We start from the raw sequence: 72,089 nt of genomic DNA on the forward strand, positions 1-72,089 counted from the left end.
TATTTGCAAAGACTCTCTACCAGAAGGGCAGTCTTATGAAGGACACCAGATGGCACAGAAAACAACCCCAATATTACTGAGAAGAGAGTTGCTATTCAAATTAACAATAATAGTATTTCTTTTATAGTTACCTAAAATGCAGTTTAGGAAGAAAAAAATGCATAATGTCAATACCCTGTTAATTATTCCCTAAGTGCCCTACTGAAATCAGCATGTTTGGAATCCTTCAATTATTAGGTCCCCAGAGTCATAAGAACACATGTAAAAAGGCTTGGTTGTAATGTTGAAAGTATTTGTGTAGGTAACTGAAAACAGCTCCTTCCTGGGTAAGCAGCTATTAGACTTTAGTGGTGTAAAAGTTGGCTTTTGTGGTTCTGAAAGCAAGAACCATTGATTTATGTACAATTAGGGAAGCACTTTCATCAGTCAGTTCTGTACTCACAAGGTAATCTCATTTTTTCAATCTTTCTGATGTAGCTTCTCTGAGGATCCAAACACATTGTGATAAAATAAACCTTTTGTTAAAGAGAACAGAGACTTGACTGGCTATTTGATACTTCAAATTTAAACTTTTTCTATCCTAGGGTCATGTTGTTATAGATTTGGAAGACTTTAGTGAATGACAGCATTTTGAGCAGATATTTTCTTAACTCTTACTTAAAGCAAGAATCTCAGGACCTCTATCTTCCAATACTTTTATGCTTAATGTTTTTTCTCTTCTTTCTTCCCTTTCTAAATCTTGAATCCTCAGACTACTAGAAGGAATGGTCAATGAAAAGTTTCCAAGAGTACCTGCCCTGTTGTTTCAGCAAATATCTGAGCTGTTTCTCTCTTCCATCAGCTACTCTGTATCCCCCAGTCTGTCTCACAATGGCCACATTAATTTCTAACTACCCTCATGGCTAACACATGGGCTTTTGCTTTGAACACATCTGAATTTGAATTGCAGCTGTGAAGTACATGACTCTAGGAAATAGTTTTAAATTTAGGAAATTACTTTAAAGATAATTTACCTCCTTAGGTAATCTTTAGTATTAGAATTTAGATTCTAATCCTGTCTCCACTAAACCTTAGGTTTCAACTCTGGGTGCCTTAATCCCCCATTTGTAAAAGATTTATAATAAGGATGGAACCTGCATCAAAAATATGTCATTTTTATTGTGTCAATTATATAAGTTATATGTAAACTGTTTATACTGTTTACTTAAACATGAGAAACACTGCATAAATATTAGCCATTATTAGTTCAACCATGCTTCATAGCACTGGCAATAAGTTGAGAATAAAGGAGAGCAGTGGAACAATTGACTATTTTTTACTATTTGTCTACTTCTGTCTGTCTCTGTACAGTATGGCTACTCTAATAGGTAGATAAATGATCACAGATAGATGATAGGCAGATATTTTCCTCATTATATCTATTCAGCAACCCTGTGAGATATTTGTTGTCATTCTTATGTTAGAGATAAGATAATTTATACACAATTGTCCAAAGTCACAAGCCCACATGTGACCAAAATGAAGTTCCAATCAAATTCTTTCTAACTATAAAGCCAAGTTCTTTTCTAATACCTTAATTATTTTGAAAACAGACAAAATAAGACTAAATCAATGGCTTTCCTGGTTTTCCTTTATCTCATTCATATTCTCTGAGGCAATAACTTAAGAAAGCATATTGAAAATGTGATTAACCCTTTTATTTCTCAATAGACATATTTTGCCTATGTCATAAGGTAATTTTAATGATGAAATTAGAAAAGAATAGAGTTCTTGGCACTGGCACTGTCTTGGTATTTAATGCACCCTTTTGGAGCGTGGCCCCAAAATATTTTTTATTCCATTCCAGGATCTCTTTGGTAATACTAAAATACTTCATTGGATGCTTTGTTTGTGTTGCATATTTCCAAGTCATTTTTCAAGGTGAAATTCAAAATTCATATACTTCAAAGTCAAGTTTAAATTCCTTCTAGTTCTAGGAATATTCTGAGATGCTAGAAGCAATGTTCAACAAAATTTTCAGAATTAACACCTTGGATTATACCAGCATAAAAATAAATGTCTGGTGGTGCAATGGTGGCTCAGTGGCAGAATTCTCACCGGCCATGATGGAGACCTGGGTTCAATTCCCAGTACCTGCCTATGCAAAAGAAAACATTAAAATAAATGCCAACTATTTTTATTTGCTAATTATATTTTATCAATGAGGAGGCCATATAGAGTAAGTCATATAACTATAACTATAACATAGAACTATTTATTTGCCTTCTTTAGTCATTCATCAAATTGTATTCATAGAATGTTACTAATAGCTAGGCATTGGGATAGTGACAAAATTATTGGAATAGATATCCAACTAGTTTAATAAGCTTGGTTTAGTAACTTAATATGTTTTAAGGAATTACCCTAAACCAAATTCTTTCCAATCAAAACAACAGTAAACTCAAAATTGTTATTTAGTGATATTTGTTTTCATTTCAATTATATTACTTCTGCTTACAATTAGTTGGTATATGTTTCATTTCACCCCTCTGTTCACTACATCAAGAGATAGAATATGCGAGTGTACCTTAATAAATTGACAAAAAATAAATGGTTCCATAGTTCTCTTCATTAAATGGCATTCTCTACAAGTTAACGTTTTTTTATATGCTTATATTTGGTATTTGTTTATATATATATATTTCTTCTTCCCTTTATATAATCCTCTGACCATTCATTCATTAATTTGTTTAATCTTCTATGCCATTCATTATGCTAAATTTGGTAGTACAAAAAGTAGACAAAATCACACATGATCTCTTCTCATATGAACCCAACTTTCTAATGGAAGAAATAGCTGTTAATCACACAAAGTAAAACTTGCCATTATGAAATCCTACAACTACTAAATTCTGAACTCTGTCTCTCATTTTATATTTGAAGTGCAGTTTGAGTTCTAGTTTCTTGGTGTGATTGTTTGGTGAAACAGTAAATTCACCTATGAATCACATCGAATTCCTCTTCTTTTTTCATCAATATAATATTTTAGGGTATTAGAAGTCTCATAAAAGGAAATAAAGAAAAACAGAGAGATGGAACTGATAGAAGGAAACTACACACTGGTGACTGAATTTATTCTCCTAGGATTTCCAAATCGCCCTGAATTGCAGGTCATTCTATTCCTGGTGTTCCTGACATTGTATGGTATGATTTTAACAGGGAACATTGGCTTGATAATGTTAATCAGAACCGACCTCAGGCTTCAAACCCCTATGTATTTTTTCCTTAGCAACCTGTCCTTTACTGACCTTTGTTATTCTTCATTCATTGTTCCAAAAATGCTGGTTAATTTCCTCTCAGAGGTCAAATCTATTTCCTATTATGGCTGTGCCCTGCAGTTTTATTTTTTCTGTACTTTTGTAGATACCAAATCCTTTATTTTGGCTGCCATGGCCTATGACAGCTATGTTTCCATCTGTAACCCTTTGCTGTATACAGTTGTGATGTCCCGGGGCATCTGTACATGGCTGATTGTCTTATCTTATGTTGGCGGCAACATGAGTTCCCTGGTTCACACATCCTTTGCCTTTGTTCTGAAATACTGTGACAAAAATATTATTAATCATTTTTTCTGTGACCCCCCTCCTCTGCTTAAGCTATCTTGCACAGACACCTCAGTTAATGAGTGGCTGCTCTCCACATATGGCAGCTCTGTGGAAGTTATTTGTTTCATCATCATCATTGTCTCCTACTTCTTTATTCTTCTCTCAGTCTTAAAGATCCACTCTTCTAGTGGGAGGAAGAAAACATTTTCCACATGTGCCTCTCATCTGACATCTGTGGCCATCTATCAGGGGACTCTTCTCTTTATTTACTCATGACCTAACTACCTGTATTCTCCCAACACTGATAAAATTATCTCCGTTTTCTACACCATTATCATCCCAGTGCTGAATCCAATGATATATAGTTTGAGAAACAGAGATGTAAAATATGCAGCTAAGAAAATACTAAGACCAAAGATAAATTCCTCTTGAGACTTAAGGTTCTGAGACTCACCTCATTCCCCAAATGCAATCTTCAACTGCAAGTCTGCAACTATCTAACCATCACACATTCAGTTTTTCACATAGGGGATTTTATAAATTATTTCTTTTTTCATTTAAAGCCAATTGCATATCAAAACCCCAGTATATTAAAAAAAATTAAAGTTTCACAATTACTCCTAAATAATGGTCAGATTACTGTTTAGTGAACATTAGCTTGGGGTTTGTATTAAAGTGGGTTGTACTAGATTGTCTAAGGAATATAGTAAATGCCTTAGAATATTGTGTATATGTAACTATTTCTGTATAGAATATCTCATTTAAATAATAAATTACTAGGTAAGGAAAGGAACCCAATTGCCTTGCCAGCTATTACATGCCAGCTTTGTGCCTGAGCAATGGGAGGCAATTTGAGAGAGGTGGCAGCAATAAATAGGTACAATATGTCTAAGAGAACAATTTTTAAATAATTGTAGCCATATTTAATTTGTCAGAACTAATGTCAGCCCTGTTGTACCTCTCTGAATTTATTTTCCAGATTTCTTTATTCATAGCGTTTAACATTTTAAGTAAATACATGTGTGTGTGATCACTTATTGTTTTTGTTGTACATATGCTTAACAAAACCCATTGAAATCATAAGTACTTTATTTAATAAAACACTTATACACAAAAGGGTACCAGGCATATTTCAGTATTCCTGGCTTGTGTGAAAATATGCATGGCTCAGTTACCTGAGGAAATAACCAGTCAAACCAGAGACCAAGATGGTGGACCAAGGTTCATGGAGTGTGGAGCATTGCATTGGCATTTCATTTTGTAAATATCTCAAGTGTATTTTTATACTTGCCAGTTTGTTTGAAAAGCAATCTTTTGGGATATATATCCAAATGAATTTGAAATTACAGCTGTCTCAAAGTGCACAGAAACTACCCATATCCTACTATAAAAATAACACTGATAAAAGAAGACAAACATATTATTAAAGGATAATAAATATGCATTATCCTTTATCAACATAATAAAATTCTCTTTTTTTTACAGTTCTTTAAACTAGTTTTTTCCGTATAAATCAATATAATTAGACATTTGGGTTACATGTCCATATAGAAATGAACACATTGTGCAGGCAACAGTGGCTCAGCAGGCACTGAGTGGCCTCACAGTGGCCTCACCTGCCATGCCAGAGACCCGGGTTCAATTCCCAACACCTGCCCATGCAAAAAAAAGAAATAAGTACAGAGCACATTTGTCAAAGTGAGGATAAGAATAAAACAGCATAATTAAAATTTCAGAAGCAAAGTGGTCAAAATGGTAGTAAAAAGATGACTTCCTTATGAAATAAACTACATAAAATATTAACAATAATTAAAATTGCTAAATATTAATTTTATAATCATTCTCTCTTTACTATCCTTTAAACATAGAAGTGTGAGGTTGTGCAGGTGGTTTTTGGAAAAATGTATGTGGCATTTGTAAATGAGTCTTTTTATACCTGTCTTCTCAGGTACATGAAAATAAATTCTGCTAACCATATCCCCATAGTTATTTTCTTCATAGAGCTGAAGAAATCTGATTGATTACATTACTATCCACACACACACAAAAATGGTTTTAATTATTTTATTTAATCTAGGTTCATAAGAATATCTTACTCCTTTTATCATTGTTCAAGTGTATACTTGACTTTCAGATTTTATTTTTGATTTTATTTAAAAAAATAATTGAGAGGCACATTGCAAATATCAATTTATGCAAATTCAACACCCTGTGGATCACATGCCAAATTTACTTTAGGTCTAAAAATTAAGATAAATCAGATCATCATCAATATTTCAAATCTCATATATCAACAGAGAGATTATACACACATACACTATCACAACGCACACATCACACGTGAATACACAAGTAAAAGGACTTTATATATCTCAGAAATATTTAGTTTGATTTTTCATATCTGTTTTTAATGGAAATGTCAATTTAAAATCCAAATGGATGCTAATGTGTATGTTAAATTTTGTTGTTTCCATTTTTTCAGCATTTCTCTTTTGCAGCTCAAGAGACTTCTCCTTTGACATGAGACCACTTCTATAGATAAGTGGTGAGGCAAAGAAGTAATACCTTTGTAGAGAACAGATCAATAAAACATATTTCATATATAACTGCACTGTGACCAAAAACAGTTAAATGATGATTTTCTTTATTGTTAAGTCACAATTAACCTCATTATTTCTAGAGCTAACACACACATCTTGTGAATTTGGAGGAACACAGTAAGTGTGATCACATTATCACATTTTTGTCCATGCAAATATTTTCAAGCATATCAGATCACTGGTCTTGTAACTTCGAACCTTGTCACTTCAACATGGTGCTGTCACCACAATATTTTGACAATGGAATGAAATTTCAGTTGATCTAATTAACTCCCCTGATATAAAGAAGTGAAGGTCAAGAGAAATTGAGGAATTTGAGGAAAGTCACCTACTTCATGAATAGTATCTATGAGAAGATCAAAGTTTCTCAATTCTGATCACAGATGATTTCTATCGTTGTCAAATAGTTAGGAATACTTCTTTAGAGAGTGACATATGTCTGAATAATATTCTAAGGAAAAAGATGAAACTTTACAAAAAATAAATAACTTCTTGATTTGTTTATTGATGTCCAGAATGTTAAGCACTGATATACAATTTTCTTGATTATTTCTGCAATAGTTTTGTGCAAGAATAAAGTACAGTGGACAAGAGAAATTGCTCCTCCTTGACTGAATTCCTTTCTATGGGAATAACTAACTCTGAGATCAAAGTGACCCTCTTCACCATACTTCTAATTATTTATCTCAATATTCTGGCAGATCTTGGAATGACCATTTTAACTAGAATGGATTCCCAGCTTCATGCACTGATGGACTCTTTCCTCAGCCACCTCACCTTCTGTGACCTCTGCTATTCCATAGCAATTGGACCCAAGATGCTGATGGACCTCTTTGTCACAAATAATACAATTGCCTTTTCTGGATGGGCTCTGCAATTCTTCATCTTCTGTATCTTTGTAGATTCTGAGCATCTGCTGCTGTACCTTTGAGAAGCACAAGGCCATTAACAACCCCTTGCTCTATGCAGTTAACATGTCCAGCAGGGTGTGCTCCATGCTAATGGTTGGGGTTTACCTGGTAGGAAGGATGGATGCTCTGACAAATACAACTTTAGCATTCCACTTAGGTTTCTATGGGTCAAATGAGATTAATCATTCCTTCTGTGATTTGACTGCTCTTTACCTCCTTTCATGTTCTGATACACAGGTCAATGAACTGATGTTATTCACCATTGTGTCTTGATTGAACTGAGTACTATTTCAGCGTCCTTTGTCTTATTGTTATATCATCCCGTCAGTTTTCAAGATCCAATCTGCTGAGGGAAGATTCAAAACTTTCTCTACCTGCACTTCCCATTGGACTGTTTTTGCAATTGTCCATGAACTGTGGTCTTCATGTGTTTCCAGCCCAGTTCTTCCTACTCCTTAGATCAAGACAAAATGACCTCATTGTTTTATGCCCTTGTGATTCCCATGTTAAACCCTCTGATTTATAGCCTGCAGAATAAAGATGTGAAAGAGGCTTTAGAAAGACTGAAAAATAACAGGTGGTTTTAAATATTTATATTAAATAAATACATATGTATGTGTGTGTGTGTATATATATATGTGTGTATATGCTTGTGCTTGTTGTTTTCATAACATCATATGAAAAAACATATGAAATGAGTTGGTTCAAATACTAATTTTAAAAAAGTGTCTGCACTAAATTACAATTATGCCAAAGTTGTGCATTTCCCTATTTTTGCTTAATTATTTATCTTGAATTGATATATAAATAATTCCCTCATAGTATAAATTTGCCTGACAGTCTTCTCATATCAAACTTCATTTGTTCAAACTTTCATTTGTATGCTGTTTCAATTATTCTAAAGTGTAGTGCATGTTTGTTAATTGTGTTTTGTACATTTAGGTACTCAGCATTTTATAGTGAATCCAGTAGTTCTTAAATGAATGAATAATTTAGTGGAAAAACAAACATTAATTAGTCAAACTTTTCAAAAATTCATAATAAACTGCAAATCAGCACAAAATAAAAAGACCAACAAAAATCTAAAACAAAACATCTGACTTTGGTATGCAGAGAAGGAAGATTTCCCTCAATGGAGTAATTTTGTCAGATATCTAAAGGATGAGTAAAGATGCAAATTGGAGGAGAAGAAAGGATTATAGGCAAAAGAAATGGCAATTAGAGAGGACTTGAGGAGGACAGCACTTGCCTTTAAATAAGCAAACTGACATCCAGTTTGTAAACAGGATGTAGCTATGCAAGCTCAGGTTTTAATGGGGACAGCTAAAGGAAAGTGAGACTGCAGGGACAGTCATGTATAGGGAGCTAAATCTGGTTCCTGCCTAAACAGAGTGAACCCTGAAGGGATTAGCCATCCCTGGAGTAGGAGAAAAACCTACAGGGAAAATGTGGTTGGAACAGAATCAGAAGGTCAGCAAGGATGACTTCATCTCCTCCAAGTATGCACTAAAGAAGTGCTATTATGCAAATAATGGAAGTAAAGTTCTTGGATAATGCAAATGCATATTTTCTTGTGCTTACCTGGTGGACAGTTATTACCAATTTCTCAGGTGATTTGAGCTTTGCTATAATACTATTCCCCTCAGAAATATTTTTTTTTTGTTTTAGTACCAGGATAAATTACAGAAAGAATGCCAATGAAATGTGAAAAGGCATTAAAATTGTCACCTAAATCTCTTCTTCAAAATAACAAATATTCTGATTTCATGAATTTTATTAGACCTATTGGGTGTGACTTAATGGTAAGGAAATTATAAACCCTATAAACATATGGCCAGAAATTAAATTCACTCATTTGTTATTGTGCTCCCTTTCTTGTAATTGCACAAACAGAGGCTGAATAAGCAATTATTGGAAATATTTTTAGAAGTTTCATGACTCAACAGCTTGATAATATGGCATATAGTGTGACCTATTCACCTTGAAATTCTACACACTCAGTAGGAACATAGCATCAAAAGGCTTTGATCTACTCTACCTGTCATTAATCATTAGTCCCTTTATTCCTTTTCTGTATCTTACACTTTTTCATATATTTACCAAGTAATTGTATTATATTTTCCAAATAATATTAACAACATATGTTTGTAGTGTACAAATATTGCAGGCTCGCTCTTATATCTGCAATCCTTTATTAATCCTTGGCACTGAAATCCCTAAAAACAAGAACAGAATGGTTTTGATAGATTTGGTTAAGTGTATAAAACAGCAAATAGATGGGCACATGATGTCTGTTCCCTTCTTAACCACAGTCATGAGAAAAGAGCAGTAATAGTGCTCTGTGACCCTGTTACTGGGAGAGAGGCACTTAAGCCAGAAGCAGTAGCATTTCTTTCCTTGAAGAAATCCTTCTTTAGGAACAGGCAATGAACCAGGGGCCCAATGCCATTCATTTCACTGTGACCTTTAATAAGCCCCTCTCCCTTGAAAGACTTCAGTTCTCTCTGTAAAAAAGAGGCTCAATTTAACATCACTGAAATACTTTCCAGCTGCCACCTTTGTCTCTATTCATACCTATGATTCTAATACTGTTTAAACCCATCCTTTACTGGGCACATATGATAGGAAAAAAAAGTTGCTTTACCTCTTTAATAAAAGAGAGGAGTGGCTTCCCTAGATGGAGTTGACCTGATACAGCATGGTAAGGACATCAGTGAAACAGTGGGATTATCACAAGACTAAATACATTTAAATGCTCTCTTTTACCTGGTCACTTATTCATATTCTGACATGCATAGATGTTCATAGCAGTGACTATCCAACTTCATTATTGCTCAACTAAATAAATATTAAAAGCTCAATGAGATATCCTGACTCAAATAACAGAATGGTTGAAATGACAGTAATCAAAGCTAACAACTATCGGTGACTATATGTCTTACTTATCACACATAAGTAGGACAATAGAGATTTGCCATCCTTATTTTGGAAGCTATATAGAATTATCTACTATAGTTCTACATAAACATGTCAAACCCAAAAATTAGGTTCCTACTTTTATATCCAAGAGAAAGCAGTGAAAATCCAACCAATGGTATAGACAGAAATTTTCACAGTAAAATTATTTGTAAGACTATACAACTGAAAATGTCAGATCTCTGTTAACAGCTTAATTCAGAGTTGATTCTTTTTTTAAGGGTCAGATAAAAATAGTTTAGGCTTTTTAGGTTATAGAGCCTCGGTTGCCAGTCTTCCCTTGCATTGCAACAACAAAAGACAATATATAAGAATTGGGCTGAGTGTATTTCAGTAAAATTTTATGGGTAGTAGTTTGCTGATCCCTGCTCTCACTGTATAAGTAGCTTATGGTAGGCTGTACATTGCACTACTACACAGCAATGAGAATAAATAAACCAACACAACAAACAACAACATGTGGAACCTCACAAATACACACTTTAGTGAAAAAAGGCAAGCATAATTGTATAAAAACAGTATGATTTCACTTCCACATGGTTCAAAAATATACAAACTAATCTCTTACATTGGATGCCAATTTTTGATGGGATGTGTGGATGATATCTGGTATGGTTATTAAAGTCTTGTTTTGTAGTCTGGGTTCTGGATACAAGCATGATTCATTACCTAAAAATTGACTTTGTGTATAATAATTATATAATAATTTCCTAAAAGGTTTCCAGAAAAATGTTCTATTTACTACTATATTGGAAGCGACTTTAAGAATTCAATTTTTCTTCAATCTCTAGTGGTTTCTTATACACAATAAGTATCCAAGTATTTTTTAAAATTTAATGAAGACCATAAATTTCATCAAATATATCAATCAATAATTACATTTTATGTTACTCAAAATGTGCTGCCTTGCTTGTAGAATGAGAACGTCTTTATCAATGCAAGGACAAACACTTCTATTCGCTTTCCATGAGGAGGGAAACAATGTACTTTCATACTTGTATCATACAATGAACTCTGTTTTAGAACAGTTCATGCTTCAGGGCAGGTAGAAATTTCTAAAAAAGGTGGTCTTGTATATATAGTTAGTTGGCTACATAGTTTTATTCTAGTGGCAGCAGCTGGGTCACCAGAAAAGGTTAAAACATAGAAGTATGTTTCTCATTTGCTTTTCTTTACATTTCAATTAGAAGAGAGCCATTCTGAAGTAAAACACAAATCCCATTGGAAAGCCAATTAGGGTATTTAATTTGTAATAAATGATGTAGCTATAAAAACTCAAATTTTAAGGGGAGGACTGGAGGGAAGTGAGGCTCTATGATGGGTAGAGTCTAAATCTAAATTCCTAAACAGGAAGTTCACTCTGGGTCCTGTCTAAAGAGATTGTTTCTTCAACAGGTGTCATGTACCTGGACACACAGAAGCATGTGAGGTGAAAATGAGTTTGGATAGAAATCAGAAGAAGGTGAACAAGGAGGATCCCATATGCACTAGAGAAAGAGATAATGATAGCAAAGCTCTTGGGTGTCACAAACATATCATGCTTCTGTGGTTACCTGGTAGACAATTATTAGTGATTACACAGGTGGTTTGAGCTTTGCCTCAACACTATTTCCCACAAGAATCATTTGATAATTTAGTATGGAGATCTTCACACATAATGGCAATAAATTGTGAAAAGACATTAAAATTCACCTAAATCACTTCCCTCAAAATTAATAATAGACTAATTTCATGGATTTTAATGTCATGAGACTCCTAGCCTTATAGAAAGCAAGATAAACAGTGACAAAACCATATTCTTCTTTTCTCAAGTAGAGTTTTCTTTCTCCTTTTTTAAAATTTATTTTTAATTTTATTTATTTTTCCTAGGCAGTGTTTTAAAAGAAACAGGAAAAGATCTTCAGTGTTGGAATTCATGAAATGGTCTATACCTAATCTTTTTTTTCTTTCAAATTTCACATTGACTAGTTAGTGGCAAATAAATCAAGTAAATTAAGTTTTATGGGGTGTGTACTTGACTTTTGTACCTATCTTTATATGTAAATCTAAAGTGCATGTTTAATGAACACATAGCAATCTGTGCTTGTTGATATGGAAATGATTCACATATTATAAAATACCACTAGATACCTGAACAATTCAGAGAGCATCCCCCTAGGCTGCTACTTTGCATACATTAAGAGACAACTTTTCCATAGTTTTTATTTACACCATGGAATTGTGTAATTTAATGGCCCTCAATGTCACTTACTCTTCATAACTATTTTAATATTTCAGTCTTCAACAGAAATAAATAAAGCCATCTACCCCCAATACAGCAGCCCTTCATTCATACTGCAATCAGCCCTCACTCACCTACCTTGGAAACCTGCCTTGGTTTAGACATTGTACTAGGATGCTTTCTCTGTTCACTTAGAAAAAACAAACAAAAATTGTGGAACACTAATTTTGAATTCCACACAAATATTTTAATATAATCACACATTCACCTTCTATGAGATTAAATCAAATAATTTGTATTCAGGACTTATTGAGAACAAGGAACTTTGCAGTCCAAAAAATTCAGTCTGTGGGTCTCTAGATACTATTACCTATATCTGCAAAATGGGATTAGTAATGAAAACTTTGGATGTATTATATATTGGATAGTCTCTGGTTATACATTAGATAGTGTATGAAAAGCACCTAGCATTTGTTTAGAACTCCAAAATAGTCTCTATTAGAAAGCAAACAATTTTGTCTCTTAACTCCATTTCTAAAGACTTATTTTAAAGAAACACCTGGAAATGATAAATTACCCATATATGATTCTATCCATCAGTCTTCTTTTTAAAATAGATAATCAAATGCAAACCATAGAATGGATAAAATAAATTAATATGCATGAATAGAAGGGAATGCAATGTCTCTATCCATAATATTTTAAATATAATTGTAGTTTTTATGTCCTTATATTGGTAAAACATTAAAAATATGGTATTTTATACAAGAAAAAGAGGTTATCACTAGGCAATATAATTACAGTTAGATTTTTTTATCTTCATAAAAAAATCTTCCTGTATTGTCTCAATTTATTTAATGGGTGCACACAAATGTGTGTGCATGTATATGTGTTTGTAATATGGAATTAAAACAAAATCCTAATATTGAGATCAGTGAAGAATAATAAATATTGGTTGACTAGAAAGCATGTAATTATTGTTTATCAACTAAAATATTAATCATTTGTGTAGACAGAAATGAAAATATAATGGTAAAGATCTGCATTTCTTTCTTAGTCATCCACCTGTATGGTATTCCAGATTATAAAGTTGTATGATTATATCTTTCACTTGTTCCTGAGAATTGAACACCAAGTTCCCAAGCACAGAGATATCTACATGATCTAATGCAGTTAAGGAACAATGCCAAAATGCATATGGATACAGCTATATCAGAGACAAGTCACTTTTCTGGAATAGTAGTATGTGTCTGCTTTGGTGGTGGTTTATATTTTAGAGTTCTTCAGACCTTTTTCCCCTCTTTCCAGTAAAATCATTTCTTTAAAAAACAGAGAAGGATATGGAATTTTACACAGACTTTTATTTTCATAACATATATCAATATCCTTGTAACTGTTTGTGAATAGGAGCCATGTGAGCTCTAGTAAGCTAGAGTAGAGGGAGACACACAGCAAACCACCTCCATTTCCACCTTCCCTGTTACCTACACTGCCAGTTTCCTACCATTAGGTTTAAATATTATTTAATACCTCACCTGAGCAACAGCAACTTTCCAAGAGAGGTGCGGTTAGCCCTGACATATTTCTATCTGTCACTTCAACCTATTGCTCTTGGAATTCTTCCAACTTCATCTCCAGCGACAGAATGTTGCTGCTATGGTGGGTTCCAGATAACAGACTTGTCCATCCCTGTGTCAGTGACACACAGGGTTGTTTATTGAAGGTGGAAAGGGCCTGAGGGGTAAATGAAGAAATGGGAATGTTATGTCCAATAACTTGCCAAAGCACTGCCTCCTCCATCATTGTCCATCACTTGGAGAAAGACAAAGGGTGTATTTATTACCTACATTTTTCACATAATGTTCTCTATCACAGGGTTTAATTATAATGTGGACAAAAATGTTATCAGAAGACTTGCCTCATCTGGAAAAACTAACTGAAAGAACCATGATTTCCAGCACTTACATTAATTTATTGATCTATGTGTCGGAAGTAGTAAAGATTGTGATGAGGAGTATATAGATTGGTATAGAAATAATGTGATTTAATTTGGATGAAGGTGTGCCACAAACTGTACACTAATACACAAATGTAAGATATAGTATCATTATCCTTTCATAGATTTGCATCAAAACACATGATTTAGTAATCACTTTAATTTTATCAATCTTAGCATAACGTGCTGTATCTTATGTGTGTATATGTGTGTAAGTGTATGTGTGTGCTGACAGCAGCTGGGATGTAGTGGCACTGGGGACCTTTTTGGATGCCCATGGGGAGCCCTTGCACCCAAGGCCTGCTCTGCCTTCTGCAAGGAGGTGGACTACAGCCTGATGGTGGTCTCAGAGCAGGGCCTGTGCCTGTGCAGAGTGTTCCAGTCAAAGCCTCCATCTCCTGCCTGGTCTTCTGTTCCTGCACCCTGCTGCCTGCAGCCTTGTCTATGAGAGCCCCACCTTCCTCCTCCAGGTCTTCCCCATCTCCCCAGGGATCACCTTGAAAGAGTCCCAGGCACCTTGGGCCTCTGGTTCACTTAGAGACTTCCAATTATTGCCCCAAGACCCATTTTTCCATTCACTGGGACTTAGGCTCCCCACAAGTGGACATTGCAGGTCTGGCCACATTGCATGACTGTATCTGCTCAGGAGCTATGATGCAATGGCCCTGCTAGCCCTGAGGGCCACCTCAGTCTGACTGGCAGCTGAAGTGCAGATACAAGTGGCACTGTGACCCTGGCACTCATGTGCCTGGCCTTCCTGCTCAGCAGGAGAGCCTCAAGCTCCATATCTGAAAATGTGGAGGCAGGACCCTAGGGGAAGAACCATGCAGGTGGTAAACCCTCTCTTTCCCTCAGACCTGGGTATTCCCTGGTAATCGGCACTGTTACTGCCTGGTGGCAGGGTAGGTGGCTGGCCACAGGCACGGAAGCAGCACTAGGCCTGGGCCAAGGTGGCTCTCATCATGGTGGTCAGCCCTAAGAACCAGTACTCCTTAGTCTCCTGGGTCACCAGGAGCCTTGGTATGTGGATCAGCTTGTTGTCAGTGGAGAGGCTGGAGTTGGGTATGAAACTTTCTAGCATTCTCTGTAAAGCTGCCAGAACTGGCTGTCAGGTTGTCGCATCCCTGCTCTACTTTGCACAGTGTGAGCCTGGGACCTGCTGGGCAGTGTAACACTGACCTATGCTTGGCACCATCCAGTAATGCCTGAGAGCTTCAGCCTGGAGGCTCTGTGTGGGATGCTGAGAACCTCTCTTGGGAACACCCACTGGGGATCTGTAGGGAACCATAGACCCCTGGCACTGCCCTAGGCTCTCTCTGCCCTCAGAGAGCTGGTGGAAGAGATCCTGTTCCCTGTCTTCAGCATGAGGTGTGATGCTTTCCTGAGGACAATGGAGTTTGCAACCCAGAAGCTTGGGCAAGCAGGCCTACTCAGCTACCTCATCAGACTTACCCTCCCATGGGAGGATCAGAGTCATCAGAAGACAGTGAACCTAAGGGTGGGTCCCCAGACAACAGTATGGAGTAGTCCCCAAGTGTGTGCTGGAAGAGTCTGATAGCCAATGTCTGAGCTACTCTGGGCACCCCCTGCAATGCTGGGGCCTGGGCCAATGGGTTCATCACCATGCCCTGGGTTTCCCAAGGCAGCTTTTCCCTTTGAATGGAGTTCCTCTTCTTACCTGAAAGACTCCCATGCAGAATTTGGTGTGTGCCCTGGTCCGGTTGTGGGGTGCTCCCCAACCAGCAACCAAAGTCTGTCCTGAGTTCTGGATCTCACTGTGAAATATAGAAAAAAATCCAGATTCTTCCTCAAGAATCTGCCTAGCCCCACAACTGTGCTCTGCCCCAGTTCTATCCCAGGGCAGGTTTCCTCAGTTGTTTGACAAATGGACCAGCCCAGAGTGTTTAAAATTTTTTTCCTGTATTTTTTTCAAATTTTTATTTACAAAACATAACAAATATACAAACACAATCATTCTTAACATATGAACATTCCATTCTTGGTATATCATCAATGACTCACAATATCATCACTTAGATGTATATTCATCTCCATGATAATTTCTTAGAACATTTGCATCACTCCTGAAAAAGAAATAAAAAGAAAAAACTCATACAAACTGTACTCCTTACCCCTCCATTGACCACTAGTATTTCCATCTATCCAGTATATTTTAACCTTTGTTCCCCCCTATTTTTTTCTATACCCCTTACCACTCCCTTTCATTGTTCACTAGTATTTCTTTTTTAATTTATTTATTAATTTAATAAAATTAATAACAAACAAAAACATTAACATATAATTCTGTTCTACATATACATTCAGTAATTCTCAATATCATCACATAGTTGCATATTCATCATTTCTTAGAACATTTGCATCAATGCAGAAAAAGAAATAAAAAGACAACAGAAAAAGAAATAAAACAATAACAGAAAAAAAAGATTATACATACCATACCCCTTACCCCTCACTTTCATTTATCACAAACATTTCAAACTAAATTTATTTTAACATTTGTTCCCCCTATTATTTATTTTTATTCCGTATGTTCTGCTCATCTGCTGACAAGGTAGATAAAAGGAGCATCAGATGTAGGAGCCAAGGGTTAAAACAAGACCTGCAGAATTTTTTGGGAGCAGCTGGCATCAAAGTAGCAGCAAGAAATTGAGGAGACAGTAACTTGCTTAATGGAGAACAGTCTGGGGGAAAGAGAGAAAGTTTGTTTTGTCTTAGCCCCAGGTTCTTTGTGGTCATCTTAAGTAAGCACTCTGTATTCTCACCAGCTGCATGAATACTCTTTGGCACGTGAATCCTGCAGTATATAAGCAGGAACCAATTAAGAATAAAGTTGTCTGATGTCTCTGGTCTGTTATTGCTGAGCTTCAGACCCCCTGAACCCATCTTTGTTTGTCTTTTATTCTTTCTTTCATTCTTTCTCTCTCATCATTCCTTAATATCCTTTGAGCTCCATTCCATAGGAAGCAACATTTGGTGCCCAGCATGGGGCTTGAAGAAGAAGATTCCAAAACAATATTAAGGAGCCAAGGAAAAGTCTCCATTAGAGGGACGTGTGTCCAGCCGATAGAAGAGGACTCGAGTCATATTGGTAAGTAAGCATTTTCCTTGGAGCATCAGGGTAATGGGTAATTTCAATAGGTGGCTGGAGGAGTATGTATGTTTGTATGTTTGTGTGTTGAAAACGTTGTTAGGGTGCCAATACAAAAATAGGGTTCTGATAAAGTTCAAGAGTTATTTGTATTTTGAAGAAAAAGATTTTGTGGATAAAGCAGGGAAGAGCCTAAAGCAGAGTCACTATAGTGAGATGGGAGATATTTAGGGAAAAGGAGTGAAGCTTCTGAGCTGAAAACATTATTCCATAACAATAGAGTGAGGCCACATGGGGCAATAACAGAAAGGAGTTTAGGAAAAATAAAGAAACTAGGTTCTTGACACAGCCAAGAAATATAGCCAGGGAAATGTAATTCTAGTTGAGAAAAAAAAAAAGGCTAAAAAAGCTTCTTCAAAAAAAAAAAGGAGCTATTTCTCAAAAAATAAGATAGGGAGATTGAGAGAATATTTGGAGTAATTAAAGAAGAGAAAGGACAAACAAAATGAGGATATGGAGACTATGCTAGAAGATCTGAAGAAAATCTTCAAAATGAAATACAGAAGTGTGAACCTGATGCAAGGGAAAAGGACAGTAAATAAATAACTTAAGTTGGGATACATAGATTTCACCTTGATATGGGATGCAAATAGCCCCAGAAAAGATTCAAAAGACTGAGCCTTACCTATATTTAGGAATGCAAATAGCTGCAAATAAAATAATTCCTCAAAAAATACAATTAAGATGGGATAATTTACAAATTTTAAATGATTTTCAAAAACTGTTAGGAGATATTAATTGGATCAGACCCACTTTAGGGATTCCTAATTATATGGTACAGAACTTTGATATTTTACCAGGAGATTCTGATTTATTAAGCAAAAGGCAGTTAACAGCTGCAGCTGAATGAGAGTTACAATTAATTGAACAATGCATTCAAGAAGGATAGCTTTTTCAAATAGATATAGAAAAGCCTGTTGATTTTATTATTTTCCTTTCCTTGCAATCTCCCACAGGCTTTTTTGGCAAGATGGTGTTTTAGAATGGATTGTTTTACCAAACAATAAACAAAAGTGCTTACATACATATCTGCAAAAAATCATTTCTTTAATAGCCAAAGGTCGCCAAAGATATTATCAATTAAGAGGTCATGACCCTAATCACATAGTGTGTGATCTCATGAAGGAAGAGGTTCAAAGTCTATATACTTTCAATACCTCATGGCAGATAGCAGTAAGTGACTTTAAAGGACAAATTGATAATCATTTGCCTATGTCAAAATCTTTACAATTTCTGAAAAGAACACAATGGATCTTGCCTAAAATAGTTTGGGCCTCCCCCTTGCAGGGAGCCATTACTGTCTTTACTGATGGTAGTAGAAATGGACAGGCTGTATATGTTACCCCAGGGGAAAACAAAAGTTGGAAAATGCCTTACACCTCAGCCCAATATACTGAATTAGCAGCTGTAATTCAAGTATTGCAAAGTTTTCCACAATCTCTTAATATTGTTTCTGATTCTGAATATGTTTGCCAAATAGTTACTCACATTGAGACAGCTTCTTTGTTTGAAAGAGATGAATTGTCCCAAATGTTTTTACATTAACAAACATTAGTCAGAAGTAGAATTAATCCTCTTTTTATCATGCATAAAAGAGCTCATACCAATTTTCCAGGTCCTTTGTCATTACAAAATCAGCAAGCAGATACTCTTATGGGGGTAATTCTAGATCCTACAATACTTCACAAATTGACTCATATCAATAGCAAAGGGCTGTGAAAGAAATTTCCATCTTTATCTAAACAGCAAGCTCAGGACATTGTTAGGACTTGTCCAACATGTGGAACTTTAAATGCACTCCCATTTGCATCAGGGGTTAATACTCAAGGCCAAAAAGCAAATGAATTATGACAAATGGATGTTACTCATATTTCACATTTTGGTAAAATGCAGTATGTACATGTTATCATAGACACTTGTTCTCATTTCATCTGGGCTACTGTACAATCTGGAGAGCGTTTCTGCCATGTTAGATCACATTTACTTAATGTTTTTGCTGTTATGGGATGCCCTCAATCTATTAAAATGGACAATGGTCACACTTATACAGGAAAACAATTTCACAAATTTTGTACTACTTTTAATATTACTCATATCACAGGAATCCCACATAATCTTTCAGGACAAGGAATTATTGAATGAGCAAACTGGACACTAAAGTCTGTGCTCTTGAAACAAAAATGGGGAGATGATGATCAGGAAGATGTTATGAAAATAAGTACACCTAAAGATCAATTGGCAAAGGCACTGTTTACTTTAAATTTTTTAAACATTTATGATAATTCATCACAGACTCCTGCAGAACAACATTTTAGTAATTTGGAAAAGAAATGATACAACCCAAACAGAACTGCAACTGCAGCCAATCCATTGAAAATATGTTAAAGATGATTCATGGAAACCAGGAATGGTAAAGGTGTGAGGTAGGGGATTTGCTCTTGTCATTGCAGATGACAGAACCTCAGTTTGGATTCCCTAAAAGAAAATAAAACCCAGACATGTCAACCCAGATGAAAATGACTAAATGGGTAATGCATATTATAGGACATATTTATACTTCTTGGGAATTGCAAGAATCTGTGAGCCCTAACATGGGCCAATCCAACTTTACCAAAATAATCTGAATACAAGTTTAGGATTCCCAGGTCCAGTAAGAAGAAAAACTAGTGTCAAATTTAATTCCTCCATTTTTAGAAAGACCTGTATGCATAACTCTATGGAAACAAAGGATACTTGCCTGTTAGATGGGAAAGAAAGTTGGAATGGATGGCAGTTATGTCATATGGATCAAGCAGTTATCATAATTAATGATTCCAATGAAATTGTAAGATGCCCCTATGGGGTTAAAGATAACTGAGACTATATGGACAGGCAAGCTAAATCATAGTTTAATACTTAGAGGATAATTTGTGCCAAATCCATGGGATGATAAATACAACATTAGTCAGAAGAATTTATGGAAAGTTTTCCTGGGGATAGCAAGAATTATTCTCTGTTCACTTGTCTCTAAGTACTTGTGTTGCAGGAGGTGGGATGATTGTGGCAGCAAGGAGAAGAGGAGGTGTTTGGTTGCTGGTACAGATGTACCTCTCCAGAGGATCGATGATCCTCTCCAGAAATACAAGTCCTGATCCATTTTGGCAAAGGAATATCTAAAAAGGACCGGGAGATAGACTGGACTCATTGTTGCAGCTGTCATTTAAATCATTGGAATTATCATTGCAGCTGCACTGGCTGGAACTGCATTACATCAAACTATACAGATGCAGAATTATGTTAGAGAATGGCATAAAAATGCCAGGGAACTGTGGCATAGTCAATCTCATATTAATGAACAAATTAATAATAGATTAAATGATATAGAAATTACATTGTTTCATATTGAAGATCAATGTATAATTTACCTCACTTTTCGACTACTATAGGCTTAGGTTTGGGGCTGTTATTTCTCTTCCTCCCCAGCTGTGTTTAAACAAATAATCAAAGTCAGAATGCTTGACTGATAGCCAATGATGGGTAAGACCCTTCCTTCAGAGCTTAAGGGCAACCTAGGATAGGCACAGTCACTAAGCAAAACCATGCTAACCATGTGATTCTTGCAAAAACTCTTGGCTCCCTCCTGAGTCAAAGTCAGAGAGCTTGACTGGTGGCCAATGATGGGTAAGACCCTTCCTTCAGAGCTTAAGGGCAACCTAAGACAGGCATAGTCACCTCGGATAATAAAATAAAAGGAGGAAATGTAGGAGCCAAGGGTTAAAGCAAGACCTGCAGAATTTGTTGGGAGCAGCTGGCATCAAAGTAGCAGCAAGAAATTGAGGAGATAGTAATTTGCTTAACGGAGAACAGTCTGGGGGAAACAGAACATTTGTTTTGTCTTAGCCCCAGGTTCTTTGTGGTCATCTTAAGTAAGCACTCTGTATTCTCACCAGGTGCATGGATACTCTTTGTCACATGAATCCTACAGTATATAAGCAGGAACCAATTAAGAATAAAGTTGTCTGATGTCTCTGGTCTGTTATTGCTGAGCTTCAGACCCCCCGAACCCATCTTTGTTTGTCTTTTATTCTTTCTTTCATTCTTTCTCTCTCATCATTCCTTAATATCCTTTGAGCTCTGTTTCATAGGAAGCAACAATCAGACACAAGGTTTTCAGAATCACACAGTCACATTGTGACAGGTATATCATTATTCAATCATCCTCGAGAAACATGGCTACTGGAACACAGCTCTACATTTTCAGGCAATTCCCTCCAGCCTCTCCATCACATCTTGAATAACAAGATGATATCTACTTAATGCATAAGAATAACCTCCAGGACAACCTCTCGACTCTGTTTGGAATCTCTCAGCCATTGACACTTTGTCTCATTTCACTCTTCCCTCTTTTGGTCAAGAAGGTTTTCTCAATCCCGATGCAGAGTCTCAGCCCATTCTAGGGTTTTTCTTAATCCCTTGATGCTGAGTCTCAGCTCATTCTAGGATTTCTGTCCTATGTTGCCAGGAAGGTCCACACCCCTGGGAGTCATGTCCCACATAGACGGGGGTGGTGGTGAGACTGCTTGTTGTGTTGGCTGGAGAGAGAGGCCACATCTGAGCAACAAAAGAGGCCCTCTTGGGGGTGACTCTTAGGCCTAAATTTTAAGTAGACCTGACCTATCCTTTGTGGGGTTAAGTTTCATATGAACAAACCCCAAGACTGGGGGCTCAGCCTATAGCTTTGGTTGTCCACACTGCTTGTGAGAATATCAAGAATTCAACTTGGGGAAGTTGTATTTCTCCCCATTCTCACCATTCCCTGAAGGGGGCTTTGCAAATACTTTTCCACTCACTGATCGAATCACTCTGGGATTCATTGGGGCATCACTCTGGACAAACCAACAAAATCTCATGTCCTACCTGAGATTCCAAGTGCTTATGGTGTTCAATCAAACTATATACATAAGTTATATTAGGAAATGCACTAGTCAAAATATAAATTTTTTAACAAACATTTTTTGTTTTAGTCTCACACATAAGGTGACATTTTAAAATATTAATTACCATCTGTTTTCAGCACCCTGCAATAATGACATTCCTTTGTTCTTCCTCATGCAAAAACATTTTTAAAATTTGTACACTTAGTCACTATTATTATCAGAGTGTTTAAAATTTTTGAATTAGAATTTTGCATGTAATTTTATCCAAGTAAAAGCTAGATTAAATTTTTATTTGATCATTTTTCAAAATTTAAATGAGAGGTACTATTACTTTCAGATTTTAAAAGTATACTATAAACACATTAAAAGGCAAAACCAATCTTTTTCTTACCCATATTCTTTCCCAACTATCAGCAGTTATTTGATATCCTTTGAGATGATTTCCTTGCATACAAGAATATAAAATGATTCGTTAACATGTAAAGGTACTACAACTATAGGCTTTTGCAAATTCTTCCACTTCAATAGGAAGAATGCTAATGTATTCCACTTAATGATTCCATAATATGCCATATTATAGAACCATCCTAATCCACTCATCTATTCCCCTATTGATGGGAACTCTTTGTTTTCAGTTTTTGGTCACTATGCACTCTGCTACCATAAATGTCTGTGAAGATGTATCTTCTTGAATGCTAATCACAGAACTGACATGGAGTTAGTTCTGCTACACTTTCCATCAAAAAAGTCAGGGACCAGTCCAAGTACAAAGGAAGTGGAGAAGGACACAATGTCTCCACAGTAGAAATGACAAATAATTTGTAACTGTCTTTAATCTGCCACATCTACCATGAGCCAGTTTGTAGCACCCTAAAATTTCTCAGTTACAGATTTTTTTATAATTAGCTTTTCCCTAATGTGTATGCCAACATGTGTGTGTGCTTGTACTTTTAATGCTGATAGTACTTCTCAATTTAGAAAGAAAAATGGCAAACATTATTTTTGGAACCAACACTGCTGAAAAAAACAAAATGAAACATGTGCACTCAGCTTTTGATTTTCTAAGAATCACCCTTGTGTTCATGATCTATGTCAGTTGAAAAAGCACCAATACCTATTTATTTCCATCCTCATCCATCAACTACCAATCTAACAACCTCAAAATGTTTCTAACAAAAATATTAAATTAACAATTACCAATGCAAGTCCACATGTTACAGGATTCAGGATGTTAAAAAATTAGCCAAACCTGATTTTACTTCTAAGGAGCTTACAATATTGAAAATAGACAGATCTGTTAATAAAATAAATATAATGGATGCTGTACATTCATAAAATAATTAAAATGATGAAATATTGTATATGGTTGAAGAAAAGTAACCATACATGCTTCATTTAAAAACTGACATTTAAGATTGCCATTGAAAAATTGTCATATTTCTAAATGAGTAAGTGAAGGAGTTTGTTTTAGCAGTGCAAGAAACAGGATGAACAGAGTAAAGGAGATGACAGTAATTAAGTAGAAGGTCTAAAAAGTTTCATTAGTCCTCTCCTTAAACTGGAGTAGGAGATATTGATTTAGGGTATCTGAGGACCATACTATCAAAATCAGTTCTGTTCCCTTCCTGCTATTAATTCATTTAGTGATAAGAGTGAAGAATTGAAAGTTCAGTCTTTGCTAAAGGAAAATAAGGGAAAATAAGAACCAGAAATCTAATTTATCCCATGTTTACATAGCACAACAGAGTGAAGGAAGGGGATTTAGGAGTTTAAGTCCTAACAGACATTAGATAAAATAAAAGGTGATCAGTCTATTTTTCAGCTATCAGAGGCATCGTGAGAAAGATTTTCTCATCTAAGGTAGGTTTAAGAGGTTTCAATATTTTAAAATATTTCCAAATATCTGAGATATTTTGTGCTGTATTTTCTTGTCTTGTCTATCTAATTTTGGTGTTTCCCTGGCATCATTTTGATCTGGCATGAGCTTTCAGTTCAGTGAAATTTACTGAATGTCCTAAGGCAATAGATGCTAAGACATCACATATTTCAGGAATGGCATGTAGACTTAGAATCAAAGTTTCTCACTTTTGTTACCGATTTTTAAAAAAAATTTTGACAAGAAAATAATACCTCTTTAAAAGTGACATTTGTCTAGATATTTTCTGAGGATAGAAGAACATTTTCAGAAACAACTTTCTGCTTTACAGATAAGAGTTTGTGGATGTCCAAAAATTTAAAGGTAGATTTACTATTTTCTTGATCATTTTTGCTAAAATTTAGAACAAAAACAAAGAATAATGGAGAATGAGTCAAATGAGATTTATCATTTCTTTTGTGATTTACCTCTTCTACCTTTGCTATCTTGCTCAGATACAAAGATCAAAGAGTTAGTGATATTCATCATTTCTGGGTTGATTAAACTGAGTGCCATTTCTGGATTCTTTGTGTCTGATTGTTATATCATCCTATCAGTTTTAAAGATCCACTCTGCTGAGGGGAGATTCAAAGCTTTTCCCACTTGTACTTCCCACTTGACTGCTGTTGTGATTTTCTGAGGAACTATGCACTTCATGGATTTCTGGTCCAGATCTTCCCATTCCTTAGATCAAGACAAAATGACATCATTGCTTTACACTCATGTGATTCTCATGCTACATAATCTGATTTATAGCCTGTGGAACAAAGATGTGAAAAAGGTCCTTGAAGGAGTGAAAATAAAAAGTGGTTTTAAATATCAATTAAAAATATTATATATATTTTGTACATATATATAACTATGGTCATTATTTTCATAAAATCAAATGGGAATACATGTGAAAAAAGTTGTCCCAATTATTTATTTAAAAAAAGTTGTTTGTACATAATTTCAGTCATATCACTATTTTGTGCTTCCCTAAATGCAAATCTTGAATTATTGATTCTAAATTTACATATACTTCTTCCTCTTTGTAGAAAATTTACCTAACCCTTTTGTTACATCAAATTTTTCTTTGTTCTAATTTTGTTTGTCTAGTGTTTCAATTACTCTAAGAAACTGTGTTTACTAAATAACTCTTGAGCATTCAGACATTTAGTGTTCTATTTCAGGTGAATCCAATAGTTTCATACTAAGGAATATTATAATCCAGTAGGATAAATAAATATTAATTAATTAGGCATTCAAATAATTCATATAAAGCTGCAAGTCAGCATGAAATTAAATTGTTACATGCTATAAATCAGAAACAAAATGTCTTAAATTGATTAGTACGTTGAGAGGAAAGGTTTACCAAAACAAGGAAATTTTGTCTCAGACATAAAGGATGTTAAAGATGCAATTTGTGTAGAAGAAAGGATTATAGTAAGAGGTCCTGGCAATTCGAGTAGAATTGAGGAAGATGACATCTTGCCCTGTTAGAGGAAATAAATTCCAACATGTTTAGTTTATGAAGAACAAAGAGGAGAGCTTCAGGAAAATGCAACCTAGAATGTACTCCCATCACTTCCTCCAAAAAGATTTCCTTTCTTTCTTCCCCTTTTTCAGCTTGGAAAAAATGTGCTCAGGGTCTGAGTATTTCATGTATGTTATTCAAAGAATCTATACCACGTCTGAGGAACAAATGGGAAATAAGCAAATAAATGATAAAATCAAAATCTCAAATGCCAAATTGATACAGTTTAAGCTTTAAAGGAAGAATTAATGTGAAATATGTTCAGTGGAAAATAAAATACAGAAAAAAATACTATTTACATTAATATTCTATTTATAAGAACTTAAATTGCATCTGTTTGTGTATCTATGAAATAAACTGGAACCTTATTCTATGCAAAAGTTTAATAGTGGTCATTTCTAAGTGTCTGGATATTAAATAATCTTAATTTAATTTTGTTTGCATTATTTTATACCTAAAAGGCTATTATAAATAATACTGCATTAGAAATAAAAAAAGAACAAAAAACAGACCCATGTCTTCCAATAGTAGCTTGGCTAGGACTTTTTATGGACTATAATTATGAGTATGCATTGTGTGAGCATGTGTGTAGAGTATTGACATGTGTGCCTGTAGAGTGGACATATTACTAAATTCGTTTAAAGTGACTTTATTCAAAAAATAAAAATAGTTAAAATGACTTCATTCAAATAATGTGATTTTTGTATTTTGTTAATAATTTACTTCTTGGACCAGATTTTTTACTTAATCATACCATTATAAAACACTTTGGCATAATCCTATCATATATCCAATGGCTTAAGTGAATTGCCTATGTTGTCCTTACTATAATCAGTTACCAATTTATTCATTATGAAAAACTTAACACATTTTCAGATGCCCATATGCATTCATTTTTATAGTCGTTGCTATGAAAAGAACATAGAGGCTTTCTTCATGAGCCCTGGGAGAAGAGTAAAGGGTTGCATGATGTTGTCCACTCAGGTTGTCCTTCTTAATCTTGTACATTCCTTTATTGTACAAAATGAACTGAGTTTTATTTACATAAATCATCTTAAGGATCAAATCATTCATTAAAAACATGCAATAATGAGCATTTTGCCTTACATTACTGTTTGAATGTGGTATTAAATAAAAATATTTCACTATTTCAAATGTTTGTTTTCTTCTATAATCTCTAGTATCTTAAGTGATAATAGAATAATTTATACTATTCATAGGTTATCTCTATCACTGTTTAAACTCTTTCCCATCTCAATGTACTCTACTAGAAGAAATTATTGAAAATATCCTTGATTGTAAAATCTAAACCTACTCATGTTATCTGAAATTGACATTACTGCCCATCTTTCACATATATGTGTAGGAAAAAGATATTCTTTACACTTTTTCTACCTTTCCTTTTAAAGATACTGAATCGATAGCTTTTATACAAGGGGAGAAGTCAGGAATTGTTTTATTTGGTTGTTCCTGTTGTTCTGGTTTTAAGAAAATGATAAAGACAGACAAGAGTTTAAGATAAGAACTTGAACTTGGAAAGGAAACTGAGGCCTAAGAAGGTTAATTAACTTCAGAACATACAATTAGCAGGTCATTAGTAGCATAAGCTGTTAACTCAGATCAGTTTCAATTTTTTCAATTTTTAAGAGAGATTTCAAACAATCTATTTCATTAGGGTATCTAACATTAGTTAAAACCTCAGAAGATGCAGATTATTATTATAGAAACAAATATTTCCAAAGAGCTTCCAAGATTATACAGAGTCCTAACCTCAAACTACCTTTCCAGTGGGGCTATAACCCTGGTGTCAGAAGACAAGGTATATTGTCCATGGTATCATCTCATGAAAGGGAACCTCCAGGCTCATTACTCCTTTTAGAACTTGCTCACCAAATCTGCAGACTTCTGCCATAGATCCTATTGTTGGGCCAGGTTTGCAGCTCTCTGCCCATCTCCTTTAGGACATGTTCCCCCTGATGCTGTCTTCACTCCTGGTTAGAGCTTAGCAGAGGTTTCCTTGTGGTTACTGATGCTGGTCCCACATTGCTTTGTCTGTTGCCATGGCCAATTCCAGGGACCATACTCTTCATCTAAATTTGAGACTTTACAGACACAAGAAGTGAGTTGAGATCATTAATCCAAGAAAACCTGATTTAATGTTATCCCATGTGACCCTAACCCAAGATCTATGTCTACTGAAATTCAGAATACTGGTTATAATCTGAAAATTGAAGGATGACACAGCAAAAATCATGCAAGTTTACTATTTGAGCAATGCTTCTTAGCATGAGTAGAATTCTAAAAATTAAACTATAATGTGCACATACATTCACAGAAACAAAAATTAATTGGAAAAGAGATTCTGTGAATTGTATTTATTTTCTTTCACAGAAAAGGGATTATAGTTTTTCCATGGTTTATCCAATATTGGGACTAATTTTGGTGTAAAGATAAGGTGAGAAGAGACAATATGTAAGAATATGAAATATAGGAGACAAAATAAAAGATGTATGTGACCCAAAAGTAAATTTTTAAAATTTCAACACTAAAATGATAGAGACATAATGTAAGTGATATGAGAATATGTTGACTTGGGTACTATGCCCTGGACCCATTCTTTGGTTGAGGCTTCATTATCTGCAGATTTGGGAAATTTTCACATTAAATGGACTTTTCCATCAATTTTAATCATTAAAGGAAAAGATATTTTTGAAAGTTTGTCAGGTCCAGTTCCATTCCTTACTAAGAAAGCAATTTCCTTCCTAAGAAAGCTGATCATTTTTCTAAGGGCATTTTGGATATCTTTGTTCTTTAGATTGTAAATCATAAGATTCAACATAGATATAATTAATGATTAGAAAACAGAGATCACTGAGTGACATGTGCTGGGGCACAAATATAAGAATATTAGGGTTCCACTGTATATAGTGACCATGATCAGATGGGAATTCTGACTAGAGAAGCCTTTCATTTTTCCTTTGGCAGGGACTGTCTTGAAGATAGCTATGATGATATAGACATAAGAAAGAAAAACTGTTAGAAGACAGATAGTTTCAACCAAACCAGCCAAGAACACTAGAACAATAACATGCATGTAAATGTCAGCACAGGACAGAGAAAATAATGGGGAGATATCGCAAAAAAAATGGTTAATTTCTTTGGAGCAGATGGATGGCATTAATATTGTGAATAATTGAGCTAGTGGTGCCCTCCAAAAATGCTTCAATTGTAAGCTGGCAACCAACTATCTTGGACATAATAACAGTATAAAGCAGTGGGGTGTATATTGCTATGCATTGTCATAAGCTATAGTGGCCAACAAGAAAGATTCTGCATCAACAAAAGAAGAGAAAAATATAACTGTGGAGCATATCCATTGAAAGAAATGGGTTTCTGATAAGAAACCAAGTCCATAAGTAATTTGGGAGCAATAGCAGAGGAATAACATGCATCTATTAAGGACAATATGCAGAGGAAAAAATACATAGGTATGTGCAAGTAGAAACTGGTTGTAATTTTTAAAAAAATCCCACAGTTCTTCATCAGGGTCAATGAGTAGATGGAAAAAAAATCACAGCAAAAAGAAAACTCTGAAGTTCTGGGTGGTCACAAAATCCCAGGAGAAACAATTCAGTCTTCATAGTTCCATTTCTCTCCTCCACCCCTCTTCAGTGATCCTGAATTTATGGAGTCCTGACAGAGCAATGATGATAATACTAATAATAACCTAGGCTCTAACCAAAGGAAAAAAAAGATTAAAAGAAATAGAGAAGTAGTCCTAAATTCACTTGGGCATCCTAATAGCACCTTGGCATGGGGCACAATGTCTAAATTTTCAAAAATTTCAATAGTGTAATCCTTCATTTATAAACTAAACTGGTAAATTGAACACTCCTTATTCTTCAAAATTATTGGTTTTCATCATAAATGGCACCACTATTTTATGATAAATGGCACCATCCAATGTGAATTCTAAATCTAAGTTTCTTCCTTAATTTTTTTCAAGTCTTTTTCACTATGTGCAATGCATCAACAATTCCACAACTAAGATATCCTATCTCTGTCCAATCTACCCAATCTCAACACCACATGAGTCAATGCCTGCTTCATCACAGCCCTAGACTCTTGTCCAAGCCTCTTTACCATATTCCCCATGTCTGATTTTATCTGATACAATTCATTTTGCCCTCATCTGCCACCCTCTGGTAACACAAATGCCCTAAAAGCTTTCTTTGATCTCTGCAGCAAGTAGTTCGGAAATTCAAACCACAACATTCACAACAATCCACCAAATAAGGGGAGTCCTTGTTGAATGACTTCCCCACTTCCCTACTTTTTATCCCATTTCCAACTCGGGACCAATCTGAGAAGGCCAAATATAATCCCCAGGCCATCATAGAGGGTATCATTTTCATCTACCTATATTATCACAGAACCTGATCTAACATTACTAAATCTTAAACATCATGCCCTTTCCCCAATTTTTTGCAGATTCTTAATAAACCTAAAGGTCCTTATAAAATTATCTGTAAGCATAGAATGAATAAACAGTTTGAGTAGTTTTTAGGCAGACCCTGAGAATGAAATATAATACCATAATGATTAAGAATTCCTTATTTATTATTCAACATTTATTTTTCTACTTTTGTTCTAGTTTCTGGCTGACTAAATTAGAGTTCTAGGTTAGTGTGGCCTGGTAATTGCACTGGGTTGTATAATTACGCTATGAAAGAGCCAGTACGGGAAACAAGAAATTGTATATTATGGGAGTAATAAATGTCTACAATAAACATATAGTAAATGCTTACAATAAACCTAGACTTCACAGAATATTGAACTGAGACAGAGATAGCAGAACCTAAAAAGAAGATTAAATAGGCATCATTCTCTCCTGGCAGGTCAATGTGCTACATTTGATATAACAATATGAGTTGCAAACTAAGTTAAATTTTCTTTTAAGTTATATGGGCAGATTTAGTTCTTTCAGCACAATAACAGAGATTTATGATGTAGTGATTCAAAGCATAGACTGAGTCAGTATGTTTGAGTTTACATCCACTTTCTGCCACTCATTATCTGTGTGTCTGAGGACAGATTATTAATAACCTATTGCTTAGTGTTTTGAAATTAAAGTATATTATTATTGCACTAAGGTTGTGATGAGGATTGAATGGGTTAACACATATGAATTATTTTGGAGAGTGATTATCACATACTGATCAATTAGTATTAGTTATTATTATTGATACTGGACAAAGGTCATGGATTCTTCTACCTGGCATGTTTAATAACCAATTCTTGAGACACCGGCATTTCAAAGAGAGAAAGCATTTATTACTACATATGTAGCAGGAGACCAGACAGCCTAATGGCCCAAAATCTATCTCCCCAAACAAAGGGAACTCCAGGTTTTTATGGTTTCTAGCAAAGGGAGATGAGGTCATTTACAAGAAAATAGTGAGTCTAAAGGTGAGAATAAAACATAACATTACAACTTTAACATAACTTTTAACATAAGTTGAAAGGAGCTAAATATCCTTTAATGGCAGAGTCTAGCAGTGCCAAAAGGCAGAGTTCAGCAGAGCCAAAAAGAAAACATTATTAGCATAGGTTAACATAAGGAGGCAGTACTATCTATCTTTCTATGACAGAGCCCAGCAGATATAACTTACAAATGCCAGGGACTGAGGCTAGTTAATTACTATTTTCCTTAGTGTTGAGACTTGTTAGAGAAAAACCAGACAAGGGGCATTATGGCTCTCATAGCCACTCAGGCACCAGGTAAAATTTAAGGGCTTTTAACAAGCCCTCTGGGTGCCCAAAACTACTTAATTATTGTTCGGGGCTTCCCTGTGCTTCCCTTTGTCTGTTCCAAAATCTCAAAAGCAAAATGAATGTTTATATAATATTTCAGTAATTATTATAAATCCCAATTTCTTGGTTACATTATTAAACAATTGTGCTAATAGTGATATAAATAATATATATTGATATTATTAATAAAATATAAATACTTTATAATAATAATATATTATATTAATTAAATTTATATTATAGATTTATATAAGTTAATTATACAAATTTAATATATTATATAATTTTAATGTTACATATAGTATAAATATAAAATATTTCTTATTTTAGTATCAATGAGTATATACTTTGTTCTCCTATAAAAAGTTTATTGTATAAAGATGAGATTTAGAGCTCAAATTCAACATTTTGGATTTCTGTTTTCCTCCTTTAGAAAGTAGCAACTTTCACAGAGTGGCATACCATCTGTCCTGTCTACAAAAATGGAAATAATGACTTTAAGCTGGCCAAGGACTGGCGCAATGGCCACTACTGTGAAGGTGAGAGAGAAATATAATTACCCAATGTCCAGAAAGTAAAGTGCTTCCTTGTGCACCAACCCCTATTTTAGTCGCTTTGAAGAACAACCCTTGGAAAAGTAAGCAAAATAGAGAAAAGCTCCTTTTTAGGACTAATATTCAAACTGGGGGTCTAGGCCATGGGGGACACCCATATCTTGTGGAAGGTGGTTTTCAACCCAAACCCTTATTTCTTATCACAAGAAGAAATCAGTTAAACAATTCATATAGAGCATTACTTGTAATGATCTTTCAAAGAAAGATCATAAACTTACAGACTGAAAGAAATTTGTGGGATGCAGAAGGAAAATACGAGAAGCCTAAGAGAACCTTGAAAGGAAACAAAGGTTAAGAACAAACAAAAGAAGAGCCAATTAATGTTCTTCTATGCAATTATCAGCCAAGAAGAGAAGTTTCTGAAAACGTCTAGGATGATGATGCATTTCTGTTTCAAGTACTCTGTGTTGAGCCCTGCAGCTGCTTTATGAACATTTTTTTTTGTATTCCATTTAAGCCAGACCCACTCCCCAACTACAATGTTTTAACAAGTGTGTCAACTGTTGGTATCAGTGCATTATCATAAGATAGAATAAATAATATGATATAAAAATTAGGTCAGCCTCAATTGCTATATAAATCAGCTCTCCTTTTTTTAACTTTTTTATTAATTAAAAAAAATTAACAAACAAAACATTAAGATATCATTCCATTCTACATATACAATCAGTAATTCTTAATATCATCACATAGTTGCATATTCATCGTTTCTAGAACATTTGCATCGATTTAGAAAAAAATAAAAAAGACAACAGAAAAAGAAATAAAACGATAACAGAAAAAAAAGATTATACATGCCATACACCTTGCCCCTCACTTTCATTTACCACTAGCACTTCAAATTAAATTTATTTTTTAACATTTTTCCCCCTATTATTTATTTATTTATTTATTTATTATTAATTAAAAAAATTAGCACAACATTTAGAAATCATTCCATTCTACATATGCAATCAGTAATTCTTAATATCATCACATAGATGTATGATCATCATTTCTTAATACATTTGCATCGATTTAGGAAAAGAACTAGCAAAACAACAGAAAAAGATATAGAATATAATATAGAGAAAAAAATAAAAATAATAATAATAATAAAAAATAAAAAATATATATATAAAAAAGGAAAAAGAAAAAAGAAACAAAAAAAACAAACGAACAAACAAAAAAAACTATAGCTCAGATGCAGCTTCATTCAGTGTTTTAACAAAGTTACATTACAATTAGGTAGTATTGTGCTGTCCATTTTTGAGCTTTTGTATCTAGTCCTGTTGCACAGTCTGTATCCCTTCAGCTCCAATTACCCACTATCTTACCCTGTTTCTAACTCCTGCTGGTCTCTGTTACCAATGACATATTCCAAGTTTATTCTCGAATGTCGGTTCACATCAGTGGGACCATACAGTATTTGTCCTTTAGTTTTTGGCTAGTCTCACTCAGCATAATGTTCTCTAGGTCCATCCATGTTATTACATGCTTCATAAGTTTATTCTGTCTTAAAGCTGCATAATATTCCATCATATGTATATACCAAAGTTTGTTTAGCCACTCGTCTGTTGATGGACATTTTGGCTGTTTCCATCTCTTTGCAATTGTAAATAATGCTGCTATAAACATTGGTGTGCAAATGTCCATTTGTGTCTTTGCCCTTAAGTCCTTTGGGTAGATACCTAGCAATGGTATTGCTGGGTCATATGGCAATTATATATTCAGTTTTTTGAGGAACCGCCAAACTGCCTTCCACAGTGGTTGCACCATTTGACATTCCCACCAACAGTGGATAAGTGTGCCTCTTTCTCCACATCCTCTCCAGCACTTGTCATTTTCTGTTTTGTTGATAATGGCCATTCTGGTGGGTGTGAGATGATATCTCATTGTGGTTTTGATTTGCATTTCTCTAATGGCCAGGGACATTGAGCATCTCTTCATGTGCCTTTTGACCATTTGTATTTTCTCTTCTGAGAGGTGTCTGTTCAAGTTTTTTCCCATTTTGTAATTGGGTTGGCTGTCTTTTTGTTGTTGAGTTGAACAATCTCTTTACAAATTCTGGATACTAGACCTTTATCTGATATGTCGTTTCCAAATATTGTCTCCCATTGTGTAGGCTGTCTTTCTACTTTCTTGATGAAGTTCTTTGATGCACAAAAGTGTTTAATTTTGAGGAGCTCCCATTTTTTCTTTCTTTCTTCAGTGCTCTTGCTTTAGGTTTAAGGTCCATAAAACTGCCTCCAATTGTAAGTTTCATAAGATATCTCCCTACATTTTCCTCTAACTGTTTTATGGCCTTAGACCTAATGTTTAGATCTTTGATCCATTTTGAGTTAACTTTTGTATAGGGTGTGAGATACGGGTCCTCTTTCATTTTTTTGCATATGGATATCCAGTTCTCTAGGCACCATTTATTAAAGAGACTGTTCTGTCCCAGATGAGTTGGCTTGACTGCCTTATCAAAGATCAAATGTCCATAGATGAGAGGGTCTATATCTGAGGACTCTATTCGATTTCATTGGTCGATATATGCCAGTACCATGCTGTTTTGACCACTATGGCTGCATAATATGCCTTAAAGTCCAGCAGCGTGAGACCTCCAGCTTCGTTTTTTTCCCTCAAGATTCTTTTAGCAATTGGGGGTACCCTGCCCTTCCAGATAAATTTGCTTATGGGTTTTCTATCTGAAAAATAAGTTGTTGGGATTTTGATTGGTATTGCATTGAATCTGTAAGTCAATTTAGGTAGGATTGACATCTTAACTATATTTAGTCTTCCAATCCATGAACACAGTATGCCCTTCCATCTATTTAGGTCTTCTGTGATTTCTTTTAACAGTTTTTTGTAGTTTTCTTTGTATAGGTCTTTTGTCTCTTTAGTTAAATTTATTCCTAAATGTTTTATTCTTTTAGTTGCAAATTTAAGTGGAATTCATTTCTTGATTTCCCTCTCAGCTTGTTCATTGCTAGTGTATAGAAATGCTACAGATTTTTGAATGTTGATCTTGTAAACTGCTACTTTTCTGTACTCATTTATTAGCTCTAGTAGTTTTGTTGTGGATTTTTCTGGTTTTTTGAGGTATAGTATCATATTGTCTGCAAACAGTGACAGTTTTACTTCTTCCTTTCCAATTTTGATGCCTTGTATTTCTTTTTCTTGTCTAATTGCTCTGGCTAGAACCTCCAACACGATGTTGAATAATAGTGGTGATAATGGACATCCTTGTCTTGTTCCTGATCTTAGTGGGAAAGTTTTCAATTTTTCCCCATTGAGGATGATATTAGCTGTGGATTTTTCATATATTCCCTCTATCATTTTAAGGAAGTTCCCTTGTATTCCTATCTTTTGAAGTGTTTTCAACAGGAAAGGATGTTGAATCTTGTCAAATGCCTTCTCTGCATCAATTGAGATGATCATGTGATTTTTCTGCTTTGATTTGTTGATATGGTGTATTACATTAATTGATTTTCTTATGTTGAACCATCCTTGCATACCTGGGATGAATCCTACTTGGTCATGATGTATAATTCTTTTAATGTGTTGCTGGATTCGATTTGCTAGAATTTTGTTTAGGATTTTTGCATCTATATTCATTAGAGAGATTGGTCTGTAGTTTTCTTTTTTTGTAATATCTTTGTCTGGTTTTGGTATGAGGGTGATGTTGGCTTCATAGAATGAATTAGGTACCTTTCCCTCCACTTCGATTTTTTTGAAGAGTTTGAGAAGTATTGATAATAATTCTTTCTGGATTGTTTGGTAGAATTCACATGTGAAGCCGTCTGGTCCTGGACTTCTCTTTTTGGGAAGCTTTTGAATGACTGATTCAATGTCTTTACTTGTGATTGGTTTGTTGAGGTCATCTATTTCTTCTTGAGTCAAAGTTGGTTGTTCATGCCTTTCCAGGAACCCGCCCATTTCATCTAAATTGTTGTATTTATTAGCGCAAAGTTGTTCATAGTATCCTGTTATTACCTCCTTTATTTCTGTGAGGTCAGTGGTCATGTCTCCTCTTCCATTTCTGCAGTTATGTACTTGCATCCTCTCTCTTCTTCTTTTTGTCAATCTTGCTGAGGGCCCATCAATCTTATTGATTTTCTCATAGAACCAACTTCTGGTCTTATTGATTTTCTCTATTGTTTTCATGTTTTCAATTTCATTTATTTCTGCCCTAATCTTTGTTATTTCTTTCCTTTTGCTTGCTTTGGGGTTAGTTTGCTGTTCTTTCTCCAGTTCTTCCAAATGGACAGTTAATTCCTGAATTTTTGCCTTTTCTTCTTTTCTGATATTGGCATTTAGGGCAATAAATTTCCCTCTTAGCACTGCCTTTGCTGCATCCCACAGGTTTTGATATTTTGTGTTTTCATTTTCATTTGCCTCGAGGTATTTACTAATTTCTCTTGCAATTTATTCCTTGACCCACTCGTTTAAGAGTGTGTTGTTGAGCCTCCACATATTTGTGAATTTTCTGGCACTCCATCTATTATTGATTTCCAACTTCATTCCTTTATGGTCCGAGAAAGTGTTGTGTATGATTTCAATCTTTTTAAATTTGTTAAGACTTGCTTTGTGACCTAGCATAGGGTCTATCTTTGAGAATGATCCATGAGCACTTGAGAACAAGGTGTATCCTGCTGTTGTGGGATGTAATGTCTTATAAATGCCTGTTAAGTCTAGCTCGTTTATTATAATATTCAAATTGTCTATTTCTTTATTGAGCCTCTGTCTAGATGTTCTGTCCATTGATGGGAGTGGTGAATTGAAGTCCTCAACTATTATAGTAGATGTGTCTATTTCCCTTTTCAGAGTTTTCAGTGTATTCCTCACGAATTTTGGGGCATTCTGGTTCAGTGCATAAATATTTATGATTGTTATGTCTTCTTATTTAATTGTTCCTTTTATTAGTAGATAGTGTCCTTCTTTGTCTCTTTTAACTGTTTTACATTTGAAGTCTAATTTGTTGGATATTAGTATAGTTACTCCTGCTCTTTTCTGGTTGTTATTTGCATGAAATATCTTTCCCAACCTTTCACTTTCAACCTATGTTTATCTTTGGGTCTGTGATGTGTTTCCTGTAGACAGCATATAGAAGGATACTGTTTTTTAACCCATTCTGCCAGTCTATGTTTTTTGATTGGGGAATTCAGTCCATTAACATTTAGTGTTATTACTGTTTGGATAATATTCTCCTCTACCGTTTTGCCTTTTGTATTATATATATCATATCTGATTTTCCTTCTTTCTACACTCTTCTCCATACATCTCTCTTCTGTCTAGTGCTCCCTTTAGTATTTCTTGCAGAGCTGGTCTCTTGGTCACAAATTCTCTCAGTGACTTTTTGTCTGAAAATGTTTTAATTTCTCCCTCATGTTTGAAGGACAATTTTGCTGGATATAGAAGTCTTAGTTGACAGTTTTTCTCTTTTATTAATTTAAATATATCATCCAACTGTCTTCTTGCTTCCATGGTTTCTGCTGAGAAATCTCCACATAGTCTTATTGGGTTTCCCTTGTATGTGATGAATTGTTTTTCTCTTGCTGCTTTCAAGATCCTCTCTTTCTCTTTGACCTCTGACATTCTAACTAGTAAGTGTCTTGGAGAATGCCTGTTTGGATCTATTCTCTTTGGGGTGCACTGCACTTTTTGGATGTGTAATTTTAGGTCTTTCATAAGAGTTGGGAAATTTTCAGTGATAATTTCTTCCATTAGTTTTTCTCCTCCTTTTCCCTTCTCTTCTCCTTCTGGGACACCCACAACACATATATTTGTGTGCTTCATATTATCATTCAATTCCCTGATCCCCTGTTCAAATTTTTCCATTCTTTTCCCTGTAGTTTCTGTTTCTTTTTGGAATTCAGATGTTCCATCCTCCAGTTCACTAATTCTAGCTTATGTCTCTTTAAATCTTCCATTGTAGGTATCCATTGTTTTTTCCATCTTTTCTACTTTGTCCTTCAATCCCATAAGTTCTGTGATTTGTTTTTTCAGACTCTCTATTTCTTCTTTTTGTTCAGCCCATGTCTTCTTCATGTCCTCCCTCAATTTATCGATTTGGTTTTTGAAGAGGTTTTCCATTTCTGTTCGTATATTCAGAATTAGTTGTCTCAGCTCCTGTATCTCATTTGAACTATTGGTTTGTTCCTTTGACTGGGCCATATCTTCAATTTTCCTAGTGTGATCCGTTATTTTCTGCTGACATCTGGGCATTTAGTCAGATTTCCCTGGGTGTGGGACCCAGCAGGTTTAAAGATTTTCCTGTGAAATCTCTGGGCTCTGGTTTTCTTATCCTGCCCAGTATGTGGCACTCGTGGTGCTCGTCTGTCTGCGGGTCCCACCAGTAAAAGATGCTGTGGCTCCTTTAACTTTGGAAAACTCTCACTGTGGGGAAGGGTCACCAGCCAAAGTGGCTTGGGGTAGTGCCGATTCAAATCTCCCAGCCGGCCCGGGAATCTGCACATGGGGGGGGGATTGCCGGCCTCCGCATCCTGGGGGAGTGCCGGTCCAAATCTCCCAGCCGGCCCGGGAAGCCAAGCGTAGCGGGTTGCGCCGGCTGCCGTGGCTTGGGGGAGTGCTGATCTAACATTCCCAGCCGGATCGGAAAGCCACGTGTGTGGAAGGGACCCCGGTCACCAGCCTCCACGGCTTGAGGGACCTCCTATCCAATTCTCCCAGCCGGCCTGGGAAGGAGGGAGGGAGGGACTCTGGCCACCAGCCGCCCCAGCCTGGGAAAGCGTGTGCCCCTCAGGTATCTCACCGCAGCGGATTCTCCCAGCCAGTTCAGCCATTCCAGAATAGGGTACACTGTCCTTTTGGTCTCTGTCGTGGCTCCGGGAGCTGTTCTGTACTGTTTCTATTTCTTTAGTAGCTGTTCTGGAGGAGGAACTAAGACCCGCGTGTTTTACTAAGCTGCCATCTTCTCTGGAAGCCATAAATCAGCTCTCCTTTTAATAATAAATAACAGCTAATGAAGATTGTGTTTACATGTGGATTTCTAATAGTCCATTAATGCTGACGGTTGCCCTTTGACTACAATGCATTAAATGTGTTTGTTCATTTTCATTGTTTTTATTACAAATATCTTGAGGCATATTACAATGTTACTGATAATACACCTCGGTAAGCATTGATCGTATTTTTCCCATATAGCATTTCATTTTCAAAACCTTACAATGTTAATTGATTTGTTCTCCCACATGCGAAAAACACTCTTATATTTGTATATTTAGTCACCATCATTTTTCACTCTAGGCATTACTACATTATACCACCCACAAAATAGTCTTTACCCTCTATCTTGCCTTCTAGTGTCATACATGCCCCCAGACCTCCTCCCTCAATGATATTCACACTCACTTTCATTCAGCGTACTTACAATATCATGCTACCATCAGATAGACAATGAACATAACAAAAGCAATAAGTCAAAGATAAATGTCAATAAGCAGGGAATATGGGGGAGAACTATGGGATTCTTGGCAGAAGAAATGGACATATCCTCCTGTAGATTGCAGTAGTGAAGTCATGGCTATGTGATTATACCAGGTACCATTGAGTTTTTAGTTAGTTTTGATTGTATGATGCATGAATAAAACAGTTGAAAAATTAATAAAGACATACAAGTGAGATAAAGAGAGAAAATGTGGAGAGAGAGTTGAATCTATTCACTGCTGGTTGTTAAGTAAAGTGGTGCAACCCTTCTGGGGGGCAATGTGTGGCTCCACAGTAAGATGAGACTTTGATTGACATATTGAGGTAGTTTACAAGTTTAACCTCAGGATTATTATATAACTTTATGAATTTATGTTTACCACCTCAGTATTATTGTTGTATAACTTTATGAATTTATGTGTATCATTTTATGCATTTGTGTGTATTACACTGTGTATTTGTGTGCATCACTCTATAAATTTATGCATTCATAAAGGTATATAATTGCAAGCTTTCTTAAAGGAAGAAAAGCAGAATGTCTGCAGGGCTGTGAATCACCTCCAGGCTTACTCAAGCATGTTTGATGATATTGGTGTGCAAACAAGGAGGCTGCCAGGCCTGTTTCTTGTCATATCCAAGTGCTGCCCTTATCTTGGACAAAAGAATTCAGCTAAGGGCCAGATAGTAACTCCCACCCTGCAAGTTTTGTCTCTGTACTTTTCCAGTGTTTACCACTCATTCCCTTAGTAACTCCCACCTTGCTCACTAGCTTATATAATCTACAAAGAGAATATTCAAAGCTCAGACTTTAAATGGATAGTTCTCTGGATCTGCTGGCAATAAAGTTTTAGCCACTTCTCAGAGGCTCAGGTGCTTTCATAGGTGAACAGAGATTTCCCAACTTTATTTCCATCCTATGGTTAAGTGTATACTGGCAGAAAGTGAGAGTGGGGACATGAATGGGCATTTGTAAACTGGTGTTTATGGTGGCAATGTTTTTGCAATGGATGAAGGTGAGCTAAGGGTACATCAATTAAAGACTAGAGGGGGGACCTGTGATGCATGCACACAATGGACTATTGAACAACTGCAAGAAAGAATTAAATTGTGAAGCATGCAGCTAGGTGAATGAAACTTGAGGACAGTAAGTTGGGTGAAATAAGCCAGAAATGAAAAGATGAATATTTTAATGCTTCACTAATATGAGCTAACTACATATGTGAAGACTCTGATAATTGAGCTCAAGAACATTATGTTATCAGGTGAAGGCCTACAGTAAAGTTTCCTAGATTGTAAGTTCTTACAGCAGTCACATCTGTTTTTGGAGATGTAACTGTTATTTCTAAATTCTGAGATACTGAGCTCTTTGAATATAACCTGGTCATTCTATAGAATTTTGAGTGACACATGACACAAAGCTAGACTTCTGTAGCTATGAATGTCAGCATTACTCCATACAGCAACTGTTAAAAACATTAAAGACTTATCAGACTTCGTTAGAAATATGAATTAAGCAGATCTGGGTAAGACTAAAATAAGTAAGACTAAAGAGTACAGGATAATATTAAATGTATTTTAACATTTCAACTGCTGTGTGAGACCAGAGGAAGGGATATTTATTGCAAGCAAAATGTATATTTTTGGTAGCACACTAATTTTTTGATATTTTTTCTCCTTATTATTTGTTTATTTTGTGTCCATATTTTTTACTCATTTGTCCATACCATAGATAAAAGGAACATTGGACACAAGGTTTTCACAATCACATATTCTGCCTTGTGAAAGCTATATTATTATGCAATCATCTTTAAGAAACATGGCTACTGGAGTACAGCTTTACAATTTCAGGCACTTTCCTCTAGCCACTCTAATATACCTTAAACTAAAAAGGGGATATCTATATAATGTGTAAAAATAACCTCCAGGATATCCTCTTGATTCTGTTTGAAATCTCTCAGCCACTGACACTTTATTTTGTCTCATTTCTCTCTTCCACCTTTTGGTCAGGTTTTCTCAATCTATGGATGTTAAGTCCCAACTCATTATAAGGTTTCTATCCCATTTTTCCAGGGACTTTTACACCTCTGGGAGTCATGTTGCATGTAGAGAGGAGGAGGGCTGTGAGTTTGTTTGTTGAGTTGGCTAAGAGAGGGGGAAAGAGAGAATAAACATCTGAGCAACAAAAGAGATTCTCTGAGAGTGACTCTTAGGGTTAATTTTAAGTAGGCTTACCCCGTCCTTGTGGGGATAAGTTTCAAGGAACATACCCTAATATTTAGGGCTCAGTTTGTGGATTTGTGCAAGCCACTGCTTGCGTGAATATCAAGAATCACAGTCTTTATTGTCTGTCCTTCCTTCTGATTTCATATGTGCCCCCAGCCCTCTTCCCTCTATCATTCTCACATTCAGCTAGTAGCACACTAATTTAACTTGTAAGATCAGCTTATTTGAACACCATAATTACAAGGAACCTTTAATAAGGAGTGAGATATTGTTAGTTTACTCAGATTTGCATGATGTTCTGATACATCTCAGAGTAAGTTGTGTAGAAGATTAGAAAGCATTTACAAGTTTCCTTGAAGGCTGGGGAAAAAGGTGGAAATATTAAACTTCCGTGCCTGGGGAATACCTGATAGTGTCACAAGTATTGGGTTTGCCAATTTGATGGGGCAGCCCTATATCTTCAGGATTGCCCTTAAGGAACTTATCCCTGTGAAGGAGAAGTTAAGGCTACTTATGATGATGCCTAAGAGGCACCCCCAGAAAACCTCTTTTGGTACTCAAATGTGACCTCTCTCTCTCTCTAAAACAACTTTTCACTGCCCTACCCTATGCAGAATATGAGTCCCAGTGGTGTAAATCTCCTTGGAAATATGGGATATGATTCCTAGGGATGAGCCTGGCCTTGACATCATTCATGATCAAAATGGGGAAGATAAATGAAACAAAATAAAGTTTCAGTAGCTGAGAGTTTTCAAATAGAGTAAAGAGTTCTTTCTGGAGGTTATTCTTATGCAATATATAGATTTTCTTTTTCAGTTTTTCATGTACTGGAAACTGTTGAACTGTAATCCATTAGCCTTGATTCTCAAAGATGACTGAATAACTACAGAGATTTTAAGATATGAATATTTGAGTATTTTTCTAGTTTGCTAGCTGCCAGAATGCAATATACCAGAAACAGAATGGCTTTTAAAAAGGGGAATTTAATTAGATGCTAGTTTCCAGTTCCAAGGCTGAGAAATGTCCCAATTACAGCACGTCTATAGAAATGTCCAATCTAAAAGGCATCCATCCAGGGAAAGATACCTTGGTTCAAGAAGGCTGATGAAGTTTGAGGTTTCCCTCTCAAGTGAGAAGGGCACATGATGAACATAGTCAGAATTTCTCTCTCATCCAGAAGGGCACGTGCCAAGCACGGCATCATCTGCTAGCTTCCTCTCCTGGCTTCCAGTTTTATGAAGCTCCCCAGGAGGCATTTTCCTTCTTCATCTCCAAAGGTCGCTGGCTGGTAGATTCTGCTTCTCATGGCTATGTTGTTCTACTCTGCATTCTCTGATTCACTCATTCTCTACAATGTTTCCTCTTTTATAAGACTTCAGAAACTAATCAAGACCCACCCAAATGGGTTGAGACATGTCATCTAATCCAGCTTAACAACCACTCTTGATTAAATCACATCTCCAGGGAGATGATCTGATTACACTGTCAAACATACAGTATTAAATAAGAATTATTCTGCCTTTATGAAATGGGATTTTGATTAAAATATGGCTTTTCTAGGGGACATACATCTTTCAAACCAGCACAAGTATGAAAACATTGTGACTGACACTTCTTTTATCCAGTATATGGACAAATCAGTAAGAAAAAAAGGCAAAAAATAAATAAATAAATGGTAGGGAATTTGGAAGATTAAGGGATATTTTGGGTATTCTTTTTTACTTTTATTTTTAATTTTGTTCTTATATTTACATCTTTTGACACAATTAAAATGTTTGAACATCAATTATAATGATGAATGCATAGGTTTATGATGATATTGTGTAACATATACTTTATATGATTATATTTCAATAAAAAAATCATTGAGAGAGATTTGGGGATTTGTGTCCTGTCTTATTCCAGGCATGTTTCCTTTCAGAACATCAGCTTCCTTTGTGAAAAAAAGTAATCATAAGGAGATGAACCTTTAGAACACAATAAGCTCTAATATTCTACAATTGTGTCAGATTTCTTACCATGTTAATAGTTTCTTTCATCTACCTTTTTACTACATTACTGCCAGTTTCAGATAATTTCCTACTGGGAAAATCAGGTATGATACTCAGAGACAAAAATAAAGAAATACAAAAATAAACAAAGTCCATGATTTATCAGAATTCATTTAGGGCATATCTTCTGTGTTCATAAGAGAAATTTCTGTCTCCCATAGAAAGGCTAAGTTTCCTCAGGAAAATGTAAGGACCTTTTTGTCCTTTGCTTTGAGGCTCTTGAGATCATCACTGTGATTCAACATATGCTCTCAGGGCCCTATACTCTGGTATCAAAAATCCCAAAGGGAAAAGATGAATGAACAATTAAGCTGTTCTACTCAGAAGTTGATTAAATACAAAATGAAATGATTTACTGTGTTTTCCTGCATCTTCTGAATGCCTAAGAAAATTATATCCTGGTTGTCATTGAAAATTAAGTTATAATATTTGTTATGTAATTTAGTTTAACTAGCTTAAAACAACTGTTTTGAAATATAAGTATTGGGATATTGTATATGAAGGGATAGTGGAATAAAGTGGGAGAAAGCATGACATTTATCTAGATAAACATTGAGAGAGAAAATGATCCTGGCACTCAACCTGTCAAAAGAGAAAAATTGTTAAGGAAACTAAAGTCTCCAATATGTGCTATGGTATATTTTTATATGTCTCAAGTTGATTTCTGGTCATCTATGCCAGAACAGGTTAGGAAGTCTTCATTCAGCCAAAATATTTATGTCACACACATTGGGCCGGGCACCCTCCTAAGCACAAAACACAAGAGCTGGATAAAGTGAGATGGGTATGAATGACTTTTTCAAGTACAGAATAGTGAATGAAAGAAGGGAGAGACAAAAATCTAAGTAAATTCCATGGATATAGTAAACTGCAGTTCATACTTAAAGATGTGAAAATGAGATTTTGAAAGAGTAGGTTGTTAATGAATATATGTATGGCTACAAAGAGATATTTGTTTTGGAACTAATATGGCCTTGAATTCTACTTCTAGGGGCATAAACTTGATTCTGTGATAGAGAAGATATTTACCATTAAGTATTTTGGTCATCTTTTGGTGACTAACTCATTTATAAATGACTTAAACAACAGTGGGTGTTTATTCCTAATATGATTTTTTAAATCTGTATAGGGTGGGCCATGGTGGCTTAGCAGGCAGAGTTCTCACCTTCCCTTCCAGAGACCCAGGTTTATTTTCCAGTGCCTACATGCCAAAAAAATAATAATTAATAATAATAAAATAAATAAAAATCTCTATATAACAGAGTTAACAGAGAATCCAACTATATACAAAATACGTCATCAGGTATGTGTCTTCTAAAGACCTTAGTATTGTTTCCTACTTGATGTCTTAATTCTCAGGCAGATTTCTCCTCTTCTTAGCAAAAATAGCTACAAATGTTTTTGCTTTAACATACCTGAGGATAGGCCTCAGCACAAGGAAGCTTCTCTGTTACAATACTTCTGACAAAATCCCACAGTTGTCTCACTAACTCAAATGAGTGTCCACCATAAACTAATCACTGTGGGTCTTGGTGACAGCAGTTGATAGTTTCCCAAACCCATAATCAGTGCAGAGAATGAGCCCTACTGAGAATGCAAGAGGTGTGGGTCTCTCCAGGAAAAATGAGATTGTATTTATAAGGAAGTAGGGAATGCACTTGTCCCTTACAGTTTGTAAGTAAAGAGGTGACTGTGATTGGATTACATATGTATAAAAGAAAATGGATTAAGGAAATTCAAGAAGGTATAGATATATCCCTTTGAAGATCATTCAATTTCAGTTCATTATTCTCAGAAAAGTGGAGGCTTTACTTGTAAAGTGAAATTTGGAAGGAAGAAGCGTCTGATATTTGAAAGTTAGTTGAGTCTAACTCAAACTGCCTTTTAGTTAGAGTAAAATGAGTCTTTAAACTCATTATCCCCATATCTCAGCAGGAGAAACAGATACTTATCCACACTAACAACATACTGTGTGTCCCTGAAGCCCTAAGAACAAGGACAAAGTAGATTTTGGATACTCCAAGTACATGGTTTGTTCAAGTAATGAAAAATGAAAATGCAATACAAAGCAAAAAGTAAAGACAAAAGCAATAGTAATAATATCAGATAATTATTTAATCAATGACAATATACCATTTGTAGTACTAACAATTTAACATGCAATATTTATTTAATCATGATAATTTTATGATACAGTATATTATTTTAGATATGAGAAATTTTTAAAATTTATAATTATAAACCTTAGAGTAGAAACATTTATAATGAAAAAGATAACCAAAATATGACTAAAATAATATCCACAAATACATAGAACCTGTGGATAACTGAGTCCATAGTTTCAAAGAAAATGTAAATAATATGAAATAAATGTACATTTATTTAATGGAAGGAAAGTGAAATCAATGCATGATGGTTCACAAATTTTGTTGTTATGAAGTCTTGTCTCTTGGGTTGCACTTTGTTAAACTTGGTATTGCCTAGACCTCAAGGGTTAAGACTTAAAATACCATCCCAGATACCCATTCAAGACACTTAGGAATCAGAGAAGAACAGCAAAGCTGGTGGGTGCATTTGAATTATGCTCAGTCCAATACTGGCTATTTAAAATGAGGACAAGGCAAGTGAACAGTGAAAAAGGATGTGTAGAACCTAAATACTAACATCCATTTCCCTTTACCATTTCATTGCCATCCACCCAAACAAAAGCTCCTCCCTAAAGCTCCCATTTGAAACTCTGAGTCTAGCTAAGGAGTCAGCCCCTGGAAGAATAATTTGATCCCCATTAATTCCTGAGAGCTGCTTTCACATCCTTGTTCCACAGGCTATAGATAAGGGGGTTGAGCATGGGAATCACTACAGTATAGAATGCTGTGGTTAGTTTATCAGTTTCCAGACTGTAGTCAGAACTGGGCCTGCAATAAATGAAAAGTATTGTTCCATGGAAGACAATGATGGCTGTGAAGTGGGAGGCACAGGTGGAAAAGGCTTTGTACCTTCCCTCTGCAGAGTGCATCTTCAGGGTGGTGATGAGAATAAACAAATAGGAGGTGAAAATGATTATGATGGTGATGACCTCATTGAAAGTGGTCATAATGTACACAACCAGTTCATTCATAGAAACATCAGAGAAGACAAGAGATAAAAGAGGGGGTAAATCACAGAAGTGGTTAATCACATTTGATCTATAAGATGGGATCTCAAGAGTTAAGCAGATGTGAACCAGAGAGCACACTATTCCACAGAGATAGCAGGCAGACACCAGTCCCAAACAGAGCTTCCTGGACATGATAACCATGTACAACAATGGGTTACAGATGGCCACATAGCAGTCATAGGCCATCACGGCCAGCAGGATGACCTCAGTAATTGCATAAGTACAAAATAAAAAGAATTGTATCATGCAACCCATGAAGGAAATGGTTTTGTCTTTGCTTATAATATTGCCCAGCATCTTAGGCACAATGATGGTAGAGCAGCAGAAATCCATGAGGGACAAGTGGTTAAGGAAAAAGTACATGGGGGTGTGAAGCTGAGAGCTGACTTGGATCACTGCAATCATGCCTAGATTGCCCATCACTGTGACTCCATAGATGAGAAGGAACATGAGGAAGAGGAAGACACTGAGCTCAGGAACATCTGATAATCCCAGGAGAATGAACTCAGACACAGTGCTGCAGTTTCCTTTCTCCACTTGCCACTATATTGCATGTTTGGGAAAAGGAATGAATTTTTTTCTTGGAGGAAGTGAAAACAGTAGATTCATTTATTTCAGAGAAGTAGAACACAGATATCAAACAATGTTTTAAAAGTTGTAAGGAAAGCATATTTGTCTAATAATAAAAGCATCAAATCCCTCAGCAGAAGTCTCTGAACAAATATACTTTAAGCATCAGAAGAAATCTTAAATGATATTCAACTGCTATGTCTCATGATAGATTGACATGATCTATTAAATTAGGTTGCTTGATGGATTTTGAAATGAATTCAATGATAAGATAAATAATCATTGGGAAATCAACTCATCTTACCTGAACAACTTATAAAAATCTGTACAAATCAGGGTTACATCTATTGTGACAATTATGTCCATTAATAACATAAATTTACTCCAGAAGAGGGTTATTGAGATTCATGAAGATAATGTGATTTTGCTTTCAGTATGAAGCAAATTTAAAAAGACAGTTAAATAACACTGAAAGGTATAATCATTTTTGCTTAAAAAATAAAATAATTTTACTATGTTTGATCAAAGCTAATAACAATTCAGAAAGCTTGAAGATCTGGTAGAAATTTAACTGGAAACCATTAGGCAACATATACTTAAACTTTGACGCCCAAAACAATACATGTTAAGTAATATATTTTTGAGGCAAGATAATGACAGTCTAATATGAGAAAACTTTTTTTATATTGAAAAAAGTATAATAAAAACCATGTTCAATATTACATTGAAACATTATTTATTATATTAACAGAAGGAAAACCTTACAGATAAAAATAGAGGAACTGTTAAAGTATGGTTTATCAAATCTATGATGAAAAATGATGCAATTTAGAATTGCTTTGAAGATGGCTAATTTAAAACAAGATACCTAATAACAGACACGATATATAGATGTAGATGTTGATGCAGATATTTATATAGATGCCTGAATAGAGAAATAGATATTACCTGCTGTCATTTTAAGTTGGTTGCAATACATACTGATAAATATTTTATCCACATAAAAGGAAATAATGAAAACTTTCCCAAGTTATGTCAGAGAATAGGATGGGTGAATGTTGTGTATTCTGTGTAAGTGAGAGCTGCCAAATAGACTTTTACAGAAAAGAAATACAGTAATTGAGTAATTTTACTCTCTATCTTCCTTCCTACAAGGCCAAAAAGGTACATATCTCACTTCATAAACATGTGTGCACTAAAATTGAGCTAAGACAGCCTGAACTAGCAACAATCGTAGCCTGAATTTTTCTCTCCTATATTGGAGTAGATTTTAAAATGTTGAATAAAGTATGGTTTTTAATCATGGCTTTCTGAATCTGACTTAAAAAAGACTTGTTTGCCTGCCCCAGAGATAAAAAAGGAAAATAAAAATGGAAACTTTTCTTTCCAATTTTCTATGCTGATAAAGGGAAACTGGACTAGGTCAAACCCAACAGAAATTTCAAAAGAATGCATTTCCTTTGTTGAGCAGAGAGAGTTCACATGTTACTATGAACAGTTTCTAAGCACATTAATTCAACCAACAGAATGAGGGTGATATTTAAGAGCATCTCTATGGTCATCTTTGCTAAATTCCGTGAAGAATATTGGTGTGGAAGAAGGAGGAAAAGGGAGAGAGAAAAATGTTCTATCATTTACTTTAGCATGTATTCTTTCTCACACTAGTAGACATTAGCCAATGTTTGGCATTGCAGAATAAATTGCTCCAATGACAGGAGTGTTTCAAACCATAATTGAACAGGAATATGGGTTCAGTGAAAAGATTCTCTAATTACAGGAGATCTGAATTTGATATACTTTTTTAAACGTTTTTTTTGCTTAGAATATATATTCATTTTCATTTTTAAGTAAATCAAGTCAAGTTCTAGCTAACAAACCTGATGGACAAACATTTCCTTCTTGTTCCCGAAGAGGTCAGGATGTGCACACACTAGACTGAGAGACTTTATGTTGTAACTAGCTCATGGGAAATAGATCCCTTAAGTATCTCAAACAATTATTAATCTACATGGAATACCAAGGTAACAAAGGTTAAAATAAAAATTAAACCAACTCTATAGATTTTATAAGAAAAACTAATTAACCTCTCTGGAATATCATAAGGAACTTTAAAATTACTCTGATTTGATAAACAACTATTTGCAGCTAAACATCTTCTAAATTTCTTGTTGCATTATGCTATTATATATCCTAATATTTTTATGAGCCACAGCTCATATTATCATTCTGAAATTACACAAGTATTTCTTATGAATGGGTCCCTTTCTCATAGTATCATGAAACTTCCTATCTTTCTGCAGACCATATTGTCTAAAGCCACACCAGAATTCCTTCAAACACTACAGAAGCAATTAGTCTCCTGGTCAAAATACTATATTGAGAGCTTGAATCTAGTGAACACTTTTATGTGTCAGGACCAGAACTAAATAGACAAGTATTCACTCATTTGATTTTCCTAAAAATTCACCAATAGATCCAAAATATTATACAAGTTTTAAGAATTTAATCATCACAAAAACTGAGCAAAAGATCACTTCAAAAGAGGTGACTGAGGCACATAAAGTTGTAACTTAGCTAAAATCAAACACAAAGAGTAGTGTTCCTTTCCAGTTTTCTCATCCACGTGTCTCTAACACACCTGGAGCCAGTGTTGGAGCTGCATTTTCCCTAATGAATCTCTGATGCTGAGAGCCATTAAGTGGGACCATTTCAAGTATCTGTTCTAGGCATGCTTTTCTTTATAATGCCAACTTAGGCCATGGTGTTTGATCATGTGTTTGTGTGTCCCTGAACATACTCAGTCTTTTCAAGTGTACAGGAGCAAATTTAGCTTCAAGTAAAGCAGTTTTCATATTCCCAACTATCATATCATAAGTTCCTAAAATTGATGTGCAACAGAAAGCACCTGAATTTGAGGAGTCATTCTGGTTCTCCTTCCTAGTCTCTCTTTCACAATTTACACTAGAGAACAAATGTCTTCACAAACATATATGGTGATAATCTCCATGAGTAAAAACGTGGACTGCAACAAAAGGATAACTTGGAATTGTGCATGAAGCCTTCTTTCACTTTTAATTTTTCTGTCAAGTCACCTTAAGCTCCTAGGTAGGCTTTTTGCCTCTTGGTTTCATGTGTGTGTGTGTGTGTGTATATATATATATATATATATATATATATATCATTTCACTTATCAATAAGCTATAGTAATTCAATATATTATTATTTTTTAATGAACTGTTATTTTGCATATGAGTGAAGATTAAGGAAATCATAAGTTTTTCTTTTACCTTCATTTATTTCCTCTTTTAAAAAATCTTCCTTTCTCTATGTAGATCTGTTTCTGACCTATATCATATTCTTTCTGAAGAATTATTTTACCACTTCTTATAAGGCAGAAGTGTTACTGGTAACAGTTTTACTTAATTTTTGTTCATCTTCAGAAATGCTTATTTCTCCTTCATTTTTTAGTATGATTTTATTGGGTCCAGAATTAGAATTTTTTTTTCTATCAACATTTTAAATATTTACTCCACTCTTTACTTGCATGTATGGATTCTGAGGAAAACTCCCAAGTAGTTCTTTCCTTGTTCCTCTATAGATCAAATGTTTTTTTTCTCTTTCTCTCTGCTTTCTTTTAAAAAATTTTCTTTGCTTTTGATTTTCTGCCATTGAATAAGTTATAGATAGGTGTAGGGTTTTGGTATTCATCCTGCTTGACATTCTCTTAGCTTCCTGGTTCTCTTGGTGCTAAGATCACACAATATTTGTCCTTCTGTGTCCAGCCATTTTACCCAGTATAATATCCTCAAAGTTCATCTATTTTGTTGCATGCATAAGGATTTCATTTCTTTTCATAGCTGTATAATATTCCACTGATTATATGTATCACATTTTGTTTATCCGTTCATCAGTTGATGGGGACTTGGGTTACTTCCATCTTTTGGCAATTGTGAATAATGTTGTGATGAATATTGGTGTGCAATATATTTTAGAGTCTCTGGTTTCAATTCTTCTGGGTATACATGTAGTAATAGGAATGCTGGATCCTTTGGTAATTCTATACCTAGCCTCCTGAAGAACTGCCAAATTGTTTGTTCTAGTTTTTCAGCTTCTGGAATGCACTACACCAGAAGCAGAATGACTTTTAAATGGGGGAATTTAATAGGTTGCTAGTTTACAGTTCTAAGGCTAAGAATGTCCCAGTTAAAGCAAGTCTATAGGAAGGTCCAATCTAAGGCACCCAGGGAAAGGTACCTTGATTCAAGAAGGCCAATGAAGTTCAGGGTTTCTCTCTCAAGTGGAAGGGCACATGGCAACACAGTCAGGGTTTTTCTCTCATCTGGAAAGGCACTTGGTGAACACAGTCAGGCTTCCTCTCTCATCTGGAAGGGTACATGGTGAATATGGTGTCATCTGCTAGATTCTCCTGACTTCCTGTTTCACGAAGCTCCCTGGGAGGCATTTTCCTTCTTCATCTTCAAAGGTCACTGGCTGGTGGACTTTGCTTCTCATGGCTATGTCATTCTGCTCTGCTATCTCTGAATCTCCCTCATTCTACAAAAATGTTTCCTCTTTTATAGGACTTCAGAAACTAATCTGAAGTGTATGGAGACACATCTCCCCTAATCCAGCATAACAACCACTCTTGATTAAATCACATCTTTGGGGAGATGATCTGATTACAGATTCAAACATACAATATTGAATAAGGATTATCCTGCCTTTACAAAATGAGATTTTGATTCAAACATGGCTTTACTAAGAGACATATATCCTTTCAAACCAGCACATTCCACCCTCTGGACTTAAAATAGATGTTTTTCTCAAATACAAAATACATTAATTTCATATCAATATCACAAAAACTTTGAAGCATTTCAGTAAAAATCAAATGCAATACAGATTAAAACCAGTACAAAGTCTCATCAAAGTTAGGTACAAGCATGTTCTGTTCTGAGGTAAATTCTCCTCTGTCTCTGGACCTTTGAAAACTCATAACAAGTTATTTGCTGCCAACATACAAAGGAGGAACAGTCATAGGATACATATACCCATTTCCATAGGGAAGAAGGAACACAGGGGTCACAGAACCCAACCAGTTTCAAAAACCCACAGGGCAAAGTCCATTAGATTTCAAAGTCTGAGAGTTATATATCCTCAGGGCTTTAGAAAGTGGCAGTCCCACCTTTCCAAAGGCCTTTGCAGAGGCCTGCCTCTCTCTGAACACAGCTTTGAGGGACACTGGGGAGATCACCTTTTTTCTCAGCTCCTCCTTCTCCAAGCATTGGGACTGCACCTGGGCTGTCTGCCATCTTCTGGGAACACATTCAACCCCACCATGTGGTGGCAGCCAGGCTCTCCCCAAACCGCAAGGAATGTGCTCCACCCTCTTCAAGGACTGAGGCAGCATGACTCTTCCACTACAATGAAGTAGAAGGCCTACCCTCTGCCTTTAAAGCAAACTCACCCTCTCCATGGGCTCACTTTCCTGGCCCAAGGTTTCTTGACTTCAGACCTCAGCTCCCATGGTTTTACCTCTGAAGTTATTTTTCTTCCAATGTATCCCTTCTCTGAATGCTCTACTCCAGACTGGCAACAGCTCTGTTTATACAGGTCCCACAGCACTCTTGTTGGCTTTCTATGTAGTAACCTTGGATCATGTCCATCAGACATAAGGAGTTTCCACAAATCCTTCCTGAATAACTCCATGTCCAATCGTGGCTTACTCTGAAATGGCTGACTGGTTCCACATCTGGCCAAATCCTCACATGGAGCACTATTCCCTGGGGTCTCCCTTCCTGGAAGCCCAGAATTTTCCATGACATCTATTTCTCATTTCTTTGTACCCAAGAGTCAGTTTTCAGCTTATCTCTTTCCTGTGGCATTTCACTGTAAGCCATGAGGAGAAACCAAGCTGAACTTTCCACATTTAATTTGGAGAGATCTTCTGCTAAATACCCAAGTTTATGGCTTTTAAAATCTGCCTTCCAGTCAAATTGACTTTCACCAGTCAATTTTGCCAAATTATCTGCCATTTTAAACCAAGGCTCATCTTCCTTCCAGTCTATAATAACACATGCCTCATTTCTGTCTGAGGTTTTATCGCAGTAACTTGAGGAAAAAAAACGAAGCTGGAGGTCTCACGCTGCTGGACTTTAAGGCATATTATGAAGCCACAGTGGTCAAAGCAGCATGGTATTGGCATAAAGATAGATATACCGACCAATGGAATCGAATAGAGTGCTCAGATATAGACCCTCTCATCTATGGACATTTGATCTTTGATAAGGCAGTCAAGCCAACTCACCTGGGACAGAACTGTCTCTTCATAAATGGTGCCTAGAGAACTGGATATCCATATGCAAAAGAATGAAAGAGGACCCGTATCTCACACCCTATACAAAAGTTAACTCAAAATGGATCAAAGATCTAAACATTAGGTCTAAGACCATAAAACAGTTAGAGGAAAATGTAGGGAGATATCTTATGAAACTTACAGTTGGAGGCAGTTTTATGGACCTTAAACCTAAAGCAAAAGCACTGAAGAAAGAAAGAAAGAAATGGGAGCTCCCCAAAATTAAACACTTTGGTGCATCAAAGAACTTCATCAAGAAAGTAGAAAGACAGCCTACACAATGGGAGACAATATTTGGAAACGACATATCAGATAAAGGTCTAGTATCCAGAATTTATAAAGAGATTGCCCAACTCAACACCAAAAGGCAGCCAACCCAATTACAAAATGGGAAAAAGACTTGAACAGACACCTCTCAGAAGAGAAAATACAAATGGCCAAGAGGCACATGAAGAGATGCTCAATGTCCCTGGCCATTAGAGAAATGCAAATCAAAACCACAATGAGATATCATCTCACACCCACCAGAATGGCCATTATCAACAAAACAGAAAATGACAAGTGCTGGAGAGGATGCGGAGAAAGAGGCACACTTATCCACTGTTGGTGGGAATGTCAAATGGTGCAACCACTGTGGAAGGCAGTTTGGCGGTTCCTCAAAAAACTGAATATAGAATTGCCATACGACCCAGCAATACCATTGCTAGGTATCTACCCAAAGGACTTAAGGGCAAAGACACAAATGGACATTTGCACACCAATGTTTATAGCAGCGTTATTTACAATTGCAAAGAGATGGAAACAGCCAAAATGTCCATCAACAGACGAGTGGCTAAACAAACTGTGGTATATACATACGATGGAATATTATGCAGCTTTAAGACAAGATAAACTTATGAAGCATGTAATAACATGGATGGACCTAGAGAACATTATGCTGAGTGAGTCTAGCCAAAAACTAAAGGACAAATACTGTATGGTCCCACTGATGTGAAACGACATTCGAGAATAAACTTGGAGTATGTCATTGGTAACAAAGTCCAGCAGGAGTTAGAAACAGGGTAAGATAATGGGTAATTGGAGCTGAAGGGATACAGACTGTGCAACAGGACTAGATACAAAAACTCAAAAATGGACAGCACAATAATACCTAATTGTAAAGTAATCATGTCAAAACACTGAATGAAGCTGCATCTGAGCTATAGGTTTTTTTTTGTCTGTCTGTTTGTTTGTTTGTCTTTTTTTTTACTATTTTTATTATTTTTATTTTTTTCTCTATATTAACATTCTATATCTTTTTCTGTTGTTTTGCTAGTTCTTTTCCTAACTTGATGCAAATGTACTAAGAAATGATGATCATGCATCTATGTGATGATGTTAAGAATTACTGATTGCATATGTAGAATGGAATGATTTCTAAATGTTGTGTTAATTTTTTTTCTTTAATTAATAAAAAAAAAGAAGTGTCTTTAGAGTCCACATTTCTACAAACAGTCTCTTTAAAGCAGTCTAGGCCTTTTCTATCAAGCTTCTCACAACTCTTCTTCTCCTTATCCATTTGAAAAGCCCTTCCAACATGTTTGGTATTTGTCAACCACAGCAGCAGCACCCCATTCTCTGGTACGAAGATCTGTTCTAGTTTGCTAGCTGTCAGAATGCAATATACGAGAAATGGAATGGCTATTAAAAAGGGGGAATTTAATAGGTTGCTAGTTTACGGTTCTAAGGCTAAGAATGTCCCAGTTAAAGCAAGTCTATAGAAATGTCCAATCTAAGGCATCCAGAGAAAGATACCTTGATTCAAGAAGGCTGATGAAGTTCAGGGTTTCTCTCTCAAGTGGAAGGGCACATGGCAACACAGTCAGAGATCCCCTCTCATCTGGAAAGACACATGGTGAACATGGTCATGCTTCCTCTCTCATCTGGAAGGGCACATCGTGAACACGGTGTCATCTGCTAGCTTCTCCTGGCTTCCTGTTTCATGAAGCTCCTCAGAAGACATTTTCCTTCTTCATCTCCAAAGGCCACTGGCTGGTATACTTTGCTTCTCATGGCTATGTTGTTCTGCTTTGCTCCCTCTGAATCTCCCTCATTCTCCAAAAATGTTTCCTCTTTTATAGGACTTCAGAAACCAATCAAGACCCACCCAAATAGGTGGAGACACATCTCCCCTAATCCATCATAACAACCACTCTTGATTAAATCACATCTCCAGGGAGATGATCTAATTACAGATTCAAACTTACAATATTGAATAGGGATTATTATGCTTTTACAAAATGAGATTTTGATTAAAACATGGCTTTCCTAAGGGACCTGTATCCTTTCAAAGCAGAACACTGTCTTCACAGTGATTGCACCATTTTACATTGCCACCAGCAATGATGCCTGTTCTTATTTCCCCATATCCTCTCCAACACTTGGAGTTTTCATTTTTTTTTAACAGCAGCTATTCCAATGGGTGTGAGGTGATGCCTCACTGTGATTTGGTTTGCATTTCCCTAATAACTAGTGATATTGAGTATTCTTCGATGTGCTTTTTGTCATCTGTATATCCTCTTTGGAGAAATGTCTCCCCAAGTATTTTGTCCTTTTCTTAACTTAGGTTGTTTCTTTTTTGTTGAATAGTAGGGTTTCTTTATATATTCTGTGTATTAGGCCCATTTAGAATGTGTAGTTTCCAAGTATTTTCTCCCATTGAGTAAGCTGTCCTTTCACTTTTGTGACAAAATCTTTTGATGATAAAAACATTTTAAATTTGAGATCACATTTATCTATTTTCTTTTTTCTTTCATTGCTTGTGTTCTGGGTATAAAACCCAAGAAACCATTCCCCAATACAAGATCCCAAGGATGCTTCCTTATATTTTCTTCTAGGAGATTTATATTCCTGGTCCTTATATTTAGGTCTTTGATCCGTTTCAAGTTAATTTTTGTATATGATTTGAATTAAGGGAACTCTTTTATTCTTTTGAATATGAATATACAATTAATACAGCACCATTTGTTTCAGAGACTATTCTTTCCCAGATGAGTAGGCTTGACAGCCTTGTCAAAAATCAATTGACTATAGATATGAGGGCTTATTTCTGAATTCTCAATTCCATTCCCTTGGTCAACATGTCTATCCTTGTTCTGTTGCAGGGTTTTTGTTTATTTTTGGGTTTTTATATTTATTCATATGTTTACATATTTATTTATTTATTAACTAAAATCCAAGGGTTGCATTAGGGTACACTCTTTCTGCTGTATGGTTCTTTGGATTTTTTAAAAAGTTTTATTTACACACCATACAATCTATCCAAATTATACAATCAATTGCTCTTGATGTAATCACATAGATATGCAATCATCACCACAGTCAATATGAGAATATTTTCATTTATGTGAAAAAAATTTTTAAAATTTCTCAGACATCTTATACCCAATTTTATTGACCATTAGCTCTGGTACAGTGCCTTAGTACAAATGATTAAAAATATTACAAAATCATTGTTGACTTTAGTCCTTAGTTTGCATTAATTGTATTTTTTCCAAATACTAACCTGAGCACCTTGTCATAGTGATGCACATTTGTTCTAGTTTATGTAAGAGTTTTCTTATATTTGTACAATTAACTACTGTCATTGACCACTCTAGGATTTGCTAAGTTATACAGTCTCATGTTTTGTCCTCTTGATTTCCCTCTAGTGACTTACATGACATTGGGCTTTCCCTTTCAACTATACTCACACTCAGCATTTTCAGTTCCACTTAAAGTTTGTGCTACCAGCATACAGTATAGTGATATACATTTCTGAACATTTACACTCAAACTTATTTAAGCATTATTTACAAATTAAGCATCATGTGCTCATTCTCTAGCCTCCTTTGATCTCATGATGACCTATACTTTTGATTTTAACTCCCAGCATTTGCTCATTATAATTTATATTAGTGAGAGCATTAAAGTATTTGTCCTTTTGTGTCTGGCTTATTTTACTCAATGTAATGTACTCATGGTACACCCACCTTGTTACATGCACCAGGACTTAATTCCTTCTTATAGTTCCATGATATTTCATCATATGTATGTGCCACAATTTGTTTATCAGGTCATCCATTGATGGACACTTGGGTTCTTTCCATCTACTGACAATAATGAATAATGCCACCATAAACATTGGTGTACAAGTGTCTGTTACTACTCCTGCTTTCAGTTCTTCTGAGTAATACATAGTATCAGGATTGCAGGATCATATGGCAGTTTTATAACTCAGCTCCCTGAGGAGCCACCAAACTGCCTTCCAGAGTCCCTGTTCCCCACTACATTATCACCAGTAGAGAAAAGGAAAGTGCTTCTCTTTTTCCACATCCTTTCCAACGCTCATAGTATTTTGTGTTTTTAACAGTAGCCATCCTAATGAGTGTCACCTGATAGCTCATTGATGTTTTGATTTGCATTTCCCTGATATACTTTTTAGCCATTTGCATTTCATCTTTGGAAAATATCTATCCATGACTTTTGCTCATTTAAAAAATTTAGGTTGTTTTTCTTTTGATTATTGAGTTGCAGGATTTCTTTATATATTCTAGATTTTAAACATTTATTGGATATATAGTTTCCAAATATTTTTTCCCATTGAGTAAGTTGCCTTTTTTACTTTCTTGACAAAGCCTTTTGAAGCACAAAAGTATTCAAATTTAAGGAGATTTCACTTATCTATTTCTGCTTTCACTGTTTATGCTTTTGGTGTAAAAACTGAAAACCCATCTCTTACCACAAGATATTTAAGATCTCTATATTTTCTTCTGGAGTTTCATGATCTTAGCAATAATGTTTAAGTCTGTGGTCCACTTTGATTTAATTTTTGTATAAGTTGTGAGATATGGATCCTCTTTTATTATTTTGGATATGGATAACCATTTTTTCCCAGCATTATTTTTTGAGGAGACTTTTCTGCCCAAGTTGAGTGGACGTGTACATCTTATCAAAAATCAATTACCATAGATGTGAGGGTAATTTGGGAATACTCAATTCAATTCCATTTTTCAAAATATTAATCCATATGCCAGTATCATCTGTTTTTGGACCACTGTAGTTTTTTAATATGCTTTAAATTCAGAAAGTGGGAGTTCTCTAACTTCATTTTTCTTTCTCATGCTGCTTTATTCAGATCACCTTGTCCTAGTAAATAAATTTGATGATCAGTTTTTTCATTCCTTCAAACTAAGCGATTTGAATTTTTTAAATATGTTTTCATTGGGAAATCATCAAAAACATACATTTCATACATGGTATACAATTAATGGCTTGCAATATCATCACATGGCTGTACACTCATCACCATGATCATTTTTAAAACATTTGCATCACTCCAGAAAAAGAAATAAAAAGAAAAAACTCATTCCTTTTCTTTTTTAAATTTGGATGGTATTTCATTGAATCTGTATATCAGTTTGTGTAAAATAGATATCTTAACTAAATTTAGTTTTCCTGTCCATGAACATGGTCTGTACTTTCATCTATTTAGGTTTACCTTGATTTTGTTAGGAATTTTTTTTGCCATTTTCTGAGTATAGGTTCTTTACATTCTTGGTTATGTTCATTCCTTGATATTTGTTACTTAACATTGTTGTGGTGTTTTTGATTTCTTATATTTCTCATTGACACTTTTTAAAAATTTTCCTCTCCATGATTACATTACCCATCTGTTCTTGCATGTTGTCTGCTTCTTCCATTAAAGCTGTGATCATATTAACTGTAATTCTCGGTGTGTTAATTCCAAAATGGATGTCATATATTAATAAGTCTCTCATGCTTTGTCTATGTCTTCCAAATGTTTTGCCTTTTTGAATGTATTATACATTTTTGTTGAAAGGTAGACATTAAACTATCATGAGAAAGGGACTGAAGTGCACAAACCTTTAGCATGAGGTTTTATGTCAATCTCTCTACTGTCAGGTCTCAGAAAAGGAACTTTACATATAAAATGGACTCTGTAACCTGGAGGCCTCTCAGTTTCTTTCTTTCAGCTTCTTTTGCAGCACCTGATGTTTGAGAGACAAAGCAGTGTGTCAGTAACAGAGCAATGTGTCAGAACCCCAGCAACCAATCAAATGATAAGTTAACAAGACCCCATCCAATCAAGGGATGACTCACCACCTGGTGAACATCCTCCCTCCCAACATCACTGTAGCTTTAAAACAGAGCTCCCAGGACAAAGATCCCAAGCCATTTTCTCCTTCCTTTTCCTGACTCTCTTTCACTCTCCAATCTATCTTCCTCCTGCTTTCTCACTTTCAATAAAACTGTCAAGTTTGACTCACTGTCTTGTGTGAATTCTTTAGTAACTCCATGCCTAACATATGGTGCTGAAACCTGGGATGGAGGTCAGACTGAAGTTTGGGTCACCAGCCCGTTGGGGCAATGGGACAGCCTTTCAGTTGACTGTGTCCCCTGAACCACACTGTTGTTCAGGTTTCCATGTGGCTGATGGTTTGAATTCATTGGCTCAGACCATCTTGACATGATGCTGGCTTACATCCATGGCACTCAAACATCTGCAACTAATTCGGCCCTGGGTAAATGATGTCTTTCTACCCAAATCCTACCCTTGAGAGTTTTGTGTCCCATGGATGGCCATCCCATGACATTTGGGTCCACATTTACACAGCACCCCAGCCAGCTCCCCAAGCATTTTTTATTGGCGTGAAAAATCTGAGTGTTCAGAAAAACTCTCCAGCTCCAGAAGTGTTTTTCTGTGCAACAATGTAATTCAGGAGATGCCTTGAACAAAAGATTGCATGCACTTCCTGGTCCCTGATGACAAACCAGGGATGCCTGCTTTGCCATTGTGAAGAATTGTGGATCTGGGTATGTTAGTCCCACTTAAAACTACACCTGCCCATAAACTGCCAATGGAGCTGGTAATGGTTAGCCTCAAACTGTTAGCCACAAGCAGACCTCCATAAGCTTTCTTTGCACAGGGCACCAACAAGAGTCAGTGCATGCACAGATGCAAGTCCCCAGGAAGACTGTAAGGCTTTAATGGAGCTGATAACTGTTAGCCTTGCAGGGAGGAGTTAAATGCAAGTCTCCATGAGCAGACCTCCATAAACTTCTTGGAAGCAAAATCCGTAGTATGTAGTTAACCACCCCCTTCATTTTCATTAAAATTTCTGCAATACAATTTGGCCACAATATCCTGTAGAACAATAAAAATGTTGGTGACAAGTTAGCGCTCTTAATTAGCACACAGTCTGATGCTCACTGCTTCCTGCCCCCTATTCCCAAACTTAACATATTTATTAAAATCTCGGCCTTCCTCTTTGCTGCTCTATCCTCTGTTGCTTCATCTCCTTCATGAAAAACCTTCTAAGCTTTTTGCCCCTCAGCAAATCTCTTTAATGCTCAGGAGTCTTTCATAGAAAACCTTCTAAGCCTTCTGTCCCTCCCCCATAGAGGCATCCTTCAGTCACTTCTCCTTCCTTGATCCCAATTACCATCCCCCATCACAACCTAACAAAGTAATAGTTAACTATTAGGTTAGTGTACTAAGTGTTTTATGTCTGTTTAATTGTTAATTAATGTATTCAGTATGGGTTCTATACAGGATTTAAAGCTCTAGCCTAAATTTGTCTGTTAACTATACTCCTAAAAATAAGTAATTCAACAATTAATTAATATGTAATAAAGTTAAACAAGCCTGTTTAAATGCTAACCAATGTGCTATCTGGTTATAGTAGGTGTTAATGTCTGTTTTAAGTGATTAAAACCTGGTTTTTAACCCCTATGTTCAGTCTAGTTATTAATTAATTATTCCTGCATTTATATTAATCAAATGTTCATACCTGGTTACTAATTACAACAGTTATTTTAAAAGAAAAACTTTAGGCTGCATTAAAACTTAAAAAGAATTTGATTGGGTCTATAAAAAGATTTTATTTCTATAACATAATCTGGCCTCACTATAATTTAAAATGAAAATACTACTATATAATTAAAATTAAAGATATTACAATTAAAGGCATTCTGCAAATAATAAAAATGGCATGAAGTAACATATTCAATCTTTTATTTGTCCCTTTCAAAGATATTTCTATGTTTCTGTTTTTGTAGTGAATTTGTTAATATCATTCAAAATATTTCTATTAGTAATGCTATCATAAATAGAGAAAATCTAATTCTTGGTTTAAAAAGTTTGTATTCTAGTTAAAATATACTTGTACCAGCACATAGTGTAAAACATTCATAATAAAGGAATAAAAGGACTGGAAGAATTTAAAAAACAAAAAGATAAAGAATAACCTAAGATGTCTTCATTAAGATCACACATGTAAAAGCTTTAAATAGGAAAGTAGCATTTAAACAAATAAAACTCTGAACTAATTTTTAGAAACTATAACTTAATTTTGTGATGTATTACATTCCTGGCATTGTTTAGCAGTTGGAAATACTGTTGAAAGAAAAATTAAGTTTTTTTGGTGAATTAGACTGAGAGATTTTAAATATACTATAAAGAAATTATCTACATGTTCTAAGTATGAAATATATAGATGCCTGGCTACACTCTAAACCCAAGAATAAATTCCTTCCCTTCCTCCATTGTTTTATAATATCTCTGTCTCTTCATCCTTTCATAAATATTGTTATTAGGAAAAATATGCATGTTCAAAAGCTTTATAAATTTATTATCAAATTTATTTCTGATTATGTATAGTTTGAATAAATAAAAACTATAAGTGGAATGAATACAGAAGGTAATAGGGAGTTCAAAGAAATGGATTTTGTTTGTTACAGTCATTTTGGAATATATGCCCTGAATGAATAAAAAAAATAATAAAGTGTTAGAGGAGGGGAATTTTGTTTGTTAGAGTCATTTTTGGTTATAAGTTCTGAATGATTGTAGAGAGTTATAAAGAAAGAGTTTATGAAAGTGAATTCTGTCTGTCATAGTCAGTGCTAACCAAAATTTAATAGGTCTGTGTATTAGTTAGGGTCCTCTAGAGAAACAGAATCAATAGGGAGCACTCACAAATATAAAATTTATAAAGGTGTCTCACGTGGCTGTGGGGATGCAGAGCCCAAAATCTGCAGGGCAGACTGTGAGGCCAAAGATTCCAATGGGAGGTCTGGATGAACTCCACAGGAGAGGCTCACCAGCCAAAGCAGGAAGAGAGCCTGTGTCTCTTCTGAATCCTCCTTAAAAGGCTTCCAGTGATCACATTAAGCATTATGCATTTCAGAAGACACTCCCCTTTGGCTGATTACAAAAGGAATCAGCTGTGGATACAGCTGACATGATCATGATTTAATTCTATGAAATGTCCTCATCACAGCAGACAGGCCAGCACTTGCCCAACCAGACAAACAGGTACCACCACTTCACCAAGTTGACACATGAACCTGACCATGACAGTCTGTTTATCATGCATTTCAAATAAAGGGGAAGTTTTTGTGCCAAGTTGGGTATTAATACAAAAGCAAAGTTAAGTTTTCTCTGTGTCTATTAACATAGGTTTTTAGTATGCACTTAATGTAAAATATTTAAAAAAAATTTTTCTTAGTCATCCAAGTACTGTGTCTAGAAGATTTTACATCAAAATAATAGCCTTATTAATGTTTTTTTAGCACTCTCTTTTATTTCAGAAGACAAGTCTTCTCACTGTTAGTAAAAAACTGTTACAAATAATTTGTTCTTTCACCTTGTACAAGTAAGGTGTTAAAATAGCAGCCTATTCCATAAAAAATGTTTAGGAAGTGTTATAATATTAAAAGGGACTTTCTATCTTGTTACTAATTAAATTTAAATAAGAAAATATTCATATATTTGGAAATTGTATAAATTTCTAAAAATTTTTACAATATTCTCACTATCAATGTTATATCCTGATCCTATTCTGTATAATATTGAGCAATGGTATGGTGTTATTAATCATAGTTTTAGTTATTCTTTAAAAAACTGAAGTTTAGTGATACAGCCAAATTGTCAATTGTGCTGCTCTGTTCTAATATATCTAGTGGAGCAGAGCAGTGCCTCTGCTATGATTTGTTAATATGAACAGCTGTCTGGTGATTTGTTTCTAAAGACAATTTCATTAAAATACTTATAAAGATAAGAGCTTATATTGTAAACTTTGTTATCTATAAATTCTGAGGTGCCTTACTCTTTATATAGCTGAGTAATTCCTTGAAACTTTAGATGTCTGTGTAGCAACTAAAACTCACATTTAATCCACCAACTCTAAAAATTAGCATAAGTCCACACAACAATGGTTAAAAAAACTAAAGGACATCAAACTCCAATTAAAAATATGAGGAAACTAATCTGGTTAAAATCAAAATAAATAAATATACAAGGTAAGAAATAATATTGTTTGTATGGTAAAGCTTTAACTTTTGTGTGAGATAAAAGAAAAATAGCAAAGTAAACATCCTAATTTAGCTTTATTTAATATGGAAATTAGAATAAGAAATTATATCTTAATGTTATAAACAAGTTAATGTGCTATACTCTGCATTTAAGGGTATTTAGGACAGAAAATGAAAAAAAATGTCTGCAAAATCTCTTGAGGGACTGGGAGAAATAAAACTATTAAGAATTTCCCAGATAAGCAAGTTTAACATTTTTCTTAAGAAAAAGGGGCTCCCAAATTTAATAAGCCAAGACTAAATCTTAAGGCTTGCCTTTATGAAACTTATTTCTATAATAGTAAACTAAACCTACTTACAATTAGTGCCTGAGAGCCATCTCCAGAAAATCTCTGCTGTTGCTCAAATGTGGACTCTCCCTAAGCCAAACTCTGAGCTTCCTCACAATGTGGGACATAATTCCCAGGAGCATAAGCCTGGCACTGGAATCATAAAGCAAAACTGGCCCTGGAAACAAAAAACATAACTAGTTCTGGCCTCACAGAACATAACTGAACCTAGCATTGTGAAACATAAGCTCTAAAGATGAAACTGGCCCTGACATCATGGATGAATAGACCAAAAGGGGGAAAAGAAAGTTTCAGTGGCTGTGCTGGTTTGAAATGATGTGTGTAACCTGGAAAAGCCACGTTTTAATCCAAATCCCATTTTGATTTCTTCTAATCACTATACAGTGTTGTATGTTTGAAACTGTAATTAGATCATCTCCCTGGAGGTGTGATTTAATCAAGAGTGGTTGTTAAGCTGGATTAGGTAGAGGCATGTCTCCACCCATTTGTGTAGGTATTGGTTAGTTTATGAAGTCTTATGAAAGAGGAAACATTTTGAAAAATGAGAGATTCAGAGAGAGCAGAGAATATTGTAGCACCAAGAAGTAGTGTCCACCAGATAGCGGCCTTTGGAGATAAAGAAGAAAAACACCTCCCAGGGAGCTCCATGAAACAGGAAGCCAGAAGAGAAAGCTAGCAGATGAAGCCATGTTTGCCGTGTGCCTTTCCAGCTGAGAGAGAAACCTTGACAATGTTCACCATTATATTACTTAGGGTTCTCTAAAGAAACAGAATCAACAGGGAACACTTGCAAATATAAAATTTATAAAAGGGTCTCACATGACCGTGGGAATGCAAAGCCCAAAATCCATAGGGCAGGTGGTGAAGGAGATGATTCAGATGGAGGGTCTGGACGAACTCCACAGGAGAGGCTTGCCAGCTGAAGCAGGAAGAGAACCTGTCTCTTCTAAATCCTCCTTAAAAGGCTTCCAGTGATTAGATTAAGCATCACTTATTTCAGAAGACACTCCCCTTGGCTGATTACAAATGGAATCAGCTGTGGATATAGCTGACATGATCATGATTTAATTCTATGAAATGTCCTCATTGAAACAGACAAGCCAGCACTTGCCCAACCAGACAATCAGGTACCACCACTTGGCCAAGTTGACACATGAACCTGACCATGACAGTCTATCCCTTGTCAACTTGTCATCTATACATTTCAACTTAAAACATACTTAATTCCTGAATAAGAAACAATAAAACACACATTTTTTTCCACCTAACAATACTCAACTGTCCTGCATATAACTGGAAACACATTAAATCTCTCCAGAATAGGGTGCAAGTTCTTGGGTAATATTCATTTTTAAACCTGATATTTTACAGCTTAAATAGTATAACAGGAACAAAACAGAATTACAGTTCTCACTTCTGTAACTGATCACAAGATCGCAGTTCATAGTTATCACTACCTTTTTCACTACTTGTTCAATGTTCCCTTTACCCTCAGCAAGCACTTCAGCTGGCCATGGTTCTTTGTCTAGTGGGGTGACCCAAACCTTCATTCCTAAAGTTTCAGAACCATTGGTAGTCCTGCCCAGATTGGGTTATTGCAGTTTTCTATAGATTTTAATCACAGGGCATGGTGGTACTTAAAGATGCCCTAGGGGATCACCTATATTCCAAGAAAATGCTTCTTTACATCCATTGTGTAGCTGCAGTTCTATTTCCCCCTGATAGTCAGGGTCAATCACCCCAGACAATAATGTAATCCCCTTCCTGGCTTGTTGACCAGTGGCATAAGTAGCCCAAAGTGGCCAGGTGGCAATCTTAACTTCCAGTTCAGTGGAATCATGGTTGCTTCTTCTGGAGGAAGCAATCTCCATTTTGGAACTAAAACCTGTAGACCAGCAGGGCTCAGGGTCACAGGGACAGGAAGCAAAAATATTCTGAGTGGATTACTAGGGGTAATAGTGAGTGGTACCACTCCTATTTCCACTCCTATTTGTATACCTATGGATCTTAGCTATGGGAGAAACTGCACCATACAGAAGATGCTGATTCAGAGCCTATACAGCTTCCTGGAGAACATTACCCCAGGTCTTCAAGGTATTGCAACCTATTTGGAACCATAATTGAGTTTTCAAAAGGTCATTCCACCGTTCTATCAATCCAGCTGCTTCTGGATGATGGGGAATGTGGTAAGAGCAGAGAATTCCATGAGCATGTGCCCATTTTCACATTTCATTTGCTGTGAAATGTGTTCCTTGATCAGAAACAATGCTGTGTGGAATACCATGATGATGGATAAGGCATTCTGTAAGCCCACAGATGGTAGTTTTGGCAGAAGCATTGTATGCAGGGAAAGCAAACTCATATCCAGAGTATGTGTCTATTCCAGTTAGCACATATCACTGCCCCTTCCATGAAGTGAGTGGTCCAATGTAATCAACCTGCCACCATGTAACTAGCTGGTCACCTCAGGGAATGGTGCCATTTTGGGGGCTGAGTGTGGGTCTCTGCTGCAGGCAGATTGGGCACTCAGCAGTGGCTGTAGCCAAGTTAGCCTTGGTGAGTGAAAGTCCATGTTTCTAAACCCATGCACAATCTCTGTCCCTACCGCCGTGATCATTTTGTTCATAAGTCCATTGGACAATGACACAGTTGCTGGGGAAAGAGGCTGACTGGTATTCACAGAATGGGTCATCTTATCCACTTGATTATTGAAACCTTTCTCTGCTGAAGTCACCCTCTGGTAACTTCACATGAAATACAAATATCTTCATGTTTTTAGTCCACTCAGAAAGGTCTCTCCACATTCTTCTTCCTCAGATCTCTTTGTCACCAATTTTCCAATTATGGTCTTTCCAAGTCCCTGACCATGCAGCCAAACCATCAGCAACAGCCCATGAGTCAGTATACAAACACTCCTCTGGTCAGTTCTCCTTCCAAGAAAAATGAACAACCAGGTGCATTGCTCTAAGTTCTGCCCACTGGGAGGATTTTCCCTCACCACTGTCCTTCAAGAACACCCCAGAAAGGGGCTATAGTGCTGCAGCTGTCCACTTTTGCGTAGGTCCTGCATATCATGCTGATACATCTGTAAACTGGGCCTGAGTTTCTCTTCCTCAGTCAGTTTACTGTAAGGAACTCCCCAAAGGCCATAGCTCTGGTCTGGGAAACAGAAGATAATGTGGCAGGAGTGGAGACTGTGGGCATTTGGGCCACTTTTTCATGTAACTTACTTGTGCCTTCAGGACCTGCTCTGGCCCTAACTCATATATACCATTTCCATTTTACAATAGAGTGCTGCTGCACATGCCCAACTTTATGACTTGGTGGGTCAGACAACACCCAGCTCATGATAGGCAACTCAGGTCTCATGGTAACTTGGTGTCTCACAGTTAAACATTCAGTCTCTACTAAGGCCCAGTAGCAGGCCAAAAGCTGTTTCTCAAAAGGAGAGTAGTTATCTGCAGCGGATGGTAAGCCTTTGCTTCAAAATCCTAATGGTCTGCATTGTGATTCTCCCATAGGGGCCTGCCAAAGGCTCTAAACAGCATCTCTATTTGCCACTGACACTTCCAGCACCATTAGATCTGCTGGATCTTATGGCCCAAGTGGCAGAGCAGGTTGTACAGCAGTCTGGACCTGTCACAGAGCCTCCTCTTGTTCAGATCCCCACTCAAAATTAGCAGCTTTACTGGACACTCAATAAATGGGCCAGAGTAGCATACCCAAAAGAGGAATATGTTGTTGCCAAAATCCAAAGAGATGAACTAGGTATTGTGCCTCTGTTTTGGTTGCAGAAGGGACCAGATGCAGCAACTTTTCCTTTACCTTAGAAGGGATATCTCGACAGCCCTTGGGATTAATGCCACATTTGAAACAGTGTCTAATAATTCCTGAAGTATCTGATTATTTCGTTTTACCCAATGCACAGTTACCCTGGTAAAAAGTCATCAGTCTTCTTGGGAAAGGCTTGGAGGAAGATTAGCAGTATAATTAGTGTAACAGGGTTCTCACCCACAGGGACTTGGCCTCCCCTTCATTCAAGGGGCTCTGGGCCTGTAAACTGTCTTAAAGTTTGGAAATTGATTAAGGGGCCATGACTCTGTGTTTTTGTAATTCAGGTTAGACTTCTGTTCACTTGACCTAGAACTCTTTGTTTATACAGCTCAAACAAGAATTTAGTAGATTGCCCTTCAATTGTCTTTCTAGGTACCTCATGATTTAATAGTCAATGCCACAAATCTCACGAGTCATATAAATTTGACTCCTGCTTTGAGTTTGCTGTCTATTATAATAGCCATGTCTACCCTGTCTTTGGTGATTAAGTGCTGCGTACTGGCTTCTGCCAACTCGGGATCTGGTCACTCCCATTGTATTTAAGGATTCCAGCTCAATGATAGCAGTTACTACAATAATATCTGACTTACAGAGAAGTGCAACTGCAGAGCTCTTCAGTGATGATGGTGCTAGTCTCATAAATTTATTTCTCTCTGTTCTGGCAAAAAGTGCATCCTCTGGACATTCCTGGGGTATAAGAGCAGACTTTGCATGATAAATCCACTCTAACATTCCAACCTCTCTAAACCTCTGGATCCCACCATGTACATTATACCAGGGCAGTTCTGGCATTTCAACCTCAGGTAATGTCAGCCACCTTTTTTTATTTTTGTTTTTAATTTTGTACCAAATAAAATTTTTTGCTTTAGTCTCACACCTAAGTTGAAATTTTAAAATATTAATTACCATCTATTTTAAGCACCCTACAATAATGACATTCTTTTGTTCTTCCTCATGCAAAAACATTTTTTTGATTTGTATATTTAGTCACTATCATTATACACTCTAGGCATTCACAGATTATACCATCTCAATTTTTATTGCCTGTCTTTCTTTGTGATTTCTTTTATGTCCCCAGCCCTCCTTCCTCTATCATTTTCACATTCAGCTTCATTCAGTGTTTTAACATAGTTGTATTACAGTTAGGTAATTTTGTACTGTCCGTTTCTGAGTTTTTATACTCAGTCTTGTTGCACAATCTGTATCCCTTCAGCTCCAATTACCCAATATCTTACTCTATTTCTAACTCTTGATGGTCTCTGTTACCAACAAAATATTCCAAGTTTATTCACTAATGTCAGTTCATATCAGTGAGACCATACAGTATTTGTCCTTTTGTTTTTGGCTAAGCACACTCAGCATAATGTCCTTAAGGTCCATCCATGTTGTTACATACTTCATAACTTTATTCTGTCTTAAAGCTGTGTAATATTCCATCCTATGTATATGCCACAGTTTGTTTAGCCACCAATATATTGATGAACATTTTGGCTATTTCCATCTCTTGGTAATTGTAAATAATGTTGCTATAAACATTGGTGTGCAAATGTCTGTTTGTGTCCTTGGCCTCATGTCCTTTAAGTAGAGACAGCATATAGATGGGTCCTGTTTTTTAATCCATTCTGCCAGTCTATGCCTTTTGATTGGGGAGTTTAATCCATTAACGTTCAGTATTGTTACTGAATGGGTAGTACTTTCTTCTACTATTTTGCCTTCTGGATTTTATATGCCATATCTAATTTTCCTTCTTTTTACCTTTACTCATAATCTTCCTTTCTACACTATTCTCCACTCCTCTCTCTTCTGTCTTTTTGTATCTGTCTCTAGCACTCCTTTTGGTGTTTCTTGCAGAGCTGGTCTCTTGGTCACAAATTCTCTCAGTGATTTTTGGTCTGAAATGTTTTAATTTCTCTCTCATTTTTGAAGGACAATTTTGCTGGATATAGAATTCTTGGTTGGCAGTTTTTCTTTTTTAGTAGTTTAAATATATCACCTCACTGTCTTCTTGCCTCCATGGTTTCTGCTGAGAGATCTATGCATAGTCTTATTGGGCTTCCCTTGTATGTGATGGATTGCTTTTCTCTTGCTGCTTTCAAGATCTCTCTTTCTCTTTGACCTCTGGAATTCTGATTAGTAAATGTCTTGGAGTATATCTATTTGGATCTATTCTCTTTGAGGTATGCTGCACTTCTTGGATCTGTAATTTTACGTTTGGATCTGAGTCCCTGTTCATATTTTTCCATTCTTTTCCTTATATTTTCTTTTGCTTGTCGGATTTCAGATGTCCCATCCTCCAGTTCACTAATCCTATGTTCTTTCTCTCAAAATCTACCATTGTAGGTTTCCATTTGCATCTCTTGTACCTTGCCTTTAATTCCCATAAGTTCTATGATTTGTTTTTCAGACTTTTGATTTCTTCTTTTTGTTCATTTCTTGCCTTCTTTATATCCTCCCTCAATTCATTGATTTGGTTTTTGATGAGGTTTTCTATGTCTGTTCATATATTCAGAATTAATTGTTTTAGCTCCTGTATGTGATTTGAATTGTTGGTTTGTTCCTTTGACTGGGCCATATCTTCAATTTTCCTAGTATGATTTGTTATTTTTTGCTGGTGTCTAAGCATTTAATTACCTTAATTAGTTTATTCTGGAGATTGCTTTCACTTCTTTTACCGAGGGTCTTCTTGCTGGATGAATTTGTTGTCTATCTGTTCTTTGACATTCAGTTCAGCCTTTTCTGGACCTCTAACTTAGGTTTTGTTTAACAGAGGAGAATTTTTCAGTTCTTGTTTTCTTGTTTCTTGCCCTGCTTGTGTGGTACCTTTCCCCCACACACCCTTAGGAGGGTGTACTTAGGTGTTATAGACCCCAGCCAGATTTGTCAAACTGGCCTCCTATCAGGAGGAAAGAGTCACCTGTGTCAGTTTTCCCTGAGGGTGAGACCCAGCAGGTTGAATGACTTTCCTGTGAAGTCTCTGAGCTCTGTTTTGCTTATCCTTCCAAGTATGTGGTGCTTGTCTCCCTACAGGCCCCACCAGCACAAGATGATGTGGTACCTTTAACTTTGGAAGACTCTCCCTGCTGGGGGATGGTGGAGACAGAGGAGAGGGGGTAGGCTAGTTTTAATGGCTTCAAATTACCAAGCTCTGGTGTCCAAATTCCTTGAGGGAGGGATTCCACTTGAGTTGGGCTATACCCCTCCTCTAGGGAAGGTACTAGCTCCAGAGAAGCCCTCAAATGAGCTTGTTTCTGCCTATGTCTGGGGAAGTTGCAGCATGAGAAGTCTTGCTGCTGTATCCAAAGGTGGTCAAGCCTCTGTAGAAACACAGCCACAACACCTCTGTTTCCTTCTTTTTTTTTTTCTTTTTCTGTCAGCCCTGCCCCCTTGGTGCTGGAGCAAAAATGAGCGACCTCTGCTTTGACCAGGTTCACCTGAGCTGGGGGTCTATTTTTAGTAGTCAAAATTTGTTAATTAATTCCACAATTGGTGTTTGGTTGGGCTCAGCCCCTGCTGCTGGTAAACTCTCTTTCCTTTCCACTCTGGGAAGCAGC

General features: G+C 35.9%; 1 protein-coding gene and 3 pseudogenes across 1 annotated transcript; 2 read left to right on the plus strand and 2 right to left on the minus strand.

The window, feature by feature from the left end:
* The first annotated feature begins 3,071 nt into the window (after positions 1-3,071).
* On the plus strand, positions 3,072-4,016 carry LOC143666847 (olfactory receptor-like protein OLF1; annotated as a pseudogene).
* A 1,469-nt stretch (positions 4,017-5,485) lies between these two features.
* Positions 5,486-28,209, plus strand: LOC143666739 (olfactory receptor 5W2-like; annotated as a pseudogene).
* Positions 28,210-28,402: 193 nt separating this feature from the next.
* LOC143666740 (olfactory receptor 5AP2-like) lies at positions 28,403-31,117 on the minus strand (annotated as a pseudogene).
* Positions 31,118-46,704: 15,587 nt separating this feature from the next.
* Positions 46,705-53,122, minus strand: LOC143666741 (olfactory receptor 5L1-like). The gene is made up of 2 exons (XM_077140312.1): positions 53,114-53,122; positions 46,705-47,619 (listed from the first exon to the last, which is right to left on the minus strand). Exons 1-2 carry the CDS (start codon positions 53,120-53,122, stop codon positions 46,705-46,707), a joined length of 924 nt encoding a protein of 307 aa, XP_076996427.1.
* Positions 53,123-72,089: the final 18,967 nt, after the last annotated feature.

This window comes from Tamandua tetradactyla, chromosome 23 (genome assembly GCF_023851605.1).
Source record: "Tamandua tetradactyla isolate mTamTet1 chromosome 23, mTamTet1.pri, whole genome shotgun sequence".
Classification (NCBI taxonomy): domain Eukaryota; kingdom Metazoa; phylum Chordata; class Mammalia; order Pilosa; family Myrmecophagidae; genus Tamandua; species Tamandua tetradactyla.